We start from the raw sequence: 72,089 nt of genomic DNA, 5'->3' as shown, positions 1-72,089 counted from the left end.
AAACTGGGTATAGAGGGAACATTCCTGAATATAATCAAAGCCATTTATGATAAACCCACAGCAAATATAATCCTCAATGGGGAAAAACTGAAAGCCTTCTCACTCAAATCTGGAACAAGACAGGGATGCCCACTCTCACCACTGCTCTTCAACATAGTTTTGGAAGTCTTAGCCACAGCAATTAGACAAACAAAAGAAATAAAAGGCATCCATATAGGAAGAGAAGAGATCAAACTGTCACTGTATGCAGACGACATGATACTATACCTAGAAAACCCTAAGGACTCAACCCCAAAACTCCTTGAACTTATTAATCAATTCAGCAAAGTGGCAAGATATAAGATTAACATTCAGAAGTCAGTTGCATTTCTGTATACCAGCAATGAAACATTAGAAAAGGAATACAAAAAAATGATACCTTTTAAAATTGCACCTCACAAAATCAAATACCTCGGAATACACCTGACCAAAGAGGTAAACGACCTATATGCCGAGAACTCTAAAACTTTAATCAAAGAAATCAAATAAGATGTAAAGAAATGGAAAGATATTCCATGTTCCTGGATTCAAAAAATCAATATTGTGAAAATGGCCATCCTACCCAAAGCACTCTACAGATTCAATGCAATCCCTATCAAATTACCCAGGACATTGTTCACAGAACTAGAACAAACAATCCAAACATTTATATGGAACCACAAAAGACCCAGAATTGCCAAAGCAATCCTGAGAAACAAAAACCAAGCAGGAGGCATCACTCTCCCAGACTTCAAGAAATACTACAAAGCCACAGTCATCAAAACAGTGTGGTACTGGTATCAAAGCAGACGGACAGACCAATGGAACAGAATGGAGAATCCGGAAATAAACCCTGACACCTATGGTCAATTAATCTTTGACAAGGGAGGCAGGAACATCAAATGGGAAAAGGAAAGTCTATTCAGCAAGCATTGCTGGGAAACCTGGACAGCTGTATGCAAAGCAATGAAACTAGAACACACCCTCACACCATGCACAAAAATAAACTCAAAATGGCTGAAAGACTTAAATATACCACAAGACACCATCAAACTCCTACAAGAAAACATAGGCAAAACACTCTCTGACATCAACATCATGAATATTTTCTCAGGTCAGTCTCCCAAAGCAATAGAAATTAGAGCAAAAACAAACCCATGGGACCTCATCAAACTGAAAAGCTTTTGCACAGCAAAGGAAACCCAAAAGAAAACAAAAAGACAACTTTCAGAATGGGAGAAAATAGTTTCAAATGATGCAACCGACAAGGGCTTAATCTCTAGAATATATGAGCAACTTATACAACTCAACAGCAAAAAAGCCAATCACCCAATGGAAAAATGGGCAAAAGACCTGAATAGACTGCTCTCCAAGGAAGATATACAGATGGCCAACAAACACATGAAAAAATGCTCCACATCGCTGATTATAAGAGAAATGCAAATCAAAACTACCATGAGATACCACCTCACACCAGTCAGAATGGCCATCATTAATAAATCCACAAATAACAAGTGCTGGAGGGGCTGTGGAGAAAAGGGAACCCTCCTGCACTGCTGGTGCGAATGTAAACTGGTACAGCCACTATGGAGAACAGTTTGGAGATACCTTAGAAATCTATACATAGAACTTCCATATGACCCTGCAATCCCACTCTTGGGCATCTATCCGGACAAAGCTCTACCTAAAAGAGACACATGCACCCGCATGTTCATTGCAGCCCTATTCCCAATAGCCAGGACATGTTTAGCACAAAGCTAACCTCAACAAATTCAGAAACATATAAATTATTTCACATATCTTCTCAGACCACAATGGCATGAAACTAGAAATCCACCATGGGAAAAAGAAATGAGAAAAAACTAACTACAGGGAGACTAAACAACACCCTCAATAAAACCAATGGGTCAATGAGGAAATCACAAAGGAAATTAAAAAATACTTCGAGACAGATGATAATGAAGACACAACCACGCAAAATCTATGGGATGCTGCAAAAGCAGTGCTCAGACGTAAATACATAGCAATACAGGCCTTCCTCAAAAAAGAAGAAAGATCTCAAATTGACAACTTAACTCACCACTTAAATGAATTAGAAAAAGAACAAAAAAAAACTAAAGTCAGCAGAAGGAAGGAAATCATAAAGATCAAAGAGGAAATCAATAAAATAGAGATTCAAAAAACAGTAGAAAAAATCAATCAAACCAAGAGCTGGTTCTTTAAAAAGGTCAACAAAATTGACAAACTTCTGGCTAGACTCACCCAGAATATGAGAGAAGGAATCCAAATAAACAAAATAAGAAATAAAAAAGGAGAAATCACAACAGATACTGCATAAATACACAAAAATATACAAGAATACTATGAACCATTATATGTCAACAAATTTGACATCCTAGAAGAAATGGACAACTTTCTAGAGTCTTAAGGCCTGCCAAAACTGAATCAAGAAGAAATAGATCAACTAAACAGACTGATCACTAGAAATGAAATTGAATATGTCATAAAATCACTCACTACAAATAAAAGTCCAGGACCAGATGGCTTCAGAGGTGAATTCTACCAAACTTACAAAGAGGAAATTATACCCATCCTCCATAAACTTTTTCAAAAGTTTTAAGAAGAAGGAACACTCCCAAAGACATTCTATGATGCTACCATCACCCTAATTCCAAAACCAGACAAAGAAACCACCCCAAAAAAAAAACTATCAGCCAATATCTTTGATAAATATCGAGGCAAAAATTCTCAGCAAAAGTTTAGCCAACTGAATCCAACAACATATAAAAAAGATCATACACCCTAGCCAGAAGGGATTCATCCCAGGTACACAAGGATGATTCAACATACACAAATCAATCAACACCATAAACCACCTTAATAAAAGGAAAGTCAAAAATCACATGATCATTTCAATAGATGCAGAAGAAGCATTTGACAAAGTCCAGCATCCATTTATTATAAAATCTTTCACCAAAGTGTGTATAAAGAGACTATTCATTAATATAATAAAAGCCATTTATGACAAACCCACAGCAAATATAACACTCAATGGAGAAAAAATGAAAGCCTTCCCACTAAAATCTGGAACAAGACAAGGATGACCATTCTCACCACTGCTATTCAACATAGTAGTGGAAGTCCTAGCCACAGAAATCAGACAAACAAAAGAAATAAAAGGCGTGCAAATAGTAAGAGAAGAGGTAAAACTATCACTGTATGCAGATGACATGACACTATATATAGAAAACCCTAAAGACTCAATCTCAGAACTACTTGAACCGATCAATGAATTCAGCAAAGTAGCAGGATATTAGATTAACATTCAGAAATCACATGTATTTCTGTATACTAACAATGAAACTTTAGAAAAGGAATAGAAAAACAAAGTACCCTTTAAAACTGCACCCCCAAAGTATCAAATACCTGGGTATACACCTGACCAAGGAGGTAAAGGAGTTATATGCTGAGAAGTGTAAAAAATTAATCAAGGAAATTCAAGAAGATGTAAAGAAATGGAAATATAATCCATGCCCTTGGATTGGAAAAATTAATATTGTAAAAATGGCCATACTACACAAAGCAATCTATAGATTGCAATGCATTCTCTATCAAATTACCCATGACACTTTCCACAGAACTAGAACAAACAATCCAAAAATACATATGGAACCACAAAAGACCCAGAATTGTCAAAGCAATTTTGAGAAACAAAAGCCAAGCAGGAAGCATAACTCTCCCAGACTTCAAGCAATATTACAAAGCCACAGTCATCAAGACAGTGTGGTACTGGTATCAAAACAGATATATAGAACTATGGAACAGAATAGAGAACCTAGAAATAAACCCCAACACCTATGGTCAATTAATTTTTGACAAAGGAAGCAAGAATATAAAATATATAAAAGACCATCATTTCAGAAGATATTGCTGGGAAACCTGGACAGCTACGTAAAAATCAATGAAACGAGAACACACCCTCACACCATGCACCAAAATAAACTCAACATGGATGAAAGACTTAAATATAATAAAGGACACCATCAAACTCCTGGAAGAGAATATAGGCAAAACATTCTCTGACATCAACCTGAAAAACATTTTCTCAGGTCAGTGTCCCAAAGCAACAGAAATAAGAGCAAAAATAAACCAATGGGACCTGATCAAACTGACAAGATTTTGCAAAACAAAGGAAACCAAAAAGACAACTTACAGAATGGGAGAAAATACTTTCAAATGATGCAACTGACAAGGGCTTAATCTCTAAAATATACAAACAACTTATACAACTCAACACCATAAAATCCAACTACTGAATGAAAAATGGCAGAAGACCTGAATAGACTGTTCTCCAAGGAAGATATATAGATGGCCAACAAGCACATGAAAAAATTCTCAACATCCCTTATTATTAGCGAAATGCCAATCAAAACAACCATGAGACACCACCTCACACCAGTCAGAATGGCCATCATTAATAAGTCCACAAATAACAAATGCTGGAGGGGCTATGGAGAAAAGGGAACCCTCATGCACTGTTGGTGGGAATGTAAACTGGTACAGCCACTATGGAGGACAGTATGGAGGTACTTTAGAAATCAATGCATAGATCTATCATATGGCCCAGCAATCTCACTCTTGGGCATATATCCAGACAAATCTTTTTTTTTAAATGACACATGCACCTGAATATTCACTGCAGCACAATTCACAATAGCCAAGACATGGAATCAACCCTAATGTCCTACAGATGATTGGATTAAGAAGATTTGGTAAATATACACAGTGGAATACTAGTCAGCCATAAAAAAGAACAAAACAATGCCATTTGCAGCAACATGGATGGAACTAGAGACTCTCATCCTGAGTGTAGTATGTCAGAAAGAGAAAGACCAATACCATATGATATCACTTATATCTAGTATCTAATATACAGCACAAATGAACCTTTCCACAGGAAAGAAAATCATGAACTTGGAGAATAGACTTGTGGTTTCCAAGGGGGAAGGGGAGGGAGAGGGATGGACTGGGAGCCTGGCGTTAATAGATGCAGTCTCTTGCCTTCGGGATGGATTAGCAATGGGATCCTGCTGTGTAGCACTGGGAACTGTGTCTAGTCTCTTTTGATGGAACATGTAATGTGTGAAAAATATGTGTAACTGGGACACCATGCTGTACAATAGAAATGAAAATAATAAAAGGTTAATAAAGTAATTTATAAGGAAGAGTGATCAAAATAGAAATTTAACATTAGAACTTCAAAATAATAATTTCTGAAGGCAAGTTCACCAACATATACTAAAAGTAGTGTATAGAAATTTGAGTAGAAACTAGTAATTTGTGTAATCTGAAAGTGTCTCCTACAAAGGGAAAATAGAAAATTTCCACAGAGAAACTCAGCAGACCACTTTATCCAAGTAATTTTAAATAATTTTAAGCAATAAACATATATGCTTTATAGAAAGAAATTACTAATATTAAATTATGCAACGAGGCAGGACAGAAGGTACACTCATTCATTCTGGGTGGGAATTAAAAACAGTCAAACACTTTGGAAAATAATTTGGCAGTTTCTTATAAAGCTAAACACATACTTGCCATAGGCATCCCAACCATACTCCTAGGTATTTATTCAGCTTATTTGAAAACTTGTGTCTACACACAAATACTTTGCATTTAAAAGTTTATGCAAGCTTTATTTCATGATCACCCCAAACTGAAAACAACAAAGGTGGTCCACTAACAGATGAATGAATGAAACAGGAATGCACAACTTCTCAGCCTTAAAACCTGAGTTATTAATAAATACAACATGAGTGATTCAAATGCTTATTGCTAAGTGTAAGAATACAGACTGAGAAAGCTACATGCTATGCAATTGTATTTACACAACGGTCTGGAAATCTCAAAATGGTGGAGAGTTAGAAAAGTCTAATTGTTGCCAGGGATTTGGAATGAAAGGGTGTTTGACCAGGCAAAACTCAGTAAATATTTTAGGGCCATGAAATTAAATGTATTGTATGTAATAGTGGATATATTACACTATATATTTATTGAACACAGAATACTTTATAGCAAAATAAAATAACATAAATTAATGAACAAAATTTTAAATCCACTCACGTGGTGGATATGGTATTGCTTATATTGTGAAAGGACAGAATATCCAAAATGAAATGCAGATTGTGACAAAACTGTTTGTCCATATCACAAAATAAGGCATAACCTCTCTGAAAGGAGTGGGTAAGAAGTGGTGCTGGCCTAAATAACTTAATTTTGTGAGACTATAAAAAGGAAATTCATGTAAGTAGCTGATAAAGTTGTTTATTGTAGAGGTACAAGTTAACAATTCTGAAACAGTGGTTCATATCAATGGAATTTAACATACATGTAAAGGGATGGTAGATGGTATGAGGCAGGTTTCTCACTTTGGGAGAGGGAGATTATATATAATCAAGGAGTTAAATCTAGAATAAACCATGTGGTATCAGATTAGAGCTGGATATTTCATGAGATAAATGAATATTAGCTTATGTTAACTTAATTTTAAAGATGAAAATATATGTAAATATATACACATGCATACATATACAGACACATTTAAATATGCACACATATACATGTATGTATGCTGAGGTAGGGAATGTACAAGATAGTCCTGGAATATCTTGTAGAGCTTGAAAGAAAGAAAAAGCTAAACAAAATTCTAAAATGACAATGGTATGTTAAAGGGACAAAGTAGTCAACTCAAAGAGCTCACAATAGCCAAAGCTTGAACAATTTGAACAACAAATTAAAAAATGTAATACTGCAGAATTCCAAATTTTATGTATATGCTATCCTCAAGGAGGTGGAGCATAACTCTGAACATCTTAAGCATAGGCTACACTTATTGACTTGTTGACAAAGAGTAGGCTATAAAAAAAGAGGGAAGGAAGGAAGCAAAAGAGGAAGGGAAGAAGGTAGAAAAGAAGGAAGGAGGAAGAGTGGTAGGGAGGGAAGTCAATTCCTAGTAGAAAAACTTAGTCAGTTGTTCAAGGTTAACATAATCAGTGATAAGTCATGTTAATAGTATGTACGTTTGAAATGATAAAATGTTTTACATCTGTGGTATTTCTCCAAAAAGCCCATAACCTCACTTAATTATCAGAAAAAAATTTCAAACAAATCTCAATTGAGGATAATTCTACAAAATATCTGACCTGTTATCTTCAAAAGTGTCAAGGTAAATGAAAACCAGAAAAGTCTGAGAAACTTTCATAACCAAGCAGAGTTTACGGAGACACGATGACTAAATGTAATGTGGTATAGTATTCTGGATGGGATCCTGGAAGAGAATAAGGACATTAAGTAAGACTAAATAAATATAAATAAATTATTGACTTTAGTTAATTACAATGTGTCAGTATTAGATCCCTAGTTGTAACAAATGTACTAATGTAAGATATCATTATTAGGAAATACTGTTTATGTGATATATGGAAACTTTCTGTACTATCTTAGTAATAATATTGAAAATCTAAAATTATTCTTTTTTTTTTTTATTATTTTCCCACTGTACAGCAAGGGGGTCAGGTCATCCTTAGATGTATACATTGCAGTTACAGTTTTTTCCCCCACCCTTTCTTCTGTTGCGACATGAGTATCTAGACATAGTTCTCAATGCTATTCAGCAGGATCTCCTTATAAATCTATTCTAGGTTGTGTCTGATAAGCCCAAGCTCCCGATCCCTCCCACTCCCTCCCCCTCCCATCAGGCAACCACAAGTCTCTTCTCCAAGTCCATGATTTTCTTTTCTGAGGAGATGTTCATTTGTGCTGGATATTAGATTCCAGTTATAAGTGATATCATATGGTATTTGTCTTTGTCTTTCTGGCTCATTTCACTCAGTATGAGATTCTCTAGTTCCATCCATGTTGCTGCAAATGGCATTATGTCATCCTTTTTTATGACTGAGTAGTATTCCATTGTGTATATATACCACCTCTTCTGAATCCAATCATCTGTCGATGGACATTTGGATTGTTTCCATGTCCTGGCTCTTGCCAAAGCGGCCTCACGTACCCTGATTCTAGGAAGGCAGTGGCTACAAGGAAAACAACAAACAAACAAAAAACCCAAGCTGCAAAAAACCCAATTACAAAAAACCCAATTACAAAAAAATGTAATTGTAATGTATACATGTAAGGATAACTTGATCTCCTTGCTGTACAGTGGGAAAATGAAAAAAAAATTATGCGATTTTTCAAATTTGTTTATGTAGTAAGTCTTAATGGAACTGTAATTAAGTTTAAATAAATAATACTTAACTGAGCATATCCACTAATTACAATGCAATAAAATAATAAATAAAATGTTCCATTGTGTATATATACCACCTCTTCCGAATCCAATCATCTGTTGATGGTCTTGCCTCCCTTGTCAAAGATTAATGGACCATAGGTGTCAGGGTTTATTTCTAGATTCTCTATTCTGTTCCATAGTTCTGTATGTCTGTTTTGATACCAGTAGCACACTGTTTTGATGACTGTGGCTTTGTAGTATTTCTTGAAGTCTGGGAGAGTTATGCCCCCTGCTTGTTTTTTGTTTCTCAGGATTGCTTTGGCGATTCTGGGTCTTTTGTTGTTCCATATAAATTTTTGGATTGTTTGTTCTAGTTCTGTGAAAAAATGTCCTGGGTCATTTGATAGGGATGGCACGGAATCTGTAGATTGTTTTGGGTAGCATGGCCATTTTTACAGTATTGATTTTTCTAATCCATGAACATGGTATATCATTCCATTTCTTTACATCTTCTTTAATTTCTTTGATTAATGCTTTGTAGTTCTCAGCATATAAGTCCTTTACCTCCTTGATCAGGTATATTCCAAGGTATTTGATTTTGTGAGGTGCAATTATGAAAGGTATTGTATTTCTGTATTCCTTTTCTAATATTTATTGTTGGTATACAGAAATGTGACTGATTTCTGAATGTTAATCCTATATCCTGCTACTTTGCTGAATTTATTAATCAGTTCAAGTAGTTTTGGGGTTGAGTCCATAGGGTTTTCTATGTATAATATCATGTCATCTGCATACAGTGACAGTTTTCTCTCTTCTCTTCCCATATGGATGCCTTTTGTTTGTCTAATTGCTGTGGCTAGGACTTCCAAAACTATGTTGAAGAGCAGTGGTGAGAGTGGGCATCCCTGTCTTGTTCCAGATTTGAGTGAGGAGCCTTACAATTTTTCTCCATTGAGTATTATATTTGGTGTGGTTTGTCATAAATGGCTTTGATTATATTCAGGAATGTTCCCTCTATACCCACTTTGGCAAGAGATTTGATCATGAATGGATGGTGGACTTTGACAAATGCTTTCTCTGCATCTATTGAGATGATCATATGGCTTTTGACTTTTGTTAATCTGGTGTATGACATTGATTGATTTGCGTATGTTGAACCATCCTTGTGAACCTGGGATGAACCCTACCTGGTCATGGTGTATGATCTTTTTGATATGTTGTTGGATTTGGTTGGCAAAAATTTGTTGAGAATTTTTGCATCTATATTCATTAAAGATATTGGCCAATAGTTTTCTTTTTTGGTGGTATCTCTGTCTGGTTTTGGAATTAGGGTGATGGTGGCATCATAGAATGTCTTTGGGAGTGTTCCTTCTTCTTCAACCTTTTGAAAAAGTTTAAGGAGTATGGGCACCAATTCCTCTTTATATGTTTGATAGAATTTGCCTGTGAAGCCATCTGGGCCTGGACTTTTATTTGTAGGGAGTGTTTTTATGACATTTCCAATTTCATTTCTAGTGATCGGTCTATTCAGTTGGTCTGTTTCTTCTTGATTCAGTTTTGGCAGGCTGGAAGATTCTAGAAACCTGTCCATTTCTTCCAGATTGTCAAATTTGTTGGCATGTAGTTGTTCATAGTATTCTCTTATGGTTTTTTGTATTTCTGCAGTATCCGTTGTGATTTCTCCTTTTTCATTTCTAATTTTGTTTATTTGAGTTCTTTCTCTCCTCTTCTTAGTGAGTCTGGCCAGGGGTTTGTCAGTTTTGTTTACCTTTTCAAAGAACCAGCTCTTCATTTTATTGATTTTCTCTATTGTTTTTTGAATCTCTATTTTATTGATTTCTTCTTTGATCTTTATAATTTCCTTCCTTCTGCTGACTTTAGGTCTTTTTTGTTCTTCTTTTTCTAATTCGTTTAGGTGGAGGGTTAAGTTGTCAATTTGGGATCTTTCTTCTTTTTTGAGGAAGGCTTGCACTGCTATGAATTTCCCTCTGAGCACTGTTTTCACAGCATCCCATAAATTTTGAGAGTTTGTGTCTTCATTATCATTTGTCTCTAGGTATTTTTTTAATTTCCTTCTTGATTTCCTCATTGACCCATTGGGTTTTTAGTAGCATCTTGTTTAGTCTCCATGTAGTAGGTTTGTTCTCATTTATTTTCCCGTGGTTGATTTCTATTTTCATGGCATTGCGGTCAGAGAAGATACTTGAAATAACTTCTATGCTTCTAAATTTGTTGAGGTTAGACTTGTGTCCCAATATGTGGTTGATTCTTGAGAATGTTCCACGTGCACTTGAGAAGAATGTGTATTCTGATTTTTTTGGATGTAGTGTCCTGAAGATGGCAATTAAGTCTAACTTTTCTATTGTTTCCTTTAGGATCTCTGTTGCTTTATTGGTTTTCTGCCTAGAGGATCTGTCCATTGGTGTGAGTGGGGTATTAAAGTCTCCTACTATGATTGTATTCCCATTATTTTCTCCCTTTATATCTATTAATATTTGTTGTACGTATCTGGGTGCTCCTGTATTTGGGGCATATATGTTGATGATAGCAATATCCTCTTAGATGGATCCCTTAATCATTAAATAGTGTCCTCCTTTGTCTTTCTTTATGTCTTTTGTGTTAAAGTCTATTGTGTCTGATATGGGTATTTCAACTCCTGCTTTCCTGTCGTGTCTATTGGCATGAAATGTTTTTTCCCACCCCTTCACTTTCAATCTATATGTGTCCTTTGTCCTAAGGTGAGTTTCTTGTAGGCAGCACATTGAAGGTTTTTGCCTTTTTATGCACTCAGCCACTCTGTGTCTTTTGATTGGAGCATTCATTCCATTGACATTTAAGGTGTTAGTTGATAGATGATTATTTATTGCTATTTTAAACCTCGTGTACCATTTGATTCTATAGTTCTCCATTCTTCCTTTCTTTTTTTTTTTTTTTTTTTTTTTTGGTTGGATGGTCTCCGATTATTTTCTGCTTGTTTTGTTTTTTTTTTTCATTTTTTGCGAATGCAATGTTTGAGTTTGGTTGTGGTTGCCCTGTTTTTTAAGTATGTTAACCCCTTCCTATAACTGTGTGTTTTAGCCTGATGGTCCTGTAGGTTCAAATCCGTCATTACTATACTAAAATTAAGAAGAGAAACAAATAAAAAACAAAAAAAAATTTACAAAGAGTCTATTTTTTTCCTTACTTGCCTTGCTCACATTGTATGCTTTTGATGACTCTTTTTTTCTTTTTAATTTTATTTTGTTTTAAACATATTCATGATTAAATCCATATGCTGGCTTATTTGAATGACTGCTCTCTAACTGTGGTTTCCTCAATCATCCTTTACTTTAGGTTTAGGGAAGCTGTTTCAATATTTCTTTTAGCCTGGGTTTTGTATTGCTGTATTCTTTTAGCTTTTGTTTGTTGGAGAAAAATTTTATTTCTCCTTCTATTTTAAATGATATTCTTGCTGGATAGAGTATTCTAGGTTGCATATTTTTTCCTTTTAGCACTTTAAATATCTCTTGCCATTCCTTCCTCGCCTGTAGAGAAATCAGCTGATAACCTTATGGGGGTTCCCTTATAGGTAATATTCTGCTTTTCACTTGCTGCCTTTAGGATCCTCTCTTTATCATTAACTTTGGGCATTTTTATTATAATGTGTCTTGGTGTGGGTCTATTTGGGTTCAACTTGTTTGGGGTCCACTGTGCTTCCTGCATCTCGAATTCAGTATCCCTTAGATTTGGGAAGTTTCCAGCGATAGTTTCCTCAAATATATTTTCCATCCCCTTATCCTTTTCTACTCCTTCTGGAATTCCTATTATGTGTAGATTGGCCTGCTTTATATTATCCCATAGGTCTCTTATATTGCTTTCCTGTTTTTTCATTTGGTTTTCTGTCTGCTAACCTGATTGGGTGATCCTATTATTCTATCTTCCACATCATTAATTTGATCTTCTGCATTATTCATTCTGGATTTTACTGCCCTTAGTTCAGTTTGTATCTCTGCAAATGAATGTTCTAGTTTTTCTTGGCTCCCCCTATATTTTCTAGTTCCTTTCTGAGGGTATCTGCATTACTGTTCATATCTTAATTCCCTCAGTATTTTCATTATTTCCCTTTTGAACTCTAAGTCTGTCACACTGCAGAGGTCTGTTTCATTGTTGACTGTTTTAGGTGAGTTCTCCTGTTGGTTTAACTGGGGGTGGTTTCTCATCTTCTTCATCTTGCTTGTTCTTTTCTTCTTTGTGGTGGAGATGTACTACCTGTGGCCAGGCAGGGTTTTCCTTGGCAGTGCTATGGAATGTTTCCTGAGGGCTGGTGTTGTTGGTTGGTCTTTTTTGAGGCAGCATGGCTTTTCTGGAGGGTGGGTGGGGCTGAGAGGGTCTCTCTGAAGCAAAGGAGGACTTCTTGAGGGCATACAGGACTGGGAGATCTGCACCACGATGGAAGCAGATTTTGGGAGGTCTGCACTGAGATGGAAGCAGATTTCATGTAGCTGGGCTGAGTTTGCTCTGGTGTTTTGGGGCTATGGGGCTCTTCCATGTGGCTGGCTGTGCTGGGCAGCTGTTCCATGGGAGTGCAGCAACCCCCAAGGGTGGGAGCTTGTTCTAGCTTTTCTGGGCTTTGGGGGCTCTTACATGGGCCTAGCAGTGCTGGGCAACTGTTCCACAGGAGTGCGGCTCACCCTGAGGGCAGGAGCAGCTAGCTGGGTCACTGAGAACCCAAGGGGCTCTTCCCCAGGGCAGCTGAATTGGGAGGACTGCTTCGGGATGGAGGCAGATGTTGCACGGCCGAGCCAAGCTTGTTCTAGCTTTTCTGGGCTGCAGGGACTCTTGCAGTGTGCTGGTGGTGCTGGGCTGCTGCTCTGTGGGAGTGCAGCAATCCCCCAAGGGTGGGAGTGGCTAGCTGGGCTGCTGAGAACCCAAGGGCTCTTCCCCAGGGCAGCTGAATTGGGAGGACCACTTTGGTATGGAGGCAGATGTTGCATGGTGGGGCCGAACTTGTTCTAGCTTTTCTGGCCAGCGGTCCTTTTCCAGGGGGCTGGCAGTGCTGGATGCTGCTCTGTGGGGGTGTAGCCCCTCCAGGGAGCAGGCAGGCCAGGGCAGGGAAAGCTCCTGTGGTGGTCGGCTTCCCACAAATGGTGAGGCCAGCCCTCTGGGATGGCAGGCAGTCTCAGGTCCTGCATGTGCACAAGCATGGGGTAAGGGTATGGGGATGCACTGGGAAGCACAGCTTTCTGATAGCTGGTGGGAAAGTGATCTTGCTGTGGTATGGAGAGTATTCTGTGGTGGCCCACCCCTTCTCCTCTACCCTCCCCAACACAGGCGCCTTGTCTCTCCTGCAGATCCAGCTCTTCTGCCAGGTTCCCTCTGATGTGGCTTTCCACTCCCCAGCCCTTACTGTATTGCTTCCTCCACCCTTGATGCTCTGCTTTCGAGACTCCCAGGAAGTCTCTGCCCCACCAATCTGACAGACCACTTCCTAGACCCCTGGGGCAGTCTCTTCCCTGTGAACCCTACTGACCAGTTTCTAGTTCCCCAAGCAGTCTCCTCACAACCCACCCCAGCCAGTTCCAGGGGACTAACCTCCGGAGCCAAGGTCTCGGTGCCCAGCCCCCACCCAAGCGTCTCTGTTTTTGTTGACTGTGCCAGTAGTTTGGATGATCTGTTTGGGTCTCACTCTGCTCTTCAGATCTTAGACTTATTGCTGCACTCTTCTCTGCATCTGGAGATCCCTCTGATTCGGTCGATCTTTCCATCAAGTAGGTGACTTTCCAGGGTGTGGGATCCCTTTCTCCTTCACAGTTCCCTTTCAGGAGCACCTCTCCAGCCCAGATTCCCCTCTCACTCTCCTCTTTTCTCTTGTTTTACCCAGTTATGTCTTGCCATTATCGGAGTTTAAGTTCTTCTGCCAGCGATTATTGCTGTTCTGTGTTAGTCGTTTCACCTGTAGATGTGTTTTTGTGTGTGTGTGTGTTTGTGGGAGAGGGCAAGCGTGTCCCCCTTCTTTTCCACCATCTTGTCTCCTTCCAATTAAGAGCATTTAAATGAAAGATAACCAAAAAAGAAAAAATCTCCTTGGTCTCCACCCCATTTCTAAGAATGACTCCCTTGCATCTCTCTTCCAGCAAGTATCACTTACAATTAAGTTCTTAATTTCCTTTTGTGAAAGTTAGAATAAGCTTTCACTACATTGCATCTTTTATTTTTGTAAAAACAATATTTTTCACTTTCAAATTACTGTTTATTATTTACCTAAACTAGTGTTCCTTGCTCAATTGATAAACATTTTTTAGCTGTAAAATGCATTTTGTTAATATTGAGATGGACTGCATCAATATTGTTCAATTAAAGTTAAAGAAAGTTATTTTTATTTAATGGTTTTTCACTGAGTGTAAACATTTCCAAGAATACATTAAATTGTTAAATCATATACAAGAGTGTACAGCAGTAGAACAAAATATAGCACTGAGAAACAGATTTATGTATCTATTAGAATTTACTCTGTGATAATGATTCTATTTCAAAAAATGGGAATGTTCTATTTAACAAAAGATGTTACTACAATTGATTACCTAGTGGGAAAAATAATTCGTTACCCTTATACTATTAACAAAAATAAATTCCACTTGTATTAATTGTGTTAAAAATTTAATAAGCAAATTATTAAAAGGAAATATATATGGGATTTTGTTTATGACATTGTGTCTATGACAGCCTCTTTTGGGGTATAAAACTCAAAATACTTAACTAAGGAGCAATTTATTTAAGTTTATAGTTAAAGCCACTACATTACACAACACACAACAAATAATATTAAATTTCAAACTACAAGTCTACTCACAGAGAGCATGTGCTGGCCTTTGGCATCCATGCAAGTAAATTAAGATAAACAAGGAAGGGGTTGTCAACTTTAGTTGTACAGTAAATACTCTGAGGAGATACTTAAAATACTGATGCCCAGGCCCCACCATCTGTATAGGCTGGGCACTGGGATCTTTCCAGTTTTCTCCAGTGATTCTAATGTTTAGCTATAATTGAGAACCACTGCAATAGAGGCTTTGCAGCAGTTGTGGAATAGGGAGTCACTGTAGATTTGAAGGATAAATTCAATTCAGGGGAGTGTTGTAATCTAGTATGTTGGTCTACTGGGAGTACTGAGACAAATTTGTAGTGGGAATATTGGGGAACAAAATACATATGAATTTATTGAGGCTTCTCATATAGCTAGTAGAACTTATTTTAAAATTTGTAAATGTACTCAATAAAAAGGCTTGAGTACATGCTCTAAAAGTATCATGCTTTAATTTTATTTATTTTAGCATTAAAATATCCTCTACTTGTGAGGTAGGGAATTATTAGGAGTTGATTGTTGTTAATGTTATTACTTCAAAATAAGAGAATGGCAATCTCATTTGAGTATTCATATTTTTTAAAAAATGTTATTATTTAAAAAAAAGCCTAGTGAACACTGAACTGGATTCTTTAGCATGAGGACTTATAATTTCTTCACTTTTTAAAAATTTTTCCAACAATGTCCACAGGCATGATAGTTGTTCAGCTGACAGTTTGCAGTGACCTACATTGTGAAGTGTAGCTACTTCTTGTATTTGTTGATTTTTTTTTTTAATTTGTAACACCATGTGTGGACAGCTTTTGTCCTTAAGTGCCTGCTCCATGATATTTTGACCTGAGCTGTTTACTTGTCATTTGCAGACAAGGGGCTGTTTTTACATAGACATAAATCATATGGGCTTCAGGAGTTCCCATCATGGTGCAGTGGTTAACGAATCTGACTAGGAACCATGAGGTTGTGGGTTCGGTCCCTGTCCTTGCTTAGTGGGTTAACAATCCGGCATTGCTGTGAGCTGTGGTGTAGGTTGCAGATGCGGCTCGGATTCCGTGCTGCTGTGGCTCTGGCGTAGGCTGGCAGCTACAGCTCTGATTAGACCCCTAGCCTGGGAACCTCCATATGCCGTGGGAGCAGTCCAAAGAAACGGCAAAAAGACAAAAAAAAATCATATGGGCATCAGCAAATTGTGGATCTTTGTGAGCTTAAGCAAATTTTCAGATCATGGTGTGTGTGGAGAAGTGTTCAGTCACATAATGGATATGCAGGATCTTGCCTCAGCAAAGTCCTAACTCCACAAACAGCTTTAGACAAATTGTGTGTGGCCCTGGGCTTCAGGCTTTTCAAGTTTTCCTTTGACCTACAAAGATTTGTATTACCCTTGTACCAAAGACAGTTATTAAGTGAGCCTACAGGATTAGCCAGAACCCTAAAAGCCAATGCTCTAAAATATATATATTGACTCAGGATTATCAGGAGATTCACAACAAAAATTAATTATTTTAAAGAAAAGTAAGGTACAATAAAAAATCAAATCCACATCTTAGATGGATGTTGGTCTGTTTTGGAGAACATCTTCAGGCTGGGATTACATAATTCAGGAAGATGAAAAAGGAGATCTGTTTTAACAGAACAACTTTTGGAAGACTATTGACTCAGGAATATGTTAATAAAACTAATGTCTGGGTCAACAAGTCAAGGTAAAAGTAAAGGAAAAAATAGATCCAAAAATACTACTAACCTTATATGTGCTGGAAAATGAGATCTACCTTAAAAGTAAGTAAAATTGTTATCAATTCAGCAGAATAGTTTTAAAAGAGCAATAATAGAAGTAAGACTACTAGAAATATACACTACTTATTGCAGACATAGGTGCCACAGAAGTATATAGTACTTAGACACCAGAACATTCAAAAGTAGAGAAATGATGGTGACTTGAAAAATTAGTATTGGTATGAATCATTACCAGGTTCCCAGAGTTATAGGCTTTAAAAGTATTAATAGACCTTTCAATTCAGGAGAAAACCAAAAACAATTTTTCAGGTGACACAAGTGTAGAAATAATACCTGATCACAAGTCATTGTGAAGGCTGTATTACTAAAAAAAGCCAACACTGGATTGGATGCAGCCCCACTGTGCAAATAATAATAATAATGATAATAATAATTATAATGATAATAAATCTCAAGGAAAAATGAAGAGTAGGCCTTATGTGGAAGAAAATTACTTTGACTAACACTTGGTGCAGCTGCTATCACTGAACATTTCTAAGGAGGCTGGACCATGTCCCATGTCATTCTCTGAGACAAAACAGTATAATTGGTAGATTTTTCCCCAAATATAAAACATAACTAACCATGATATCTTCTTGTTCCAAATGGATTTTAAATTCAAAGATCATAGTTTGCAAAAAACTGGTATTAATGTATTACCTTCCTGTTGAAACTTAAGCCAAAATAGATTTATCTATCTTTATTGACAAAATATATTTCTTTTTGAATTAATGGTCTTGTTTATTATCTGCATTTTGTTTTTACTGCATTTCAACTCGTATAAGAGATTTGGGAGCCATATCATCAAAATTCCATCCAGGCTCCAGACACGGTTTCAGATGACCAAGCCAAAAGGAAACAGACCCCAGAATGGATGAAGGCCCCAGGACAAAGATAACTTAAGGAACAGTTAAGCCTCAAGGTAAATATAGCTGAGGGAACTGTTTAAATTTTATAGGATGGCCAAAATCCTCCTTCCTTGTTTCCCAAGCCCCCTTCCCCATTTCCTTGAGACTATGTGTTTCAACACACAGACCCCTGCCTATAAAAGATGCTCTTGCCCTACCAGCAGGGAGACTGAGTTCTCCCTCTCAGTGCCCCTGGCCACTCTGTTGTTTGATAAAACTGCTTGCAATCTCACTGCTCCACTCTCTCTCCCCTTCTACTCCACTGTCCTAATATTTTTATGCCAATACCCAGAAGGGTTACCCGGCCCCTCCTTTCAAGCTCTCCACTACCTCTCCAATTCCAGGAAGGACAACCAGGGATACATCAGGTTTATTCTCTAGGGTTCTCTGAAGGTCCCCCTGAAGCTAAAGGTCTAGTAGTTTCATCCCCGAATGGGTGGAAGTCTCCTGCCTCTTATTTTGTTTTCCTAACTGTCCTACATACTATTGAGGCTTTCAGTGAATGGAGGAAACTCTCTGGGACAACTGAGGACTCAGACTGGGGCAATTCTCCAGCGAGTTCCAAAGGTCATTTTGATTTTCACTCTCAGTAACTACCATTCTTAGGAATGAAAGTCTTCCTTCAATTCCCCTGTGGTTTGTTGAGCTTTGAGATTTCAAGTGACCTCCAATGATTTTCAACCCATTGTACTCCACACCAGTCTCAATATCACCAAAAGTGGAAGGTGAGTGATTTACAATTCTTTATTTCCCCTCCTCTACCCAAGTCTGAGCATTTATCCTCCAATTTATTTCCATTTCCAAAAGTATGAGCACTCAGTCATTTGGGCCTCCAATTGCACCTGGTTACAAGCAACCAGGTTGTCTTCTTTGTTGAAAAATACATTTTTAAATAGGGAACGAGTCCATTTCACATCACAGACCTCTTAGAGGGACTCCTCTCTGACCTTTGGGGTCATATTTTTTAATAGACATACCAAGGGGGAGTCTTTTGGAGGCTGTGAAGAAGCAGAACCAGTAGCAAAGTTTGGAAGTGGATGTTTGTGAAAATAATTCTCTTGGCTCATCCCAGTCTACAAAGAGGCATCCCCTGGGAGAGGTAGGAGTCTGGTAATATAGGGACCATCAAGTCACTCAGAGCAAAGGTAATCAAAAAGAAAACAAAAAGACAACTTTCAGAATGGGATAAAATACTTTCAAATGATGCAACTAACAAGGGCTTAATCTCTAAAATATACAAACAACTTATACAATTTCACAGAAAAAAAAAATACAACCTAATGGAAAAATGGGCAAAAGACCTGACTAGACATTTCTCCAAGAAATACATACAGATGGCTAACAAGCACATGAAAAAATGCTCAACATCTCTGATTATTCCAGAAATGCAAATCAAAACTACCATGAGATACCACCTCATACCAATCAGAATGGCCATCATTAATAAGTCCACAAATAACAAGTGCTGGAGGAGGGGGTGGAGAAATGGGAACACTCCTGCACTGTTGGTGGGAATGTAAACTGGTACAGCCACTATGGAGAAAAGTTTGGAGATACCTTAGAAATCTGTTCATAGAACTTCCATATGACCCTGCAATCCCACTCTTGGGCATATATCCAGACAAAACTTTCCTTAAAAAAGACACATGCACCCACATGTTCATTGCAGCTCTATTCTCAATAGCCAATATATGGAAACAACCGAAATGTCCATCAACAGATGATTGAATTAGGAAGATGTGGCATATATACACAGTGGAATACTATTCAGCCATAAAAAAAGAATGAAATAATACCATTTGCAGCAACATGGGTAGATCTAGAGACTCTAATTATGAGTGAAGTAAGTCAGAAAGAGAAAGACAGATACCATATGATATCATTTATATCTGGTATCTAATATACAGCACAAATGAACCTTTCCACAGAAAAGAAAATCATGGGCTTTGAGAATAGACTTATGGATGTCCAGGGGGAAGGGGAGGCAGTGGGATGGATTGGGAGCTTGGGGTTAAATGCAAACTGTTGCTTTTGGAATGGATTAGCAATGAGATCCTGCTGTGTAGCACTGAGAAGTATGACTAGTTACATATAACGGAGCATGATAATGTGAGAAAAAAGAATGTATACATGTATTTGCAACTGGGTCCCCATGCTGTACAGTGGAATAAAAAATTGTGTTGGGGAAATAACCATAAAAAAAATCTGACCAAACTTGGTCTCACCCCACATATTCAGGCCAAGTGCGTGATATTTTTCTGTAACATAGCATGGCCTCAATATAAACTGGAGGATAGCCAGTGGCCTGAAAATGGCAATTCAATTTCCAAATTCAAAGAGATTTGAAAACTTTCTCCAACAAAACAAGAAAGGGTCTGAGGTTCCCTATATCTGAGCTTTTGTTTCCCTAAGATCCCTACCCTCCTTATGTAAAAACTGCAATTCCTACCAGGTCTTTCTGCTCAGCAAAAACCCTATCTCCAAAACACAAAATCCCCCATGCCCTTATCCTTTCTCTCTCTATGAATTTGATCCTGCCAACACATCTGCCCCCCAACTCTCAACCAGCTACAGGATGAGGACTCTAACTCAGGTCATGGCCAGAACTCTCATTCCTCTCCCTCTTCTCCTCAAAGTCATACTTATCATATGTCCCTTCCTTCTTCCTCCTCATCCAGAACCTGAATAACTACCTCTCCCAGCCTCCTTTTTTTGTCCATATTATGGGCCCCTTAAATAGCTTAACATCATGCTATCTGTTCCATCTGCCAGAAACCCAATTTGAATCTACTCTTTTTTTTGTAACTGATGGGATTTACACAGTTGTACCTTATACATGGCTGAAACTTTGGAATGGGAAATATGAGGTCTCAGTTTTGCTTGTCTGTATATATCTTTGTGTATGTGAAGTGTATATATAACATTCACAAAAGTAATTCATAAAAGAGCTCAAATTAATTGGATTAAAGAAAATTGAGCACATGCAAATTCTCAAAATACATAGGTAAATTAATTTTAGGTTCACGTGAACAGGAAAATATTCAGTATTAAATTAACTTCTAATACTAAAGTTAAAGTTTGTTGATATAGACATGTCTTTAGAGTCATCAACATTAAGTATAATACATTATTGTACCTAGTTTTAATAGAAGTAAGAAGATGAGATAGACACCGAAACTTCAGTTATTAAACAGAGAAACCAAAGTCATTTAAGGCTATTAACCAATATGTTCATTGCCATCCTGTGATGTTCTCTACAAGAAAGTATTTTAAAAGTTAGTGCAAAACTTGAATTTGTATTTTGTCTCTCTGTTAAAAGAAGGCTTTCTTAAAATGCTGGTTTTGATAACAGATTATTTGGATTTATTTGCCTTTAATTTGTATTTGCTTTAGAAATCCTTTGTTACTTTGGTTGAATGAATAAGTAATGTTAAACAGCAATCTATTATTCTATCTGACCAGGTGTTTTTAAACTTTCCCTTATATATTTTTTAAAAACTTACAGAAGAGGTTTCCCTTTTCTCCACACCCTCATGAGCATTTGTTATTTTTAGACTTTTTAGTGAATGCCTTTCTGACTTATGTGAGGTGGTACCTCATTACAGTTTTGATTTTCATTTCTCTAATAATTAGCAATGTTGAGGATTTTTTTTCATGTGCCGATTGGCCATTTGTTTTTCTTCTTTGGAGAAATGTCAATTTAGGTTTTCTGCTCATTTTTCAATTGGGTTGTTTGTTTTTTGTTACTGAGTTGTATGAGCTATTTGCATATTTTGGAAATTAAGTACTTGTTGGTTACATCATTTGCAAATTTTTTTTCCTATTTTGTAGTTGTCTTTTCATTTTGCTTATGGTTTCCATTGCTGTACATAATCTTGTCAGTTTGATTAGATCCCATTTGTTAATTTTTTTAACAAATTTCTATTGCTTGGGAGAATGACCTAAGAATTTTTAACAAATTTCTATTGCTTGGGAGAATGACCTAAGAATTTTTAACGAATTTCTATTGCTTGGGAGACTGACCTAAGAAAACATATGATTTATGTCAAATAATGTTTTGTCTATGATAACTTATAGTAGTTTTAGGTGTCATGTCTTATGTTTAAGTCTTTAAACCATTTTGAGTTTATTTCTATGTATGGTGAGATGGTGTGTTCTAACTTCATTGATTTACATGCAACTGTCCAACTTTCCCAACAGAACTTGCTGAAGACAGTATCTTTTTCCTATTGTCCATTCTTGCTTCCTTTATCCAAGATTGACCATAGATGTGTGGGTTTATTTTTGGGCTGTGTACTCTGTTCCTTTGATTCTTATATCTGTTTTTGTGCCAGTGCCAGACTGTTCTGATTACTGTAGCTTTGAAAGGCATTCACTAAAAGGTCTAAAAATAAAAAATGCTCGTGAGGGTGTGGAGAAAAGGGAAACCTCTTACATGATTGGTGGGAATGTAAATTGAATGCAACCATTATGGAAAAGAGTTTGGAATTTCCTCAGAAAACTAAAAATAGAATTACATATGATCCAGCAACCTCACTCTGGTGTACATATCCAAATAAAACTATAATTCAAAAACAAAAACAAAAACAAAAAACTATGTTCATAGCAGCACTATTCACAATAGCCAAGACATGGAAACAATCTAAATGTCCATAAACAGAGGAGTGAATATAGAAGATGTGGTACATATATACAATTAAGGACTAACCAGTCATTAAAAAAAGAGAAAAATAATGCCCATTCACAGCAACATGGATGCAACTAGAGAGTCTCATACTAAGTGACATAAGTCAGAAAGAGAAAGACAAATACTATATGATATCACTTATATGTGGAACCTAAAATATGACACAAATGAACTTATCCATGAAACATAAACAGACTCACGGACAAGAACAGACCTATTGCTGTGGGAAGAGGGGTGGGGAAGGGATGGAGTGGGAAGTTGGGCTTAACAGATGTAAGTGATTATACATAGAGGGGATAAACAACAAGATCCTACTCTATATCACAGCAAACTATATTCAATGTCCTATGATAAACCATAATGGAAAATAATTTTTAAATGTTACGTATATGTGTGTGTGTGTGTATATAAAACTGAATCACTTTGCTGTACCCCAGATATTAACACAACATTATGAAGCACCTATATCTCAATAAAAAAAAGTTGAGTAAAAAAAAACTTACAGAAGAAACATTGTCAAATGAAAAGTAAAAACAAAATTTATAAAGATTATGGCACACATAAATATAGTACATTCTATTTCTGCAAAAAATTAACTCTTCATTGTCCAACTTTTGCAATCCTGATGCCCTTGTAGCATGGTAACAGTCTGCTCCTGATTCAGAGAAGTTAATGTAGGTAAACAATAACTGTGAATTAAACAGTCAGGGCTGTGGTAAATCTAAGACAGCCACTTGGTTATTCCTGGCTCCCTGACAACCCCCCCCCAAAAAAAGTGTTTAGAAAGGTGTTTTCCATTTTGGGTATATTTACTACAATCCTAATATGGCTATATTTGTTAAAAATTAGGGTAATTAAAAAAAGTTTGTTTTGATTCATATTCTAGTTTTGTGTATTGAGGTTTAATGTCCAACTCACCTCCCAAATAGTTCTTTGCTGGTATGTTACATTATTGTAAAGATTAACTGAATTATTAAGAAAATATTCTAAGCTTGTTTCTGAAGCTGATTGCTATAATATGTCTCTGGGTGAATATCAGATATCCCATGATAACCATAGGACTATACATTCTAAAAAGGTGTCATTTAAAGGGCTCTCTACAGCCTAGATAAAAGGTTTCTTATCAGGAATTCTTAAGTGACATACGCATAAAGAAAATGAAGAAAATTAACTCTTAAATTTATTTTTCTCAGTTAAAAAGAGCTTCTACATTGGACGGGTCTATAGAGAGAACTACTGACTTCAAACTTACCTTAAAACAAGGCTCTAGTAAGAAAAACACCAATGTCTGGACAAAAATAAGACTACATTAGCAGTAGACAGTTATCTTAATATTGCCACACCTGACCCATATGGTTATTTGTTTTATTCTTGTCTTCTTTTGTTTTTGCAAACAAATCAAATGTTTTTCTATCATGGGCATGATTTTATTTTAAAAATCAATCCAATTGTTGTGTCTGTGGTCAATTACCTACATCTAATACTTCTGATTTATCTTGGGTGGGTTTCTCCCTTTCAAGGCCCTTATTATTGATCTTACCAGGTGGGATCCCCTCTCCTGGCTAATTAATACCTGTTCTGACCTAATCCATAAATATATTTTCTTCTAATGTTACTTAAACTCAATAAGCAACAAGTAAGACTTCAGCCAGGAGATATAACTTTCCCAGGCTATAGCAATTTAAACTTAAAGGCTCCCTTATTTTGGAAACAATTAAACCATCTAGGAATAGCCAACCTAATAACACCAGAAAATTAGGCTGAATGAACAAAGCCAGAATATAATTTCCTTTAAAAATAAGGAACTGTCTAAGCCAACTGAAAATGGATATACTGGCTGTACTTGGTGAAATCTTTTAACTTAAAATCTTATTTATGATTTTACTAATACTGCTATCTATATTTTTATTAACTGCTTTTACAAAATTTCTATTTCTTGCATTACCAGATGTGTAACCTAGTCTCTGATAAAATGATATACAATTCCATATGAGATCAGTGATCTCTAGATATTGGAAAATGCAACAGGAGGGAATATTTTCCTGGACCATAAAAGACCAGGGAGACAGGTGGTCCAGAGACTTTTGGCTTCTGTTAATAAGGCCTAGTCCAGTAATAGCACATTGGGAGTCTGGCAAGCAAAATCTTCACCAGACCCAGGAATGTTCATTCCTAGCACCATGGGACTAAATGTTCATAAAATGCCTCCCCAAAACTATGGTCAAATTTATGACTGGGGGAGCCTTGTAAACTGGAAATTGGCACTTGCCATCTGCCTCTACAATGATTAAATCTTGATCCAAGGAGGCTGCTGAACTTCAACACTCCCTGAAAGGCATTCACGGTGAAAATCTGAAATAAGGCACTCTGCACTCCGGAAAAAAAAAAAAAAAAAGAAAAAAAAAAAACTGACAGGACAGGCCTTCGGATAGTTAGATTTCAGATAAGGATTTTTATGGACCCAGATTCTTGCATCTTCTCATATCTAGAAAAACACTGAAATAATTAACAGTGACATCTGCATTGGCCATTAAGGAGAAGGGGCAGAATGGAGTAGCTGTGAGTCAGACATCGAATGTAATACTAGGTAATATTATTGGAGTATTTTTAGCAAAGTCCTTGTATTGCTAAGAACTTAAGCTTTATGTGCCCTGTCAGACTTGATATCACCAGATGTTCCCAAAGTAGCATCAGCTGGGAGCAGCAACCTTACATTTTCAAGGTCTCCTCTTATGACAACAGAAAGAGTACATGTAAAATGACTGATAGCTTCTGTAAATTATGTGTTAATACCACACAAAACAGTAAAACTTACTTAGATAAAACTACACTCCTTCAACATTACTGGTATCAACCTATATCCCAAACCTTTGTTTAATCTTATCTTCTTTTCTTCCCATCCCCTATAGTAAGAACCTAGGAATGTTAATGCATAAGTTGGACAGCAAGAAACAATGGCCTGTGAAAAACAACCGCCTGCAGAGATTAACCACCTACAAGAATTAACTGCCTTCTGTCATGGGACTCAACTCCCTACCTTTCCTTGGCCTTTCCCTCTATCCAATATTCTCTAGAGATGGAACACATCTCCATTTCATTCTCCATTTTAACAAGGCCCAAACAAGTCATCCAGTCCCTACTGAAACCATGTAATTTAGACACCTTTATCAATAACCCAGTCTTCAGAGTTAAACTTATAAAACCCCTGGCTATCACCCCTTAAGACAGGACATAGTTTTGAGGCATTAACCTGCTCTATTCTCATTATCCTGGCAAAACAATCAAGCTATTCTTTCTCTTCCTCAAAACCCTGTATCTGAGACTTAACTGGTGCCCCTTTACAAAGGCTGAATTTTTAGCTACACTACCTGCCCTTGCAGGAATTAAAAGAGCAGCAGCAATAGGCACAGGGACCACAGGCCTTTGAGAACAAGCTACCTGGTTCCAATGACAAGGAACTCAAAGCTTCTGGCCAAAAGCCTTTTCCCGATTTACCTAATTGTTCCCTTTTCTGGCCCCTCTGGTTCTTCTTCTTTTACTACTAGCAGTGGCACTAGCTATATTATGACTATTTTCTTCTTTTTTTGCAGAGAATGATTAAATCCTTGACAGATAAACAAATCAACTCCATAATAGCCCTCCAAACCTACCAATACTACCAGATTTCTTGTACCTTGGCCACTTGAAATGACACCCCTTCTGAGAAGGAAGTAACAGAAGAAGAGACTTTTGCCCCTTTTCCTATCAAAAAAGGGAGGAATGTTAGGTGGTATCTGTAATCTGGAGATTAAAAGTAAAAAATGGAAGACACAAAATCAGCAATATCATCAAAATTCCACCCAGGCTCCAAACATGGTTTCAGCTGACCAAACCAAAAGGAAACAGACTCCAGCAGGGATGAAGTCTCCAGGACAAAGATAACTTAAGGAACAGTTAAGCCTCAAAATAAATATAGCCAAAGTAACTGCTAAAAATTTACAGGATGACTAAATCCTCCTTCCCTGTTTCTCACACCCCTTTCCCTATTTCCTTGAGACTACATGTCCCAATACACAGTCCCCTGCCTATAAAAGATGCTCTTGCTCTACCTACAGGGAGCCTGAGTTCTCCCTGCTCAGTGCTCCTGGCCACTCTGTTGGTTGATAAACCTGCTTGTGATCTCACTGCTCCAGTCTCTGTCCCCTTCGACTCTGTTGTCCTAACAGGGACAAGCATAGGAAATATATTACTATTCAAAAATGAATCAATAGGAAAAACTAAGGAGCGACAGATCCCATATAAGTCCAAACTCAAAGTAACAAACAACATTAGATCTTAAATCTTGACAATAATCTTCTTTGTCTCAATGCTCTGCCTTCCAAGCCTATTGGGGTGGTAATATCACCCCCAAGTTCAGTAGAAAGTTCCTGCAGTGACTTTCTATTTGTAGTCCAACTCTGCTTACATTCTATGACTCTACCAGGTTGGGTTCATTAGTCCATGACTCTGCTTGGTGGTCTTGTCTTGAAATCTAGGTGAAGTTAGACATGCCCCCAGACCTGTGTAGTTTGGGTACACTCTGTTTGCTGCCTGGGTCCTCCAGAGCAGTGGCCACAAAGTCCTGCACTGTGCCAGGGTTCATTGGAGCTATACCTGGGATGGATTAAGAACGCAATACTGGAGTATGGGGAGAGAAGCCTGCAATGTAAAATAACACAAAGTAGTGTGTGCTGAAGTCTCAAATGTGCTAGTGACCTCTCTTTTTAAGCCACCACTCTGCCCTCCAAGCCCTTGTACTCTGGGCCTGTGATGGTTTGGCAGCCCTGATGAGCTCTGAATTGAGTTCAAGATCATTATTCCATTGTCTTAGACAAAGAAAAAGTTGATCCATACTAATCTCCTTATCAAATATTTTTTTGGCTTCACACTTTGTATTCTTTCCTGAATAGGCTTTCTCATTTTTTTTGAAATATGGATAACCATAGAAATTTCCAAATCTTTGAGTTCTGATTCCTTTTTGCTTAGAAATTACATCTTGAAGTCATTTATTTCTTCTTTCATTTAAACAGTGAGGAAGAGGCAAGTTATATATTTACAACTTTGCTTGGAAATAGCTTCAGCTAAATATCCGATTTCATCACTCAAAAATTCTACCTTACATAAATTACTAAAACATAAAGACAATTTATCCAAGTTTTTTGCCACTTTGACAGGATTGACATTCTTCCAGTGTCCAATAACATGTTCTCCATTTCTGTCTGAGTCCTCATATGAATGGCCTTTACCATCCATATTTCTGCCAAAATTCTGTTTAAGATTACTTAGGGATTCTCTAAGAAGATTGAGGCATTTTCTGCAGTTCTTCCTTTTCTTTCTGAGCTCTTGCCAGAATTGCTCAGTTCCAAAGTTGCTTCCACATTTTAGATATTTTTTACAGCAGCAACCCCCTTATGAGGAACAATTTATGTCTTAGTCAGCTCGAACTGTTGCAGAAATGCCATAGACCGAGTGGCTTAAATATATATATTTATGTATGTCTTACAATTATAGAGGATGGAAAGTTAAAGATCAAGGTGCCAACTGATTCTATGTTTGGTAAGAGTCAACTTAACTGATTCATAGACAGCTATCTTATCATTATGTCCTCACATGTTTGAAGGCTCAAAAGAACTCAGGTTTTTCTGATTTTTATTTTTTTCCAGTATAGTTGATTTACAGTGTTTTGTCTCAGTGGGTTTTTTTTTTAAATAAAAGCACTTAGATCATTCATAAAGTCTCAATCCTCATGAACCAAACACTTAACAAAGGCTACATATCTGATTACCATCACATTGGGGATGAGGTATCAACATATGAATCTTGGGGGAGACACAAGTGTTCAGACTATAACAGCTTCTGTCTCTTCTTTTGTAAAATAAGATGGTTAGCTAAAATAATCTCCTGCATTCTTTAGAGATAGAAGATCTTTTTGGTACTCCTTTCCTAGTTTAGAATAACATGGACCTCTTTGGGAGAGACACACTTAATCTCAACAGGTATGAAGAAACTTGAGCATTGATTTTAATGGGCAATGATTTTTCTTCCAACTACCAATTGAATACCATCATCACAAAATTGAGACCATGACATGGTCAACAGCAAAAGCATTTGACAAAATTCAACATCCATTCGTGATAAAAAAACTTTTACCAAAGTGGGTATAGAGGGAACATTCCTTATCATAATAAAAGCAGTTAATGACAAACCTACAGCTGATATAATACTCAATGGAGAAAAGCTGAAAGCCGTCCCACTAAAATCTGGAAAAAGATAAGGATGCCAACTCTCACCACTTTTATTCAACATAGTATTGGAAGTCCTAGCCACAGCAATCAAACAAAATAAATAAAACGTATCCTAATTGGAAGAGGTAAAATTGTCACTGTATGCAGATGACATGATACTATTTAGAGAAAACCCTAAGGACTCCACATAAAAACTACTGGAACTGATCAATGAATTCAGCAAAGTAGTAGCATACAAGATTAACATTCAGAAATCAGTTGCATTTCTGTATACTAAAAATGTAATATTAGAAATTAAATATAAAAATACTTTTTAAAATTGCACCCCCAAAATTAAATGCCTATGAGTAAAACTGACCAAGGAGAGGAAAGATTTATATGCTGATAACTATAAAACATTAATCAAGAAAATTTAAAAAGATTCAAAGAAATAGAAAGATATTCCATGCTCCTAGGTTAGAAGAATTAATATTTTAAAAATTGTCATACTACCCAAAGAAATCTATAGATTCAGTGCAATCACTATAAAATTAACCACAACATTTTTTCACAGAACTACAGCAAACAATCCAAAAACTCATATGAATCTATAAAAGACCCAGAATTGCCAAAGCAATCCTGAGAAACAACAACCAAGAAGGAGGCATAACTCTTCCAGACTTCAGGCAATATTACAAAGCTACAGTAATCAAGACAGTGCAGTATTGGTACCAAAATAGACATACAGACTAATGGAACAGAAGAGAGAACCCAGAAATAAACCCAGACACCTATGGTCAATTAATCTTTGACAAAAGAGGCAAGAATATAAAATGGGAAAAAGACAGCCACTTTAGTAAGTGGTACTGAGAAACCTGGACAGCTGCATATAAATCAATGAAACTAGAACACAAAAATAAACTCAAAATAGCTGAAAGACTTAAGCATAAGACAAGAAACTATAAAACTTTTAGAAGAGAACATATGCAAAACATTCTCTGATATCAACTATACAAGTGTTTTCTTATGTCAGTCTCTCAAGGTAATAGAAATAAAAACAAAAATAGATCAATAGGACCTAATTAAACTGACGAGGTTTGCACAGCAAAGGAAACCATAAAAAAACATAAAGACAACCTATGGAATGAGGGAAAATAGTTTCAAACAATGCAAATGACAAGGGCTTAATCTCTAAAATATATAAGCAACTTGTACAGCTCAACATCAAAATACCAACAACTCAATTGAAAAATGGGCAAAAGACCTGAATACACATTTCTCCAAAAAAATATACAGATGACCAACAGACACGTGAGAACTCTAAATGGATTAAAGACCTAAATATAAGGTCAGATGCTATAAAACTCCTGGAGGAAAACATAGACAAAATGCTCTTTTATATAAATCACAGCAACCTCTTTGTTTGATCCACCTTCTAGAATAATAATAAAGACAGGAATAAAGCAATGGGATCTAATTAAACTCAAAAGCCTTTGTACAGAAATGGAAACGATTAAAGCAATAATGAAAAGACAACACACAGAATGGGAAAAAATCTTTGCAAACCATCGTTTGCAAACTTACAAGGGCCTGATCTCCAAAATATGCAAATGACTCATAGAACTCAACAACAACAACAATAACAAAAACCCAATTGAAAGATGGGCAGAAGACCTAAGCAGATAATTCTCTAAAGAAGACACAAGGATAGCCGAGAGACATATGAAACAACATCACTGATTATTAGAGAAATGCAAATCAAAACTACAATGAGGTACCACCTCATGCCAGTCAGAATGGCTATCATTAACAAGTCAACAAATAACAAATGCTGGAGAAACTGTGGAGAAATGGGTACCCTCCTACACTGTTGGTGGGAATGCAAATTGGTACAACCACTATGAAAAACAGTATGGATGTACCACAGAAAACTAAATATAGAACTACCATATGACCCAGCAATCCCACTGCTGGGCATATATCTGAACAGAAATTTTATTGAAACATATGCATGCACCCTTATGTTCATTTCAGCACCATTCACAATAGCAAACATGGAAACAACTTAAACGTCCATTGACATGAATGGATTAAGAAGATGTAGGATAATACTAAGCCATAAAATGAGTGAAATAATACCATTTGCAGCAACATGAATGGAACTAGAAACTCTCATACTAAGTGAAGCAAGTCAGAAAGAGAAAGACAAATACCATATGATACCACGTATCTGGAATCTAATATACAGCACAAATGAACCTATCTACAGAAAAGAAACAAACACGTGGACTTGAACAGACCTGTGGTTGCCAAGGAGGAAGGGGAGGGAATGGGTTGGACTGAGAGTTTGGGGTTAGTAGATGCAAATTACTGTATTTGGAGCAGGTAAGCAATGACACCCTGCTGTATAGCACAGGGAACTAGATCTAGTCACTAGTAATGGAACATGATGCAGGATAATGTGAGAAAAATTATGGATATATATATTTATAAAACTGGATCACTTTTCTGTATAGCAGAAATTGACAGGTCATTGTAAATCAAGTGTAACAGAAAAATAAAAATCTTAAAAAAATAAAAGAAGCATAAGGAATATAAAAATTAAATAGTTAAAAACAGAAAACATTATAATTTTTTCATCTTTTTTTTTTAAATTGACTACCTAGATACGGTGTAAACATAGAAGCAAGAAAGAAACTGTAAGATACCAAATTTTGCTTGACAAGTCTTTCCCAGAGAATGCCTTATAAATCTTAAGTCTAAACCACATCATCATTAAACTTGTGGTATGAGGCACAAGATTGCTCAAATAGATATGCCAGTATGCTGTTTAGGAATGCATGCTGGGCTAGGAGTCAGGAAAATTAGGTTCTATCCTAGTTCCTTTACTAGGCTGAATTTAGTATTACCTCATAATCTGAGCCTAAAATACTTCTACCTAATGAATATAATAATGTCTTTTTCCTAACACATAAGTTTAAGAAGACTGAGTGAGATCATATACGTAGTAAAAAGTTCTTTAAGTTTATCCTAGTCAAACGTCATTGAGATTTTTAAGTATGTATTATAATGTGCTTCATCAAATTTTGGAAGGTTTTGGCCATTATTTCCTCAAATTTTATTTATTTATTTATTTATTTATTTATTTATTCATTTATTTATTTATTTTACCATTTTCTTCTTCTGAGACCTCCACAGCGTGTGGTGATATTCTTGATGGTATCTCACAGGTTTCTAGTAGTCTAACATTTTTCTTCAGTTTTTTTTTCTTTTTATTCCTCAGACTGGATAATCTCAATTGACCAATTTTTACATTGTCTCTTCTACTTGCTCAAACATGCTGATGAACTCTCTCATGATTGTTTTCTTTATGTGGCATATGAAAGTTCCCAGGCTAGGAGCCAAATTGGAACTTCAGCTGCCAGCCTATGCCAGAGCCCCAGCAACATAGAATTTGAGCCTCATCTGTGACTTATACCACAGCTCATGGCGATGCTAGATCCTTAACCCACTGAGCAAGGCCAGGGATTGAACCTAAGTCCTCATTGATACTATTCGTGTTTGTTACTGCTAAGCCATACCCCTCATGATTTTTTTTTCATTTCAGATACTGTATCTTAAACTTCAGAAATTATGTTTGATTTCTTTCTTATTTTATATTCCTTTATTGATATTCTTTATTTGATGGAACATTGTTCTTATAAAGTTCTTCAGGTATGGTTTCTTTTACCCCTTTGAAAAAAACTTAAAATAATTGATTTAAAGTCTTTTTCTAGTACATACAACATTTGGGTTTCCTCAGAGATATGTTTTATTGATTGCTTTTTCCTGTGTATAGGTCATGCATTCCTATTTCTTTGTATATCTCATATTTTTAAACTAGAGATTTCAATTTACGTATGTGGTAACTCTGATAATCAGATTTTCTCTTCCCCAGGCCTGTTGTTATGGTTCTTTGTTGTAATTTTGTCTAGTGAATTTTCTGAACTGATTATGTAAACTATGTGTTCTCTGTCATGTCTTGTGACTAAAGTCTCTGTTCTCTTAGCTTAGTGGTTAACTACCAATGGATAAAATATTTCCCTAAAGCCTGGGACCAATAAATTTTCCAGTCTTTGTTAATGGGCTCTGTGTGCTTGTTAAGACATGCATTAATGGAGTTCCCACTGTGCTGCAGTCAAAATGAATCCAACTAGGAACCATGAAGTTGCTGGTTCAATCCCTGGCCTCGCTCAGTAGGTTAAGTATCTGGCACTACCGTGAGCTGTGGTGTAGGTTGCAGACACGACTTGGATCCTGCATTGCTCTGGCTGTGGCATAAGCTGGCAGCTGCAGCTCCAATTCAACCCCCAGCCTGGGAACCTCCATATGCCACAGGTGTGGCCCTAAAAAGCAAAAAAAAAGACATGCAGTCACAACCTTCTGCAGGACAGTTTACAATACTGTCTTAGCCTTTACTTTTCTGCTTGCATAGAGCTTCAAGGAGCTTAGGGCCTTCTCATATCATTCCTGAGGCATTCACATAACCTGACACATGTATGTGAACCTCTAGATCCTCAAGACTATTTTGGATGTTTTTAAAGTCTCATGGCTATGTTGTCCCAAGATTTTCTTTTTAACCTTTTTGGTGTTTCTAATATTTGCCTTTTTACAACATTTCAGGCAGCTGTGGTTTTTTTGTTTGTTTGTTTGTTTTTGGTTTTTTTTTTTTTTTTTTTTTTTTTTTTTTTTTTTTTGTCTTTTTAGGACCGCAACTGCAGCATATAGGTGTTTCTAGGCTCGGGTCTAATCGGATCTGTAGCCGCCAGCCTATGCCACAGTCACAGCAATGCCAGATCCAAGCGATGTCTGCAAAATACACCACAGCTCACGGCAATGCCAGATATCCTTAACCCACTGAGAAAGGCCAGGGATTGAACCCACAACCTCATGGTTCCTAGTCAGATCCATTTCTGCTTCACCACAATGGGAACTCCTAGCTGTGATGTTAAAATATTCAATACCTGCTCCTACAGAGAGACATTTAGTACTGGGTCACTGGATGAGTTACAGCAAGATCAAATAAAAAAGCATTTTGAACATGCTCAACATCATTATTTAGTAGGGAAATGAATAGCAAAACTATAGAAAATATTTTACGTTCATGAAGATGGCCGTAATTAAGATGACAGATAATAGTAAATATAGGCAAGTATATGGAGAAATAAGAATCCTCATACATGCTAGTGAGAATGTAAAATAAATAATACAACTTTTGCTTTGGAAACAGTTTCACAATTCTTAAAATTTTTAAACATGGAGTTGGCATACGATTCACCAATTCTACTCCTTGGTATACACTTAAGAGAAATGAAAATGTATGTCTTTATAAAAACTGGAACACTATTCATTTATAACCAAAAAGTGGAAACATATGTCCATCAACTGACAAACATGATAAATCTATACAATGGGTTATTATTTGAAAGTAAAAAGAAATGTAGTATTGAAAAAAAAGGAAAAAAAGCCCCTTGAGACAGTCTTCCTAGGAAACCACCAGACAGATCGAATGACTGTTCTTTGAGAAATAAATACGCTTTACAAAAGTTCCAGCTCCATTTTTCTCTCTTCAATACTGGGAATGTGAGCTGATTTTTTTTTTCAAGACTGCCACTGAGCTGGTAACTGTGGGATGGGGTTAGAATAAATTTAAAAACCTCAAAACTCACTGTTCTTATTGAGATTCATATGTATTTTTTCTTTTACTAAATGCTCCCCAGATTGTTGCAAGTCCTTGGTTAATTTCCAGAGTTCTGAAAGCATTGATTCTGACAATTTGCCTGTCTTATATTGCTTTTATGGAGTGGTGAATTTTTGGAATTCACCTCTCATCCCCATTTTTGCTGATATCACTCCTACTTTTCACTCCTTCTTGTGTCATATTTTATTTTATTTTATTTTATTTATTTTATTTTATTTTATTTTTGACTAACTCACTCTCTACTTATCTATTTATTTATTTATTTGGTTAATGTAAATTTAAATTCTAGAATTTCTAGGTTTTTTCCCCAAATCTGAAATGTCATCTTATTAATTTCTAGTTCCTTAGTGAATTTTTAAAGTTTAGCTTCACAAATATGGAAAATCTCTGGTAATTTTATTATCTGGTATACCTGTGGCTCTGATTCTATTGCCTGGTGTCTGTGATGACGTTCATTGATGCTATTTTGTTTTTTCATGTACCTGATTATTGTTTGTGTATTAGATATTGTAGCTGAAAATTTATTTCTGGAAATAAGGCCTAGGATGATGTATTTATTTAGGGTAGACTTATGTATACTTTCCTCTAGTACCTTGGAACTGACAATCTAGGATCAACCTCAGATTTCAGAACTTAAGATTTTCTGGGCCATCAAAATGATATGAAGGTAGGCAGCAGTCCATGTGAGTTCTGGATTACTTCAAGTTTGTCCTTGCTTCTTGGCTACAGTTCTTCTGACTTTCAATACTACTTGAAGGGTTATTTACCAGGGCCCCCATCCCTTTCAGAACCTGGGTTCAAAGTTTTGCCTCACTAGTCCTGTGAGGTTGTCAAAAGCTCTACTCAGCCTTTAAGATGCCTCACCAGGATCAGTAGATGGAGATCCAAGTGCCAGGCTGCTTTCTCTGGACTCGTGTCTTCTCATATGTCTTTGCCCAGTACTCCTGATTTTGTGTGTTGATCTGCTTAGGAATATGATATTTTAAATGAAGGTACTCCTTTCTTTGCATGGCTCATATATTTAAGAGTTTCAATTATCAGAGTTTAGTTAAATAGTATCAGTCCTACAACTACATTGTTTATATTTCACTTACCAGTATATTAACTGCGAGTACTTGCTTAAAGACAAAACTTACTGCTAGCTCTTCAGTCCACAAATCAGTACATAAAAAACAGATTCACCTTATGATCAATGACCAATCACATGGATCCTCTAAAACTCTATAAGCAATTTCACTGTGCATGTGTTATTCAGTTCATGTTCACATAGAAAAGCATGTAGTTATGTCGCCTTCTTATCTCTCAGAGATATCTCATGTGGTGTTTTACAAAAATGGATAATTAAAATATGGAAATGGCCAACAAAGTTCAAAGTGCAACAAAGGAATAAAAAGGGATACTATTGCAAGTAAGAATTAACTCAAATATGAGAGGAATTCTAGAAGAAATAGCTGACTGTGGGAATGGTGACATTGCCAGCACTAAGAAACTATAGAGCCAGAGAAATTGAATGAAGGCAAATTTATATACATAATTGAAGAACGTGTGATGAAAATGATGAAGATATCCCAGAGGAAGTAATATTGGTAAATAATTCACATTAAAGGAACTCTGGGAGATATTTTGCAACATTGAAGTTATAAAGTGTTAGAAGCTGATTCAAACTTAGAAATGAGTATGATACTTCTCCAAGACAGAGAAAAGTTACCACCTTCAAATCATAAATTATATGTCCAGAAGGAGAATACTTTTTAGATCACTCTTAACACATTTTTACAAAGAAATAAAACACTTTAATTTTACAATATTTAAAACATTACACTAATAATAGTTTTATTATTTTTTGTTTTCATATTCATTTGTAACCAGTAGTAAGAGTTTTTAATGCTTTGACAAAAAATGTTTAAAGTCACAAAAATCATATTTTTTCCTATTTATTATTAAGATTGCTTTGCATGGCTTCAGCTTGCATGTCCAATTTTATAATCCCACATCATTGTGCAATGTATAGAGACTGCCTCTATTTTGCTGAACTTTTTCAGTTGTATTCAGCGGATGGTTTGGTGTAAATTAAATATTTCTGCATCATTCTGTACAATTTTCAGAGATTGTTTTTTCATACAAAGTCATATTTATTTCTGACAGTGACTCTGTGAGATACAGTGGATAGGTTTTATTTAGTCCTCTTATAGATGAGGAAACTGATACCTAAAGATGATTGATGGTCCTGAATTAAATAGCTAGTAAGTGTGAAACCGCATTTTGAACTCAGGTTTACTTGACTCTAAGTTCCTTGTTTTTAACCACTTTGCTATAATGATAGTTCTGGGAATAGAATCTGTTCTTCCAATTCAAGATACTTTTTGCACCACATAACATAACCTCTAACATCATTAGGATTTGCTTACTCAAACTTGATTCACTTTTCAAAATAGATAAATAAGTATTTCTGTCTAGAAAAATTACTTTTGAAATGGTAAAGATAAATCATTCAGTAAATATATATTTATTAAACTCCTAATAGACATGTTGGAGATACTCTAGAAACACAAAATGAGAAGTGGAGTGGTCTTTGCTTTCAGAAGTTTATGATTTTATTAGAGGACATTGTGAGGCATGTATTCAAATGGAAGATATTGTGGCCAAAGTGGATGTTAGAAGATTTAAAAGATAAATATAAAAAGGAAAATGATGCATAAAAAAGAAACTATTCTGAATTTTGAAGAATGGTTTGGGTAATGGTTATTAAAGAGGAAGATCATAGTGAGTACACAAAAAAGGGTGAAGACCAAGAACAAAAGCAGAGATATAGCAATGAGCCCCGTTTGCACAAGGAGTCTGACAGGGGTCTTGTTTCTAGCTTTGTTTAATGTTTGTTGTTAGCACTTGGGAGGTGGATAGGAGGAAGGAATGTCAGCAATCCTATCTCCAAGACTAATTGTTTACATTCAACTAATCAGAAGGAGATTCACCTCTGGAGGCTATAATTTGTTTAGGATGCTTCAGGAAACAGTTTTTGAAATGGGATTTCCGTCACTTTGACCTTACAATCACATTGGAATATTCTCAAGAACTGCCTTTTTCTGGTCCTGTCAAAATATTCACAATAGAAAAGTAAACAGGCCTATAAAATCATTCATCAGAACATCTTAAAAGCTTTGAGATAACTCTTGAGAAATTTGACCATTCAAACAGGTTCTAAACAAAATTTAATATACAAAGTTGTAGTTATACAGCATTGTGTAAAGCAACAGTTAATAAGATTCCATATATCCTAATATCATTTTATAGCTACTAAGTAAAAGTACCTGATTAGAAACAATAGAAATAATTCTGAACTTCCCAAATATCTGTACAAAATTGCTAACATCCCCATAATTACATTTTATAGTCAAACATGCAATTACTAGAATTAGCAACCAATGAAATATGAAATTATAAATAATGAGTTTGGAAAAGAGTTTGGCAATTATTCAAAATGTTAAATATAGAGTTATCATATGACCTAGTAATTCCACATCTAACTACATAGTCAAAAGAATTGAAAACATGTTTTCACATGATTGGTAAAGCAGTTTTATTCATACTAGCTAAAATGTGGGAACAATCTAAATGTCCACTAACTGAAGAATGGATACATAACATGTGCTATATTCTTACAATGTAATATTATTTGGCCATAAAAAGAAACCAAGTATTAATACATGCTACAACATGGACGAACCTTGAAAACATTACACTCAGTAAAAGGAGTCAAATGTGAGAGACCACATATTCTATGAAACCATTTACATAAAATGTCCAGAATAGGCAAATCCATAGAAACAGAAAGTAGATTAGTGGTTTCCTAGAGCTTGGGTGTTGTGTGGGAGGGGAGTAACTGCTAATGGGTATTGATCGGATTTATTTTCAGAGTGATGAAAATCTGTGAAATTAGATAGTGGTTGTAGCAGCAAAACTCTGTAAATATACTAAAAAACATTAAATAGTATGTTTTAAATAGTTGAAAATTTTGGTTTGGAAATTGTATCTTGAGGGAGCTGTTTTAAAAAAGATATGTAGTACATCTCTGGTCCCAGGGTGGCACAAGTTTGTTCCTTCCTTGGCTCTGAGATCATTGGCCAGAAGACTCTCTACTCATTCTCTCCAAGCCTACCAGGAAACAACTTCCCCTCATCCCTGGGCTAGCCAACCTAGGGTCCAGGGTGGCAATGGTAGTTGAAAGCAGGGATTTATTAGCCAGCCCAGCCAAGAAGTGCTGGGCCAGCAGGAGGATCCTGGCCCTCTGCCCTTGTCACTGCTGAGCCCAGAGAAATTAGTCCACATCCAGAGGAACAAGGCCAGCAAAGCTTCTCAGACTTACATTGCTCAGTGTGCCCCATGGGTTTTGGAGAGAGTTGAAAGAAGCACCTCAGCAGGGAGTTGGGAAACCATATTTTACAGAGTTTATGGGGTTTGTTGCAGAAGAAAGAAAACATTACACCACCCACACTCACACAAAATCTTCACATGGATACAAATGTGTACATAACAAATGTGAAAGTTGTCTTTCTGGGACAGGAACTGTATCACAGACCCAATTAAGCTCATGGGCTCTGATTTAGCATTCAAAGACCTATCCCAACCCAGCCCAGTTTGGAAAACATTTATAAAGAGCTGTCTACAGGCATAGACGGTTTTGTTCTTCCTGGTCATGGAGATTTATCTTGATGGGCCAGGCAAGTTGTTCTCCTGTTCAATGCTGTTCTCATGGTCCAGGCTCATCAGGCCAGTTCTCATAAAGAGAGGTTGAGAGCAATTTACCAACCCAGTTGTTCCCTGGCTCAATCAGAACTCCAAGGGCCATGTCTTCTTGCTCTGTGGCTCTTAAGCTCAGAAGATTTGCAGTGCCATTGATAGGATGCAACACCATGTGCTGCAGACTATGCATCCCTCCCTGCTGTCCATGTACAGAGAGTTCTTTGGATGCAGACATTTCTCAAAAAAAATTAGCTGCTGAAGAAAGTCCATCAAAGATCCCATTGATTGAAAAGATCTGTGACAGTGACCCTGAGGGTTTTGGGTCTCTAGGCAGTTTCCTAGAAACTGCGATCAAAATCTAGCCAGGATTTTCTTTCCACAGAAAAGAAAATCATGGACTTGGAGACTTGTGGTTGTCAAGGGTAAAGGGGAGGGAGTGGGATGGATTGGGAGCTTGGGGTTAATAAATGCAAACTATTGCTTTTGGAATGGATTAGCAGTAAGATCCTGCTTTGTAGCAATGAGAACTATGTCTAGTCACTTATGATGGAGCATGATAATGGGAGAAAAAAGAATGTATACATGGATGTGTAACTGGGTCACCATGCTGTACATTAGAAAATAAAATCATATTGGGGAAATAACAATTAAAAAAAATCTAGCCAGGGACTCAAAGATCACCCTGCGACTTCTGTCCTGGAATACTCTGTCCCTAAGTCAAGGTTTTTGAAACAGAGATGAGGTACTATACTTTCCTTCCCTTTGATACTACTTTTATGGTTAAAACTGGGCAATGAGCACATTTTTTGGTACAACCAGCAGCTACTTGTTTATATCTGATAGGTTAGACTTTAGGTTTTAAGGTGTTAGGTGTTTTTATTTGAAAAGGTGCTCTTTGCCCAGCATGGCATTCCAGTGTTAGTCACATACCCTGTCCCAGTGATTTTTCCTAGAGCCCTCAGTAAGCCCGATTATTTTTTTTTCTAGAAATTAGGGATTAATTTTCTGACCATAGTACAGGCGAGAATTACTAAGGAACCATACCTGGTGTAAAAGGTCATTGATAGGCAGAAGCTGGGGAAAGTGAGCTGGGTTTTTTTTCATGCTTAGGAATAAGGTATGAAATGAACAGAAAGGAGGAGAAAATATTTTTTTTCAAGAGGAAATGCTTTTTTCCTAGGTCCATCACAATTTGGGATTTTTGAGTCAATATAGACTGCCACTGCTGGGTTTGGGTTTTTGTTTGCTTGTTTGTTTCCTTTCTGTTTGTTTGTTTTGTTGGTGGGGAGGGCTGAAATCACTGGAAATTTTTTTTTTTACAATACTGGTGAATTTTGCGTTTTTAAAAAATACTTAAAGGAAATGTGTGTGTACATATGTGTATGTATATGTAAATCCCTTTCTAAGAGACAGTCTTCATTGTGTGTGCACCTCCATCCTAGATCCTGTTAGAGATGCTGTTTTGCTTTTAGCTGGGCTAAAGGGATAACTCTTCTTGAGTTTATTAATAAAAGATGGTTATAGTTTCAAAAAAAGATATATAGGATATAGGATAATGAAAGTAAGAGGTCCTCTCTCACTTGTACTGATTAGACCACACTTGGGTAGGGTATTCACATCTTAACAGGATGCTTTGAAAGGATATTGTTGAAGGGAATTAAAGGCATTCTGAGGAGAGTTTCAAAGATGATGGAAGCACCCCAAAATACAATATTAACTAATACCTGATCTTGGACTTGAGGGAAAAAAATCTCAATAAATAAAATTGTTGGATCAAATGCCAAATTTGGAATAAGGGTGACAGATTAAATAAAGGTTTTGCATCAATGTTAAATTTCTTGAAGTTAATAACTGTACTGTAGTAGCATTAGAGAATGTACATAAATGCATACTGAGATATGTAGTGGCTAAAAGGCATGATATATGCTACTTTCCTTCAAAGGGCTCAGAAAAATATATTGTGTGCATATGTGTATGTGTGTGTAGTGTGAAATAAAGTAAATAAAAAACAAAATGAAAGTACTAAAAATTAGTGAATTTGGGTAAAGACTATATGGGTTCTTGCAAATGACATCTGAAATGAATATCATTGGACAGAATCAAGAAAGAAACAGGGATGTATTATACTGGAAAATCTAGAGAAGAAACCATTTCATCCTTTTCCAGTTTCTCTTAGCTCCCAGCATTCATTTTAAGGTCATATTTTAATACAGATGGCATAGAACACAGCAAATCAAAGTATATACCAAACCAACTGCCTTTCTAATTACGTATCTTTCAGAGATGCCCGTGATGCCTTGATGTATACTCAAGAAATGACAAAGTGGGAGTTCCCGAAATGGGTCAGTGGTTAATGAACTCAACTAGTATCCATGAGGACACAGGTTGGATACTTAACCTTGCTCGGCTGGTTAAGGACCTGGCATTGCCATGAGTTGTGGTGTAGGTCGCAGGCACGCCTCAGATCCTGCATTGCCGTGGCTGTGGTGTAGGCTGGCAGCTATAGCTCCAATTTGACCCCTAGCCTAGGAACCTCCATATGACCTGGGTGCAGCCCTAAAAAGACAAAAGACCAAAAAAATGAGGAAGTGGGTAGCAGTAGATATTACTAAGTGTACTGAGGGAAATTCTTTGTAATATTTAGCTGAAAAGAACTATGTAAATAGTGAATTCTCTTTTTCATTTGGTCTTCTTTTTTCAGACTCAGTGGCAACCTTCTTATTACAGTTTTTTAGAAGATTGAAAGTTTTTCCACAGTGTTGATAACCCATCATAGCCATGCACTGTTATGTTTTTGAAGCAAAGGTTGAAAACAAATAAGGAAAACAATGGCAGAATAGGCTAGTATTCATAGTATTCAGAGGAAGTATGCAGTTGACTTGGTTACTTCTAATTGCCTACAACCTAAGTTCAAAAGACATTTTTTTTGGTATATTCCATGCTTTGAGTCATCATAAGAAAGCTGCTTTTCATTTTAAGAGTAAACAGGATGGTGAAAGTAATATAATGAATCCTAAGCATTTCTTGGTATGTGACTGATATAACAGAGCTGAGACTATCTTAGACAAAAACAGTGTGAATAAAATTTATATTGGACAAAGGTTTTATTAGTATAGAGATGTAAACAGTTTCAAGGAGACAGAAAACCCAAGTTCTGATAACAATTTTGATAGTTAATATTATTGTACTTCTGAGCAAGTCATTTCTCTCTCTAAACTTCAGTTTGCTCCTCTGTCATAAGAGACACATTTTAATGCCAAAGTCATCACGTACTATTATTCTAATATAATAGAGAGAAACTTGATTTTATGGCATATAAAAATTCTACCAGGATTTCCTAATCTTGATTTTGATCAGTATGTACACTGTACCAATAAATTGTTTTTAAGATAACAAATTTTGAGGTCAAGGAGACTTGGGTTCTAGTCCCTATCTGCCATTACTAGCTGCATGATTTGGAGTCAATTAATTATCCATTCTTCAGACACAATAGTCTATATCTCCCACTCCCCCATCTCTGTATAGCCCCTTCCCTCCCCTCCCCCTCTCCACTAGTAACCAGTAGTATGTTCTCTCTGTAAGTCTTTTTTTTTTGTTATATTCACCAGTTTGTTGTAGTTTTTAGATTCCTCATATAAGTGCTATCATACAGTATTTGTATTTTTGTCTGACTTTTTTCACTTAACATAATGCCCTTCAAGTCCATTCATGTTGTTGCAAATGACAAAATTTTGTTCTTTTTTTCATGGCTCAGTAGTATTCCATTATATACCTTCTTTACACATTCATCTGCCAATATGAGTTTAATACCCTATTTTAAAACAACACCTTAACTTCAATAGAATTCTTTAAAAAAAATAAGAAGGGTGAGCCTTATGAAAGGAAAAAGAGGCTAGGAAAATACTGCATTGAGTTGTTTGCAATTAAAGTGTCCTAACTGCTGCATCTTGCATTTTGAAAGTTTATTATTAAATATTTCACATAGTTTTATGTCACTTAGAATGCTTCTTGCAATTTATATGTTGAAAATCATTCAATTTTAGAAGCAAAAAAAAATAGGGAATCCTTAACGGAGGTGAGATGTGCTTCTAATTTTCCTGTGGATGTGAAAAACATTCCGAAAGTAGAATATTTGAAAAAATTTTACTATTGAGAGTACAAAAAAGGTACTAAGATTCAAATTTCTCATAAAAATAAATTAAAAACAGTGAAAGATTTGCCATTTATATTTCACACCACCCTCATCTCTCATAATATTGCAATTGGAATTATATCTTAGATGATATGTGCTAGAATTGCCTTATATACAAAGGTTACCAAGAAATTCTCCCATAATATGTACCTCTTGACAGTTAAAAAAAAGTTACACATAATAGTCCAATGAAAGAACCTAGAGGTCTTTATTGCACATTTAAATATCATTCTTATCACACAGGAGATTTTAGATAACAAGAAGAGTAGAACACAGGAAAGGCATGATTCAAAATATGCATTTCTTCGAAATGTTAGCGTCTGTACTACAAAAAGTTATATCACATATTCCCTTGATTTGGAGGGTATGTTATTCATAGGGAAGTGTCTTTTTGCCAGATCACACTCCTTAAAATCCACCCAATTACATACCAAGAATTGTTAGAATTCATATCATCTAATCAACAAGTTGTGTTAATTATCCCCATAGGACTAGAAGTTGTAGCTTACTCAAAGATTCCAGAGCAAGCTCCCTCTAGAAAATATTATATTTGAAAAAGAACTTATAAATAATTTAAAGCAAAAAATGAAAAATAAAACTATGAAATCTCCAAGTACATTGTGAATGAAGGAAATAGGAAGCAGCCATTTTCCAAGTTCCACACTCAGTGGGCTGGAATAGTGACTGTCTTCTCTGTGTTCTCATAGCACTTTGTTTATTTCCTGAATACTGTTATGTAATTTGTTATTGTGCTTTACAACTATCAGACACGATAGGAAATAGTTTTATAACTATAAAATTAGTGTTTTTGAGGCTGTTTCTACTGGCACAATAATAGTAGTGTTGATATGGTGGGCTAAGCAAGGACAGGTTAAATTTTTATGAATGTTTCCCACTTTCCACATAGATTCTTAGTATATCAAAATGATGAGGTGATTTGCAAAGTATATGACCTCAGTTTTAATCATAATCAAGAAGTCAATTTTCTCAATTAATACCATGGTTTTCTGAATTAGGATCAGTAACAATGTGACGTAGATATGTTTTATATAATAATGTCAGTGCCATTCTAAATTATTTTTGTCAAAATGTCCATATGGATGGTGGCTCCTCCCCTGAGAGAGTATTAAACTTATCATTTGCTCTTTTACAGAAATTATAGTTAGAATTCATATGCAATTCAATTAAACCAAAATTTTTTAATATAATGATTTTTTTCCATTTTAGCTGGTTTACAGTGTTCTCTCAATTTTCTACTGTACAGCATAGTGACCCAGTTACACATACATGTATACATTCTTTTTTCTCCCATTATCATGCTCCATCATAAGTGACTAGACATAGTTCCCAGTGCTACACAGCAGGATCTCATTGCCAATCTATTCCAAAAGCAATAGTCTGCATCTATTAACCCCAAGCTCCCCCATGTGCCAGAATCTTTAACAAAGTTATAGAAAATGAATAAAATATATGCCTTTAAGATATTCCTATCTTCCACAAATTAATAAAACTTTCTTGATTGTGGTCTACACTTGCTATCAAATTATTTGTGCATATCTGATAAAGACCTCAAATTCCATCACTGCACAGATCTTTTGCAGTAGGCATGAACTTTTTATTTTTCTACAATCTTGTCCCTTTACTCCCCAGCCTAGAAAACTACTATTCTTTTGAGAATGTTAACTTCACTGTTAAGTTTTCACTAAATATAATGGTCATTATTTATGGGCTATTTTAATACAGAGATCTAACATATCGTTAATTATTGAGCTTTCTGACTTTAAAATATTAGGGATCCCCAAAATTTTCACTGAGAGTATGTTTCTTAATAATTCAGATAGGGTATTATAGGCCAACATCTTGATTATAAGATTTACATAGAAAGAATGCCAAGACAAAGTTCATAAACCATGACATTATTTCAATACACCAGGAAACTTATCAAAAAATTGAAAATACAACATCAGAATTTTAGTAATACTGTTATTATATAATTGAGACAGCTTCAAAACTTAGATTGGAAAATTGCGGGATATTTCTGCTATGTTTACAAAACAGACATCCCTTTTTGAGACTGTCTTAATTGCATGTTAACAATAGTACAGTATCATAAATATGATGAATTAAATGAGGATATAATTACTATTCAGAAGTCAAATTTTCCATTTTAATTAGATACCTTATGTGTTGAAATTATATTGTGATTTATAAATTCTTTAGCAACAGATTTTGACCATAATCAGAAAGTAATGGAAAAGAATAAACTAATGACACATGAAACAACATGAATTAATTTCATAGACATAATTATGGGTAAAAGAATTCAGACCAAAAAAACTATATACTCTATGATTTCATACATACTAATTAATTTTGAGAGAAAAACAATGTTAATTAATATCAGAATCATGGTTATCTGAGGATACTGACCAGGAGAAGGTACAATGGAGCCTTTGGGGTGCTGGAAATATGTCCTGTCTTTATCTGAATGGTTACATATGTGTGCAATGTGTGCACATATATAAACTTTCATTGAGTTGTTAAACTTACAATCTGTCCACTTTCCTGTTCATACCTCAAAAACATTTTTAAAAGAAAAAAAAAACTGCTACCTAGGAGAAAAGTAATAAAGGAAGTGGTACATATGCCAAAAAGTGAAATTATACATTGAAAAGTGTATTTATTCTTTTGGGGGTCATCTTAGTAACATACTGCTTTGGCTTGGGTTAGCATCAACCCCACAGTTCTTCTAAAGAGCTCTTCACCCATGTTTGCTTACTGCTATTCCAACACAATTCCAAAATATTTTTGTGAGAATAAACTTAAACAATACCACCCACATGTTGCTACAGTTTAACTCAAATGGAATTTCGGAGAACAAGGGACATTTTAAGATACTGAACAGACTACTGAGGCAGCCATTTCCTTTTATTTGATACTCTTTAAGAATTTATAACAATCTTTGCATTAGGCAATATATGCCATGGAGAGGGAAGGAGAAGTCAAGTTACCTTAGAAATATATTCTAGCCATAATTTCTTGATCAACCGGGCTGTGTCTCAAGGTATTTGACATATAGATGTCTAAGGGAATGGGATGTGCATTTCTTACACTTCTCAGAAAAAGAATTTGGGCAGGAACAAAAAAATTAAAAACTTTAAATGGATCATATTAGCTAAGGCAAAAAGTTGAATAGTTGACTAGTTAATAGTAAAGGCAAGTTACCTTCCCTGTTTTTTATTATGGTTCTTTAAAGTGTTTTTAATCCCTGGCCACTGTAAATGGCTAAGGCAAGAGTGGTCAGAAAGAAAAGAATGACTGTGTATATGTGTGTGTAAATCATAGTTTGAACTAATTATTTTTTTATATTCTGTTATCCAAACATCATTTCTTAATTTGGTGTTACACTGAGAGTTGACTGTACCTGCCTGGTGTATATCATAACTTTATTCTATTGATAAAATATCCCGTCCTTTTATATTGATTCTCATGCAACTTTACCCTGTTGTGTATTTCTATGTGTATCAACTTCTCTTTGAAGTCAAGGGAGTTCTCAGGGAGAAAGATGAAAATCTTGTTGCTAGTTGGTTAACATAGGTAAACAAATATCTTCTGTTTTATTGTGTTCCTGTGAACTCTCGCACAGAATTTAAAGATCCAAAGGAAAACAAATGAATCACATGATTTCGACTTGACCTTGAATCATAACACATATCAGAGATGGGAGTGGGGAGTCTTTCCGGGTGTTGGAAAAACTGAAACCTAAAAGAATGAGTGTTAAAGAGAGCGTCACAATTTATTTCCTCACTGCATGTTCTGAACAGAAAGCCCTGAATTAATATTCTTCATAAAAATTACTGACACTTGGTGGCAAATTCAAAGAAGTCGTTATCATATTCAGTCTTGCTAAAGCAAAGGAGGCACATCTTGTAACAAAGGATGCTTAAAATTGTGTTGTAATAAAGTGGACATACCAAGATAGAATATGAGATGGCTTAGTTGTTTCAAGTGAATTTGTTGTTAATCAGAAAACTGACTTTCTAAAAATTATTATGATAGCCCATATATTTCTATATAAGAGTATTACTATATTTTTGTTTAGTATTATTAAATATGTCATTACATTATTGCTGCCAGTCTTTGTGCACAGGAGATAAATAAACAGAAAGCAGTTTTAAGTCTCAGAAATAAACTATAGTGGCAGCAAATTTAATCTGGTGTTAATTATGCTTGTAGAAAGTTAAATCAAGCATCAAAAACCGCAGATTATTTTAGGCTTCCTCTAGCATAAACAGAAAGCCTTGAGGGTCCATAGCATATTATTTTTGTTGACAGTCTTCTAGTTTTTGACCAATTGACTTCATGTTTCTGATAGACTCTGTTTTGATTGCCCTTAGCTCTATTTTCTCTTGGCCTCCAAGCAGCAGTTTGTTAATCCTTCCTATTATTGCGTATTTAAGCAGGATTACAAACTTCAAATACCTTGTAAAATGAACCTGTATACAACCTTTCAAAACCACTTAAGTGACCCAGCGATGGAAGTATCAGCCTTGTAAGTAAATACAGAATATTTTGAAAATCATGCCAAGTGTTTATTTATGAAACATTTGTAATTACTATGCAAGAATGAATGAAAGCTCTGGAAAATGTAAAACAGCAGTGTTTTGCATTAAATTATTGTTTAGCCACAATGAGGAAAGGATAATACTCTTTAAAAAAATGTCTGTTCTAATTGAGGAGTGTAATTATGTTCTATAAGATCATTAACAAGCAAATGAAGATTTCTAAACTGCAGAAACTTTGGTAAACATGTAAAAGAATGTCACTACAAAGAACAAGCCAAAAGATGTGAACAATGGACATATTTCACTGAAAGAATTTCTTGCAATTATATACACCTAAGTCATGATTGATCAAGTAATAAAAATTTTATTTTGTCTCTTTAAGTCATTTCTTTTAGGATTCCAGAATATATATCTTGAACTCCCCTCTTTCATTTTTTCAAGCAGGGCAGAACCATTCTATGCTTTCTTAGGGATTACTTTCTATTTCCTTCTGCCCTTCATTCTTTCCTTCCTTCCTTCCTTCCTTCCTTCCTTCCTTCCTTCCTTCCTTCCTTCCTTCTTCCTTTCCTCCTTCCTTCTTCTTGCCTGCTTTCCTGTCTACCTTCCTTCCCTCTTCATCTCTATTCTTCCTACCTTTCAGCTCTCCCTCTCTCCTTCCCACTTTCAACTTTATTTCTCTCTCCCCATCTCCATCTCTCTGAAATCTCATAAATATTTTTAAACACCCAATCTGTATGACATCTCGAGGTGACAATATCAAGTAACATAAAAGGTCCTGCCCTCAGGGAGTTCATAACTTAGAGAAATGGTCATGAACATCAAAAAGTACAATATAGAGTGTTATAACCTTATAAAATACAATAACATACTATAATAAAGGTATTCACTTGTGCTAAAAGAAAACAGAGAATGTGCATATGAATTAGACTGACTGGAGGAAGTGATGAAGAAGTATCCTTGGAGATTGTGATGCTTATTATGTACTTTAAAGGACAGATCAGAGTTAAATGCAGTAATATTCACAATGGCCAAGATATATTTATGCACATACAGTTAAATATTATTCACACTTTAAAAAGAAGGAATTTCTGCAATTTGCATCAACACAGATGGAGCTAGAAGACATTACATTAAGCTTAATAAACAAGACATTGAAAGGAAAATAGTATGATACCACTTATATGTGAAATTTAAAATAAGCAAACTCTTAGAAACAGAGAGTAGGGTGATGTTTGCCAGGGGCTGAGGGGAAAGGGAAATTAGATGATTTTGGTCCAAGAGTACAAAGCTTCAGCTATGCAAGATAAATGAGTTCTGGAGTTCTAATGTACAGCATGGTGACATTTGCTAAAAAGATAGGTCTTAAATCTTCTCACTACAAACACACACATGCGTGTGCATGCACACACACATGTACAGGTGATAGATATGATAATTAACTGGATTTTAGTTATCATTTCAAAATGTATATGTAAATAAAACATCAAGTTGTATGCTTTATATAGAATTTAATATATCTCAATATTAAGGAACAGATAGGATATGTGTAGGGCCCCATAAGCAGTAAAATGAACATATACTTCATCATGATTATTTCGGTTATTCCAGATGCATTCTGGAATCAAAGTACTGTATACTGTGGGGAGGGCTCACATGTGCAATATGACAAGGGACAAAACCACAGAAATAGACAGTAGAATATGAAGTGCCATATGTGCTAAACTTAGGAAACTGACTTTAGTCTGAAACGTCTGGGCAGCCTTTAAAGGATTTTAAGCATGCACATGGAAGAATCATGTTATGGGTGCATAAAAGATCACTTTAGAATTAGTTAGTGTGAAGGAAAGGAGGATGAGATAAAGCAGGAAACCAGGTTTGGGACTTATGTAAAAAGTTGGCAAGTGCGGATGAAACATATAAGGAAATGGCTTTGGAATTTCAACGGAAGGAAGAGACTCGAGAGTTATCAAGGATGTGTTCTCATCAGGACCCAGTTATATCCTGTAACTGTCCTGATTTGATTATATCCTGTAGTTTTTTTTTTCATAGCATTTATGATAGCTCTCCCTACTATTCAATCACTCCACATCCAGTGTCTTTCACAACACCTTTTACATAGAAAGTGATTAATAAATACTTTAGAATAAATTAAAATGACCTATAATGTCAGGAAATTTTTGGTTCAGAACATGAGGTACTGAAATTTGCTGTTTCAGAGAAGGAGCAGTTCTAAATTATGGCAAAATCCAGAATATACTCATGGAAGTGAGTAGGTGAAATGAAAATTGATTGAAGAGCCAATAATCATGATACAAAGGTGTCGAATGGGTACACTATGTGGATATTATTTTGATTCTTTTTTTTTTTTTGTCTTTTTGCCATTTCTTGGGCCACTCCTGCGACATATGGAGTTCCCAGGCTAGGGGTCAAATCGGAGCTGCAGCCACCAGCCTATGCCAGAGCCACAGCAATGTGGGATCTGAGCTGCGTCTGCAACCTACACCACAGCTCGTGGCAACGCCAGATCCTTAACCCACTGATGAAGGCCAGGGATTGAACCTGCAACCTCATGGTTCCTAGTTGGATTCGTTAACCACTGAGCCACATCGGGAACTCCTATTGATTCTTTTGAGTATGGATTAAGGAACCTGTGCTCATGGTGGTTTTTGAGGAGGCAAAATCTTAATGGAACTTGATTTTAGTTTATGGCCTCAATGAAATTGATTTCCAGTGAGGCATTAATGTATAGGAAATTGTGAATAACAGATATCAGAATAAATGAATATCAAAATGATTAAAAATAAATGTGACTGTGAGATGTGAAGGGTCACTGAGACAATAGCTTAAAATTTTAAAAAATAGAGCAAACAATTATATAATGATATTGGCCAGTTGCAAGCTTTGGTTTATGAAACTTATCTAAACACATATATAGAAAGAAAACTATCTTGCCATAGATAATCATTTTAGTAGATTAGTGCTTTTTAAAATAGATGATTATTACATCTCATATTTACATTTTTGGAGTCGAACCTTGCTATTTCAAACAAAATATTATTTAATGTCAAATTTTCAACTATTTTCCACTTTATCTAGAAAGCCAAATTAACCATGTATTGTCCAGAGGAGCAATCCCAACCTTTACATTTGTGGCGCTTGTACAAAATTATGATATTTGAACATCATATTGGAGGAAAAGAGACCAAATGGTTCATGGACACAGGTCCTGAAACTCGGCTACCTGGTTCTGTAGTTCTATCCTGAGGACTGAGAGGATGTACCAATTTTCTTGGTACTCTTGCAATCCATTTTTGGCTTGCTAAATTGTGGAGTTCTGCCTTAAAATTCCAGGCTTTTAAAATGAACAAATATATTTGTGATTAACACAGTAGTACATACATATATATGCAACTGAATCAATGTTTAACATCTAAAACTAACGGGCCAATGTAAATCAACTATACCTCAATTTCAAAAAAATAAGAAAAGAAAAAGCTATTAAAAGTTCAATTCAATAATAGAGAATATATTGTTCCTTTACTAAAGGGATCAGTATGAGGAGTGTTCAGATTTGCTCATGTGGCAATTATATCAGTTCTATGTAAAAGAGAAATATCTAAAAGATTTTGAAACTATTTAGGTGGAAATTCATTGTTTACACTCAATCTTAGAAGGCACTTTTTCTCATTGTATATAACAGCTCCAATCAAACCATCCCAAATGTAACATAAATTTGTTCTGGAGTAACAAAAGAAAGCAAATCAATAGCAGTATTCCTGTTAAGAGGCACAGAAAAGTGTTAACATTATATGTTCCATAATTGCTTCTAATCATTGATTACCAGTTTCCTTTATCCTTCAATAAGTGCTTTATCAATCAAATTAAAATTTAATGAACATTTATTTGTAAAATCATTTATTTGTACAAATATTCTGATTAGAGAAATTAGTGTTTTGTTTGAGTCCTCCTTTTTAACTAATGAACCTGACTAAAGACTTGTCAATTTTGTCTATCTTTGCAAAACATCTCTTGTTTTTAATGATCTTTTCTATTTTTCTTTCTTTTCAGTCTCTTTTTATTCCTTCTCTGATCTTTATTATTACCTTACTTCTTCTGAATTTAAACTTTGTTCATCTTTTTTTTAAATTCTTTTTGATGGGGTAGCTTAGGTGGTTTATTTGAGCTTTTTCTTGTTTCATGATGTAGTCCTGTATCACTATAAATTTTACTCTTAAAATTGTTTTTGCTGTAGCCTGTACATTTTAGACTGTTGTATTTTATTTTCATTTGCCTCAAGGTATTTTCTGGTTGACTTTCATTTCTTCATCGACTCATTGGTTTTCTAGTAGTGGGTAGTTTAGTCTCTATGTGTTTATTTTTCACATTTTTCTTCTTGTAATTGATTTCTAGTTTCATACTGCTATAGTCAGAAAAAAATGCTCATTGTAATTTCCATATGCTTTATTTTTTTGTGGCCTAGCATGCTATCTATCCTGGAGAATATTCAATGTACACTTGAAAAAAATGTGTATCCTGCTCATTTCACATGGAATGTCCTGTAGATATCTATTAAGACAATTGGTCTATTGTTTCATATAAGACCACTGTTTCCTTATTGATTTTCTGTCTGGATGATCTGTTCACTGATATAAGAGGGTAGTAAAATCCAATACTATTATTGTATTATTGTCAATTTCTCCCTTTGTGTCTGTTAATATCTGCTTTTATATTTAGGTTATCCCATAATAAGTGCATGTATATTAATTACTGTTGTATCCTCATCTTTTATTAATCCTTTTATCATTATATAATTCGCTCCCTTGAATTTTGTTATAAGTTGTTTTAAAGTCTAATTTGTCAGACATAACTATTGCTACCCCAGCTTTCTTTTCATTTCCACTTTCATGAATTATTTTTTTCTATCCTCTCACTTTCAATCTGTATGTTTCTTTAGATCTTATTTGAGTTTCTTGTAGGCAGGACATATACAAATGTTGTTTTTTATTCTTCAGCCAGTTTATGTCTTTTGGTTGGAACATTTAGTCCATTTATATTTAACGTAATCATTTATATGTACATTCTTATTGCCAATTTGTTAATTGATTTGGGTTTGTTTTTGTAGCTTTTCCCCCCTTTCACACTGTTTTTTTATTCATTGAGCTACCCTATATCTTCAGATTGGATTATCAAGTACATTGACATTTAAAATAATTATTGTAGGTATGTACTTATTATTTTTAGTTCTTCTCCATTCTTTTCTTCTTCTTTAGTTTCTTCCCTTGTGGACTGATGATTTTCTTGTGTTCCTTTCTTTCTAGTTTTTGTTTATCTATTACATGCTTTTGATTTTTGGTTATCATGAGGTTCATGTATTTCACCTACAACTGTATCTACTTGTTTTAGGTTATAGTCACTTCAAATATATCCTTAAACCATCTACATTTTTTACTCCCCCCTAATTTTTATGGATTTTATGTTGTATTTTTCATCTTTTTGTTTATCCCTTAACTGTTTATTGTAGTTATAATTAATGTTACAATTTTTTGTCTTTTAATATTTATACTAGCTTATTTAAGTGGCTTATCCATAGCCTTTACTATGTATTTTCCTTTACCAGTAGAATTGTTTATTTCCTATAAAGTCTTACTTCCTATTGTAAATTTTTCTTGTTCACTTAGAAAAATCTTTAATTCTTTATTTTAGGGTCAGTTTAGTATTAACTACTCTTTTAAGTTTTGCTTGTCTGAAAATTTCTTTATCTCTCCTTCAATACTGAATGATTACATTTGATGGCAAATTAACCTAGGTTGTGAATTTTTCCCTTTCAGTGTTTTAAATATATCATGTCATGCCCTTCTAGTCTGCAATGTTTCTGCAGAAAAATCAGCTGATACGATTGGGCATTCCCTTGTAGGTGACTATGTTTTTCTTTTGCTGCATTTAGAATTCTCTCTTTGACTTTAATTTTTGCCATTTTTTCTTTTTCTTTTTTTTTTTTTTTTGTCTTTTTAGCTATTTCTTGGGCCGCTCCCGTGGCATATGGAGATTCCCAGGCTAGGGGTCGAATCGGAGCCGTAGCCACCGGCCTACGCCAGAGCCACAGCAATGCCAGATCCGAGCCGCCTCTGCAACCTACACCACAGCTCACGGCAAAGCCAGATCGTTAACCCACTGAGCAAGGGCAGGGACCGAACCCGCAACCTCATGGTTCCTAGTCAGATTTGTTAACCACTGTGCCAGGACGGGAACTCCACTTTTGCCATTTTTATTATGATATGTTTGGTATGGGTCTCCTTCAGTTGGTCTTGAGACTATGTGATTCCTACAGCTGGACATTTGTTTTCTTCTTTGGGTTTGGGAAATTTTCAACCATGATTTCCTTAAATGTGTTTTTGGCCCTTTTCTTTCCTTCATCTCATCTGGGACCTCTATAATGCAAATGTTAATACTCTTCATGTTGTCTCAGAGGTCCTGTAAACTGCCTCATTTTTTTAAACCCTTATTTTTCTTTTATTTGTGATTTCCATTTTTCTATCTTCCAGATCACTTACTTGTTCTTCTCTATCACCCATCCAGTTGTTAGGTACTTCTAGTGTGTTTTTTATTTCAGTTATTATATTCCTCAGATATTATGCTTCTTATTTATGTTTTCTAATTTCTTTTTAAAATTCTCACTGTATTCATCTATTTTTTCTCAAGTCTAGTTACATTATTACTAATGCTTTGAATCACATATTTGGTAAATTATTTATTTATTTCATTAGTTGTTTTTCTGAGGTTTTTGTTATTCTTCTTCATTCATTTAAAACAAACTACTCTGTCTTCTCATTTTGTTTGACTTTCTCTGCCTCTATGAAATTAGATAAAACAGTTATCTATCCCAGCCTTGAGGGGTATCCTTGTGTGGGAGCATCTCTTCATTCTGCATTTGCCCATTGACTTTGGCAGGAGAACTAGATCTGAAATTAACACAGATCACATCCTCTTCCAGGATGTGCTATCACCTTATTTTGTGGTGGGGCTGAAGATGGAGGGGCCAAAGCCAGATCCACATGTGAGCCAGGGCTTCTCCTATGCCAGTGCCCATCCCTGCCCTATCAGGGGCAGGGTTGGATTCCATGGAGCCAGAGCAAAACCCTTGAAGTTCAGGTCTTAGATGTTTCCATTCCCTCAGAATGTGCACAATTCCCCAGTCTTAACAACATCTGCCCCTAAGGTGAATAAGGCCAAGAGTGGGTGCCTTGTGTAGGCTGGGGCATGTACTTGGATGGTTCTGGCATGACAATCAGAGCCTCAGACATGTTCTAATCCACCACATCTGCAAGCACCAGTATTGGATGTCCACACCCCATTCAAGTGCAGTGTTATACCTGGGCTGACTCTTTCCAAATGTGCACTCCTCAGCAGTGGCAGCCTTCACCCTTGTAGGGAGCTATATCAGAGCTAGAGGGGCCAGGGTGAGCACATACTGGGGCAGTCACAGGAAATCTGCCAGAGCCTCATTAAGTTTTTATCTGTTTCCCCTGTGTTGTATTCAGGGTTAAGGAAGAGTGTATATGCTCTTCAAAAGCAGAGTCTCAGTTGCTTACATCCTCCTGTGAGTCACATTAGTTTTCAAACCAGCTAAGTGTCCTCATCTTCCCAGTATTGGACCCCGGGGCTGTGATACCCCATGTTTTTCAAACACCCCACTTCACAGGGAGGAACTCTGGGCCATGACATCCTCTTTTTTTTTCCTGTGTCCTCTGATAGAAACATTATCCCTGAACTGATCACTTCTCCTCCATTCCTACCGGCTTCTGTGTGGATCTTTTTTTTATAACCTTAGTTGTAGAGGAGATTTCTGCTAGTTGTTTTTTTTTTCCAGTAAGAATTGCTCCACATGTAGATGTATTTTTGTTGTTTTGTGTGGAGAGGTGAGCTTAGAGTCCTCCTACTCTACCATCTTTATCTCCTCTCCTCCATTTTGCCTAGTATATATATTGCTATCTGTTCTGCTATTGAGACTATAAAAATAGGCAACCAAAATAAAAAAGAATTAAAAACTGTCTATATTTTTCTGCTTTCTTATAAATAAAACAGGAAATAAATCCCAATTAGCAAAACTATTGGTTCTGTTTCACTAAAAATTGTAAATAATAATAATACTCTAATTGTGAATTATTTTTATAATTTTTACCTATGTTAAATGTTCTAGGGTTTTTATATTTCATTTACTTCATTGGATACAATATAGGACGTATATGATAAATAGATAAGCTATATAGATGATAGATAGATAGATGATAGATAGATAGATAGATAGAAGACAGATTGTCTCAAGTGAGGCCAAGCAAGCATCAGCCACTAGATGGCAGCAGACAATCAGAATGGGTAGAATTATAGTGGCAATGTTATTTGTCAGTAAGAGCAACTGACCCCAATACTTCACTTTGGCCATGAAGAAGAGCGTTGGATTGGCCGAAAACACTGGAGAGGGTCTAGTCACTACTCAGAAACACAATAATATTGCTATACCTCAAAAAATCTAAACTAGGTAAGGAACTGAGCAATGTATTTAATGGTTTTAAGAAACAAAAAGGAACCAGACTGTTAGCAATCCAAATCTCAGATTAAGTTATTTTTTAAATTATGTTATTAAAGATAAAGTACAAGTTATACTAAAACCTAAGCCAAAATTAGGGAAGAATTAATCAAGACAGAAGGTGAGGAAGTAAATAGATCCCTGTGCCATGGAGTGTTTTCCCAATATGTTGCAAGAAGCAGTAATATTTCTAAGTAACATCTAGGTAGATACAGTTTAAAGAATTCAGCACCTAGACATTTTTAGCCAACTTTATTCTTTTCTGTCCTTAGGTTCATGCCTATGGAATAGTGAAATCTTTAATGGGGTATCTTTCATGAAAATATATAAAGAGGAAGGATAGCTCTGAAGTGGAAAGCTAATCCAAAGTTTCCACATAAATGCATCTAATGTTTAATGTTATTTTCATCCTCCAAACCAAACTATTTTATTTGATTCCAACAGTTCAAAGAACACAAAACTACAATGTTAATTTATATCAGAAAAAATTATGTGCGTTATCAGGAGTAAGCAGTAGGTAGTATGAGTGGAACCCATTATTGGCATGGGAGGAAAATTTATAATAGACATTAGACACATTAAGATTTGTTTTTGCTGCCAGAAGCCACGACCATTCTAATGGCATCTTAGTTTCCTTCTGGAGACTTGCTTCTTCAAACAAGTGTAGTTTTTGCATGACAGTGTTATGTGAACCCATTTCCCACTGCCCAACTCCATATCTGTGACTATGTGTGCTAAGATGACAAGTTAGACACATAACTTAATCAGCCAGTTAGAGCTCTTTTCTTAGACTTTATTTTTTTCCCTTTTTTTTGTTTTTGTTTAATGATTTGGGGGGGTTAATGATTTTTATTTTTTTCCATTATAGCTGGTTTATAGTGTTCTGCTAATTTCTACTGTACAGCAAGGTGACCCAGTCACATATACACATATACATTCCTTTTTCTCATATTATCATGCTCCATCATAAGTGACTAGATACAGTTCCCAGTGCTATAGAGCAGGATCTCATTGCTTATCCATTCCAAAGGCAATAGTTTGCATCTATTAACTGCAAATTCCCAATCCATCCCACTCCCTCCCCTTCCCCCTTGGCAACCACAAGCCTGTGCTATGTCCATGATTTTCTTTTCTGCGGAAAAGTTCATTTGTGGTGTATATTAGAGTCCGGATATAAGTAATATCATGTGGTATTTGTCCTTCTCTTTCTGACTTACTTCACTTAGTATAAGGGTTTCTAGTTCCATCCATTTTCATGCAAATGGCATTATTTTGTTCTTAATTGTGGCTGAGTAGTATTCCTTTGTGCATATATACCTTTAAATTTTGAAGAAAACAAAGTCACAATGTATACTTGGACGTAATATTTATTAGAGCTACAGCCATGGTGGTTACGTTAATAGAACTGGCAAACCAAAAATAGCTTCTTAAAGGACAGGTACTATGATTATTATTTTGTTTCTCCCTTTTTTAGATCTTTTATATATATATATTTTATTTTATTTTCCCACTGTACAGCAAGGGGATCAAGTTATCCTTACATGTATACATTACATTTACATTTTCCCCCACCCTTTCTTCTGTTGCAACATGAGTATCTAGACAAGTTCTCAATGCTACTCAGCAGGATCTCCTTGTAAATCTATTCTAAATTGTGTCTGATAACCCCAAGATCCCGATCCCTCCCACTCCCTCCCTCTCCCATCAGGCAGCCACAAGTCTTTTTTAGATCTTCCTAATCTACCTTCTCATGAATTTTTTGATCCTTCAGTAACACTTTGCTAAATTCCTTTTTACTTAAGTTTGCCCAAGTTGTTTTCTGCTGTTTCTCACAGAAGACTTTAAATCAAGAATATTGCGAATGGAAGTGTCTAACATTTAGTATAAACATATTCAGTTGTGGAAAAAGAAGACATTTTATTATTTTGATCACATAGATTACAATAAGTACAGTGTTTTACAATAAGTACAGTCTTTATTATAATTTGTGATTAGTTTGTAGAGTTTCTTCACTAATCATCAGTGGAAAAGAGAGAGAGGAAGATACCCTTCACTGTGTATGGGCTAGTAGGCTATGCACGATGAAACTCCTGGGGAAAAATTCACTTAGACTAAGATGTAAATATCACCTCCTATAAATGCACAATTTGGTGGCAATAATAAAAATGTCAACACATAGTTGTAAAAATGCAAATTGTACTCCTAATAATATCACCTGATTTAGACATATAAAACATTCAGATGTTATCTCAAATGGGTAACACCCAATAGGAAATGAGAAGGTCTGTTCTCCTTAATATGTTGATCAAACATGAAAATAATACATATGGAGTTCAGGCTATTCTGTAGCAAATCTCGTGAATACAAGTGTTTTTTTTTAATCTTTATTAAATTTTATTGAAGCATAGTTGACTTACAATGTTGTATTAGTTGCATGTGTTCAGCAAAGTGAATCTGTCATACATATAAATATATCCATTCTTTTTTCCTATATAGATTATTACAAACTATTGAGTAGATTTTCCTATCTTATACAGTAGGTTCTTGTTAATCATACTATTTTATACAGTAGTGTGTATATACTAGTCCCTCCCCACAAAGATTTCACCTATGGTAGCCAAAATATTGGTTTTGAAACCTGTGTTTGTTTTTAGTTTAATAAATAATTTATTTTGTGTAGTTTTTTATTAGATTCCACATATAAGTGATAGCATATTATATTTGTATTTCTCTGTCAGACACAATTTACTTAGTATAATAATTTCTAGGTCCATCCATAGTGCTGAAAATGGCATTATTTCATTCTTTTTTTGGCTAGTAATATTCCATTGTATATATATGTCACACTTTTTTTTCTTTTTTCTTTTTATTTTTTTATTTACTAAATACATTATTATTTTTCTACTGTATAGCATGGTGACTCATGTATACATTTTTTTTCTCACATTATCATGCCCAATCATAAGTGACTAGACATAGTTCCCTGGGCTACACAGCAGTATCTCATTGCTAATCCATTCCAAAAGCAAGAGTCTGCATCTATTAATCCCAGACTCCCAGACCATCCCACTCCCTCCCTTCCCCCTTGGCAACCACAAGTCTCTTCTCCAAGTCCAAGTTTTTCTTTTCTGTGGAAAGGTTCATTTGTGCCATATATTAGATTCCAGATATAAGTGATATCATATGGTATTTGTCTTTCTCTTTCTGACTTACCTCAGTCAGTATGAGAGTCTTCAGTTCCATCCGTGTTTCTGAAAATGGCATTATTTTGTTCTTTTTTATGGCTGAGTAATATTCCATTGTGTATATATACAACATCTTCCTAATCCAATCATCTGTCAGTGGACATTTGGGTTGTTTCCATGTCTTGTCTGTTGTGAATACTGCTGCAATGAACATGCGGGTGCATGCGTCTTTTTTAAGGAAAGTTTTGTCCAGATATATGCCCAAGAGCGGAGTTGTTGGGTCATGTGGTAGTTCTATGTATAGATTTCTAAGATACCTCCATAGTGCTCTCCATAGTGGCTGTACCAGCTTACACTCCCACCAACAGTGCGGGAGGGCTCCCATTTCACCAAACCCCCTCCAGCATTTGTTGTTTGTGGACTTATTAATGATGGCCATTCCGACTGGTGTGAGGTGGTATCTCGTGGTAGTTTTGATTTGTACCAAACTTTCTTTATCCATTCTTCTTTTGATTGAAATGTAGGTTGCAACTTTGTCTTGGCTATTGTAAATAATGCTGCAGTGAACATTGATGTACATGTAATTTTTGAATTATGGATGTCTCTGGATAGATGCCCAGAAATGTGATTGCTGATAATTCCATAATTGGTTTTCAAGGAACTTGCATACTGTCCTCCATAGTAGTAGCAGCATTTTACCTTCCCACCAAAAGTGTATGTTTCCTCTTTTTGCCACACCCTCTGCAACTGATGTAATTGGTGTGTTAAAGTCCCACACCATTACTGTGTGGTTGTTGATTTCTCCTTTTATGGCTTTTGGCATTCGCCTTATATATACATGTTAGGTGCATATGTATTTACAATTGTTATATCTTCTTCTTGGATTGATCCTTCAATCATGTAGTGTCCTTGATTGCCTCTTGTGATCTTTTAAAATCTATTTTTTTCTGAGATGAGTATTGCTACTCCAGCATTCTTTTGATTTTCACTTCCATGAAATGTCTTCTTCCATCCCCTCACTTTCAGTCTGTATGTTTCCTTAGATCTGAATTGTCTCTTGTAAACAGCATGTATATGGGTCTTGGTTTTGTATCCATTCACCCAGTCTGTGTCTTTTGGTTGGATCATTTAATCCATTTACATTCAATGTAATTATGGGTATATACATACTTATTGTCATCTTCCTAATTATTTGGTATTTGTTATTTTAGTTCTTTATTCTTCCTTTCCTCTTTTGTTCTCTTCACTTGCAATTTCTTGACTATCTTTAGTGTTGTATTTGGTTTTCTTTTTTTTTTTTTTCTTTATGTGTGTCTATTGTATTTTTTTGGTTTTCAATTTCCATAGATTTTGATATAGCAATGTATGTTTGTACAATTGTTTTGGGTTGCTGATATCATAATGTCAAGTGCATTTTCAATGTTCTGCACTTGTTCTTTCTTCTCATACTTGCTAATTTTGATATCATATTGGTTAATGGGTGTTTTCTTCCTTTTATTTTATGTTTCCCTTTACTGATGAGCTTTCCAATTTGTAATTTTCTTGTTTCTAGTTGTGGCCTTTTCTGTCGAGTGAAGTTCCTTTAGTAGTTGTTGTAAAGCTGGTTTGGTGGGGCTGAATTCTCTTAGATTTTGGTTGTGTGAAAAGCTTTTGATCTCTCCGTCAAATCTGAATGAGAGCCTTGATTTATACTATTCTTAGTTCTAGGTTCTACCCCTTCAAAACCTTAAATATATCTTGCCACTCCCTTCTAGCTTGCAGAGTTTCTGCTGAAAACTCAGCTGATATCCTTATGGTAGTTCCTTTGTATATCATTTGTTGCTTCTCCCTTGTTGCTTTTAATATTTGCCTTTGTATTTAATTTTTGTCAGTTTGATTAATATATGTCTTACTGTGTTCCTCTGTGGGCTTATACTATATGGGATTCTCTGTGCTTCCTCAACTTGAGTGAATATTTCCTTTCACATATTAAGAGGTTTTTGGCTATAATCTCTCGAAATATTTTCTTTGGTCCCTTGTCTCTCTCTTCTCTTTCTGAGACCATCATAATGCAAATGTCAGTATGTTTCATGTTGTCCCAGAGTTGTCTTTTGACTGTTCTCAATTCTTTTCATTCTTTTTCTTTATTCTATTCTGTGGTAACAATTTCCACCACTCTGTCTTCCACCTCCTTCATTCATTCTTTTGCCTCATTTATCCTGACATTAATTCCTTCTAGTATACTTTTCCTTTCAAATATATTATTCATCTTTGTTTGCTTGTTCTTTAAATATTCTTGTTCTTTGTTAAACATTTCTTGTAGCTTCTCAATCTGTATCTCCATTCTTTTTCTGAGATCTTGGATTATCTTTATTATCACTACTCTGACTGCTTTTTCAGGTAGGTTGCTTATCTCTTCTTTACTTGGTTGTTTTTGTGGGTTTTTATCTTGTCCTTTCATCTGAAGCAAATTTTTCTGTCTATTCATTTTGTATAACTTTCTTTGCTTGTGGTCTCCTTTCCATAGACTTCAGGATTGTAGTTCCTCTTGTTTCTGGTGTCTGCCTCCTGGTAGATGAAGCTGATCTAGGGGCTTGTATAGGCTTTTTCGTGGGGAAAGACTGGTGCCTGTCCACTGGTAGTTGGAGTTGAGTCTTGTCTCTGTGATGGTCAGGGCTCTGTTAAGGAGCGTCTTTAGAGGTGGCTGTGAGTTCAGGATGATTTTAGGCTATCTATATGAGTGTAATATTTTTTGATGCAAGGAATTTTTTAGTATGGATGCCTACCACCTCTTTCCTCAGTATATGCCTTTATCCCCTTGATAGGATGTTTGACTGATGTTGTGTTGACCTGAGTCTGCACTGGGTATTGAGTGAGACCTCCTCTTCATTCTGTGGTTGTCATTGCCCTGTAGGGGATATAGTCTTCTCCATAGTTGTTTATTTAGGATCCATGATATCTGTGTTTGAGCTGTGTTTCTGTCATGTGGGATGAGGTAAGCAGTATTGGAGTCATCCATCTAGGAGGGGAGCCCTTGAGTATTCCTTCACTAGTGCTGTTCACTTATGAGTGTGCTCTCTTGTGTCACTTTTCTCCTGTTGCATGGGTTCACAAAGTACACTACTGCTGGCATTGCTTTGTTAGCAGTTGGCCCTGATGTCTCTCACATGTTGTTTTCACCAGGCCTTCAGCACAGATCTGATGAGGCCAGGTCCCTTGGCCTGCTGTTGGAGCTATGGAGACAGCTTAAGCTCTGGTCTGGTCCATTTCCCAAGTGTTTGTATTCACAGAGCACACAGATGTTAAAGCCAGACTCATCTGAGCTGCAGAACTTGTTGCCTGTTGGGATATTTCACAGACACTGAATTTACAAAGTTAGCAGTGGAGATGTCAATCTGTAGTTACTACAGCCAGGGGGAGAGATTTTAGATCTTCTTCCTTAGTTGTAGGGACCCTTGGGCTCAGTGTTTATTACAGCCTTGACCTCTGAGTATAGGCAACACACCAGGGTCTCCTTCCAAGGTAGAGGAGCACAAGAGCCTATCCTGAAAGGAGGCAGGTGGGGTAGTGATCAAGGTCACAGTTTTCATTCTGCACTCTCAGTATGGGGTGGCAGGGTCTGGTACCTACTCATAGGTTTCACAGGATATCTGCATCTCACTGCACTTCTGGGATAGCTGGGGCTGAGTCTGGTGCCTGCTGGCAGATTTCATGTGTTATCTGTGACTCCATGCCCTCCTGGTTCAGTTTGAGCAGAGTTTGGACCCCATTTGCAGTTTTCAAAGAGTTGATTGGTACTAGAGAGCTCAAGGGACAACAGGAGTAGGAGCCTGACACCTGTTCCAGTTTTTGCTGGGGTATCAGGGTTTCAAACACTACAGGTATTTAAGAGCCAGGTCTCAGAACCTGCTTGCAGTCCTCCCAGAAGCCACAAGCTTCTGGACCTCACAGTGGTGCTAGAGGCTTGTTCTCAGCCCACATTCTAGTATGTGGTTTCCTGTTGCCTGGGAGCCCTCACAGAAGAGGGAGCTATAATGGTGGCCTCACCCTTCTCCTCAAATGCCCCCAACAATGGCACCTTGCCTCTCTGGTAGGACCTGGTTTCTTCTTAGTACACCTACCAGTGTAACTTTTCAGCATATTTAGGCTTTCTCTGCACAGCTAACCCTGCCATCTCCCTTAGTCTGACCTCTGAATCCTAAATTTCAGCTCCTGTCACCTGCTCCAGGGAATGAAGCTGGGGAGGACAGCATTGCAGTACTGACTATACAGCTTACTCTACATTTTGCCTCTTGCAAAATGCCTGCTTCTATTTCCTTCTGGCTCCAAAGATCCCCCTCTGTTCAGGCTGATATCCCCTCAGGTGAGAGGGCTTCCCAGGGTATGATCATTTTTCTCCCTCACAGTGCCCTCCCTGGGGCACAGGTCCCTTTATAGCTCCTTTCTCTCTCTTTTTTTTCTATTTTTTAATTTATTTTTCCCCTTATCCTACTCAGCTTTGTAGAGGTTTTCTCACCTTCTGATGTCTTCTGTTGGTGTTCAATAGATGTAGAGTCCATGTAGATTGTTCCTCCTGTAAATGCATTTTTAATGTTTTTGTGAGAGAAGGTGAACCCCGTGTCCTACTCCTCTGCCGTCTTTATCAGTATCACAAGTGTCTACTAATATTGGAAGAAGGTGGAAATGGTCAAAATGTTCCAAAAAAACATCAAGTTTGTCTGGGTACTTGGTAAGTTAAGTCAGTGTATGTTACTTGATCTCAGATCTAGACTCATTAAATATCACGGAACAGTGTTTTAAGGAGCTTATATCATGGTGGGGGGTTTTATTCATCATAAAATCAATATTCCCTACATGAAAGTAATATGTATCATGAATATATGCATCACATGTGAAAGACAAGTTCCAACAGGAAAATAAAGATTTTCTGGATAGTGTGTGACATTTATATATAGAAGGGTATTTCTCCAGGGTGAATCACATATGAAAGACCTAAAATTTCAAAACAAAACTACAAAAAAATCCAAAATCTCTAAAAATTTTACCATGAGAAATATAAATGTGGGAGCCTAACATAAACATTAAATGACATTAATTTATGAAATCAGCAAGATGGCATAACAAGTGTTTTAGCACTTATCCACTCATATAAACACCAGTTTTGACAACCATATATGAATAATAATACCTTTGTTGGAGCCTGGGTGTCAAATAGAGAGGTTCCAGCATTCAGTTGAAGTAAAAATTCTGAGAATAGACATATTGAAGAGGGTAAGTAAAACAGTTTCACTTTACCTGTGTCACCCTCTCCCCTAGAAAGGCACAGTACATTGCCAAGAGAGGTTCACTTGGACTGTGATAGCTCCCACAGATGAAAATGAGAACATAGTGGGCTCCTGGCTTCCAATATATGCAGAACACTGCCACACAGCCTAATTCTTTCTAACTCAAATAAGAATACTGAGAGGATTGACAAGACTGGGTAGCTCAGAGGCAGCTAGGAGCAAAAAAGAAAAGGGTCAGGGGTTCACAGTAAATGGACACAAGTCTCAACAAAAGGCCATGAATTCTATTAACAGCTTTGTAGGCTCCATCCCTAGGACCCTGTCATAAACCTCATGTTTTATGATCCACCTCCAACAAGGCCATGTGCATCTCAAGCACTCCACTTCCATAAGCACTGCAGATGTCAGCATCTGCAGATTGTGCATGTGTATTTGCAGACATCTGGTTCAACTATTCTAATTTGTGAGAAGATGCATAACCTTGAATATTTCAGCTCACTGTCTAGGGAAAATAAACACAAGGTTCTCATCATTTGACCTTGATTTAGCACATCAAGGGAAATCATACAATTTTAAGGCTTAGTTCTCAAGAGGCATCATGAGGAGTAGAGAGGATATATCCTCGCTACATAGAAAAGGTCTAGGAGAAATAAAAAATTCCTAGGTGATTGGTGACTGTCTTTCATTCCTGAAACCATTTGGTAAATTTTGGTGGAGGTAACTACATCTATAAATGTGAACACAGCACATCAACATTTAAGGAAACAGAAAAAGTAAGGAAACATCAAAACACCAAAGGAACACAATAATTTTCCAGTAACCAACTTCAAAGAAATGAAGATCTCTGAATTAACTGCCACGCAATTCAAAATAGTTACTTCAAGGAAGCTCAGCAAACAATAAGGAAGCACAGACAACTCAAATAAATTAGAAAAAAACAATACATGAGGAAAACTATAATTTCAAGAAACAGATGGAAATTACAAAAAGAAACAAAACTTCTGGAGCTGAGAAATCAATGATTGAACTAAAAAATGCAGAAAAGATTTTCAAAAATAGAATCAATTGAACAGGGGAGATAATCTATAAACTCAGTGACAGATCATTTGAAGTTATCCAACTAGGTGAAAATAAATAAAAAGAATTTAAAAATGAAAAAACCCTCCAGTATATATGGTATGTCATAAAAAAATATGTGCATTTTGGGAGTTCCAGAAGGAGAAACAAAAGAAAGGGTAAAAATGTTCTTCAATGAAATAATAGATGAAGACTTCCACAATGCAAAGGAATATGAATATTCAGATCCATAAAGCACAGAGGTCCCCCCAAAAAACAACCCAAAGAAAATTACACTGATACATTATAATCAAGTTCTTGAAAATCAAAGACAGATAATTTTGAAAGCAGCAATAGAAAAGCAACCTGTGACAATGGGGAAATTCCCATAAGACTATCATCATACTTCTCAGTACAAAACTTGCAAGACAAAAAAAAAGAGTACAATAATAGAACTTTGAATATATCAAAGTTCTGAGGAAAATAAAGCTGTCACACAAAACACTAAATAGAGCAATCTTTCAACAAATAAGGAGAGAGGAAGATATTCCCAGATAAACAAAAGATGATCACTAGAAATGGCTTAAAAAATACTAAAGAGGGTTCCTCAAGTTGAAATAAAGAACACCATGAAAAAAATGTGAAAGCAGATGAAATTATGAAATTCCTTGGTAAAGCTAAATATATAATGAAATTCAGAATATTCTGTATGGTGGCTTGTAAAGTACTTTTAACTAATGTACAAGTTAAAACACAATAATATTAAAAATAACTATAGCAACAATAATTTGTTAATGTATTCATAATATAAAACATATAAATGGAGACATAAATGATATAAAATTTGGGGAGGGATTAAAATATTGTTTTTGTACACACATTTGAAGTTAAATTGTTACCAGCTTTAAAAACATTGTTATAACTATAGATATTTTATATACACCTTATGGTAATCACAAAGCAAAAACCTACAGTAAATCCTAAAAATATATTTTGAAATAAATCTAAGTATTACATTAAGGAAGATCATCGATCATAGAGAAAGAAAGCAAATGAGTAAGAAAGGAGCAAGAGAAATACATAACAGCCAGAAAACCATAAGATGGCATTAGTAAGGCTTGACCTATCAATAATTACTTTAAATGTAAATTGAGTAAATAAATCAAAATGTATAATATAAATAAATGGATTTTCAACAAGACACAACTTATATATTACCTACAAAAGACGACTCACTTCAGCTTCAAGGACACACACAGGCTTAAACTATAGGGATGAAGAAGGTATTTCACACAAATGGAAACAAGAAGAGAACAGATGTAGTTATATTTATGTCAAAAAATAGACTTTAAGTCAAAGCTGTACTAAGAAACAAAGGTGGGAATTATATAATGAAAAAGAGATTCATTATTCAAGAGGAAATAATGTTTATAAATATATATGCATCCAACATAGGAGCACTTGAATGTATAAAGCAAATATTAACAAAACTGAATGTAGGAGGAAAAGACAGCAATATGAAGATAGCAGGAGACTTCAATACCCCACTTTAAGCAATGGGTAGACCACTAGGCAGAAAATCAATATAAAAACAGATTTGAATAACATCATAGATCATATGGATTGAAAAAACAGTAAAATAAATATACAAGTCAATAACATATAGGATATTCTCCAGGATTGACGTTGATATGAATTAAAAAACTGTAAGAGAAGGAAAGTCCACAACCTTGTGGAAATTAAATAAAACATTCCTGAACAACCAATGGGCCATGGGATAAATCAGAAGGTACATAAAAAGTATAATGAGAAAAATGACAATTTGGAAACACAACATGTCACAACCTATGGGATGTAGTAAATTCAGTACTGAGAAAGAAACTTATAGTGATAAAAGTATGTTAATTAAAAAGGCAGATTTCATATTAAAATGAATTAAACATTACATCCTAAGAACTATAAAATAAAAAATTAATCATAAAGTTATCATGAAGAAAGTAATATTAAAAATTAGAGTGAATGTATACAAAACAGAGACTAGGAAAATAATAAAAAAATAAACAAAATTAAAGTTGGTTTTATGAAAATATTTTTAAAAATTGAAAAAACTTTAGCTAGACCATTCATCCAAAGAATAATGGAGGAAAAAAATTGCATTCACAGAATCATCAAGAATAAAATACTTCTGGAGTTCCCATCATGGCTCAGTGGTTAACAAATCCAACTAGGAACTATGAGGTTGTGGGTTCGATCCCTGGCCTCACTCAGTGGGTTAAGGATCCAGCATTGCCAGGAGCTGTGGTGTAGGTTGCAGACGTGGCTTGGATCCTGCACTGCTGTGGCTCTGGCATATAGTCCAGTGCCTAGGGCTTTGATTAGACCCCTAGCCTGGAACCTCATGCCATGGATGTGGCCCTACAAAAGACAAAAAACAAACCAAAAAAGAATAAAATACTTACAAATAAGTTTAACCAAAGAAGGGAAATATCTGTACACTGAAAACTATAAAATATTGATGGAAGAAATTAAAGACAAATAAATTGAAAAATATCCCAAACATATGGATTTTAAGATTTAATATTTTTTAAATATCCATAATACTCATAGTGATTTACTGGTTCAATGCAAATTTTATCAATATTTCCTGTGACTTTTTTTAAAAAAAATTTTAAATCCTAAATTTTTTATGTAACCACAAAAATACCCAAATTACCAAAGCAATCTTGTACAAGAAAAAAGAAATGGAGGTATTTCTTATCCTAATTTCAAAATACATTACAAACCTACAGAAATCAAAACAGTAAGGTACTCCTATTAAAAAAGAAATGTAGATAAAATAACAGAATAAGGAGCCCAGAAATAAATCCACAAGTCTACAGTCAAATTATCTTTGACAAGAGTATCAAGAACAAATAAGGGTGGAAAATAGTCTTTTCAATAAATGCTATTGGAAAAAATGGGTATCCACATATAGAAGAAAGAAATTGGACCCTGACATCATATGCAGAGACCAACTCGAAACTGGTTAAAAAATGAACATAAGTCCTGAAATTGTGAAAATACTTCAAGAAAATTAGAGAGAAAAATTCTTTTCATTGTGGATATTACTCCAAAAACAAAAATAATAAAAGCCAAAATGAACAAGTGGTTTGAAATTCACCTAAAAAAGTTTATGCACAGCAAAGGAAACAAAAAAATGAAAAGCCACCTGATAGAATGGGAGAAAATATTTGTGCACCATACATCTGACAATACATTAATATGCAAAATATATGAATGACATCTAAAACTCAACAACATGAAAACAAATAACCTGACTTAAAAATGGGAAAGGGTCCTGAAAAAAACATTTCTCCAAGAATTACAAATGGCCAACAGAGAGATGAAAAGGGGATCATCTTCACTAGTCATCAAGTAAATGCAAAGCAAAACCACCATGAGATATCCAACTCACACTTCTTAGAATAGATACAAGATAAGAGATAAGTACTGGAGAAGATATGGAGAAAAGGAAATACCTGTGCACTGTTGGTGGGGAATGAAAAATGGTACAGTCATAATGGATAAAAGCCTAGAAGTCCCTCAAATAATTAAAAATGAAACTATCATGTGATCCAGGAAACTCAAGTTTGAATATATTAAAAGGGAGTACAATCACTATCTGAAAAAGATATCTGCACTGTCAGATTCATTGCATCATTATTTACTTTAGCCAAGATATGAAAACAATCTAAGTGTCAGTTAATGGGTGACTGGACAAAGAAATTACTAGACATATATTGTTATGTATTAACATTCATCTAACACAGATCTATCTAATTAATATAAATCTAAAAACAAAGACTTCCTGAGATTTGCTAAAACATCAATGAACCTGGATGTCTTTATGATAAATGAAATGAGTCAGACATAAAAAAGACACACAGTGCATGATCTCACTTATATGTGGAATCTTGAAAAGCTGAACTCATAAAAACAGAGAGCAGAATGGTATTTGTCAGGGGCTGAAGGTTGGGGGAAATGAGGAGATGCTGATCAAGGGATGTAAAGTTTCAGTTATGCAGGATTAATAATTTATGACATAATGCCATTTGCAGCAACATGGATGGAACTAGAGAATCTCATACTGAGTGAAAGGAGCCAGAAAGACAAAGACAAATACCATATGATATCACTTATAACTGGAATCTAATATCCAGCACAAATGAACATCTCCTCAGAAAAGAAAATCATGGACTTGGAGATGAGACTTGTGGTTGCCTGATGGGAGGGGGAGGGAGTGGGAGGGATCGGGAGCTTGGGCTTATCAGACACAACCTAGAATAGATTTACAAGGAGATCCTGCTGAATAGCATTGAGAACTATGTCTAGATACTCATGTCGCAACAGAAGAAAGGGTGGGGGAAAAAACTGTAACTGCAATGTATACATCTAAGGATAACCTGACCCCCTTGCTGTACAGTGGGAAAATAAAAAAAAAAAGACTAAAAAAAAAATTTATGTAGATCTAAATGGACAACATGTTGACTAACAGGTAATAATAATGTATTGTATACAGGTATCTCCCACTTTTTGAAAATTTGCTTAACCTTTATCAGACTCATCAGTAAAAGAGAGAAAGAGGACACAAATAAATGAAATGAGAAATAAAAAAATAGAATTTAAACCAACACTATAACTGGTATATGGGGTCAGTAAGAGGAAATGAAATAATCTTTTTAATGGTTACTAAAGCAAAATGTAAATAAATAAAAAAGATTTTCTTCACCAAAAACAAACCATAAGACATTATCAGAAACAATTATATAGCAATAAATTGGACTACTTAGAATAAATGGATAAATTCCAATAAATGTACAAGCTCTCAATATTTAACGAGGAAGTAAAACAAAATATGAAGAATAATTATCAGTAATGATAATTCACTAGTATAAAAAGTCAGTATGCAATATATCTATTCTTCATATTTGCCACAATTATATTTTTGTATTAAGAATTACTAGGTATATAAATGCCTATTTCTTTTACTACTTTCTATTATCCACGAGAGTTGTTTTACTCTGCCTCGCATAGTACCTGGTAAATAACGGGTTGCCGATACATATTTGTTGAATTAATTTTATAATATGAACTTAACAACAAATGAAAATTCACCACGTTTTGGGAATGATGCTAATGTTTACATGGGGTTTCACAATTATGTCAATCATCTTATGAGAAATATATTATTTCCATTTATATTGATGAGGAAACTGTGTCACAGAGAGTCTAAAAATTTTCACAAAAATTTGGGCAAATTGTAAGAGAGCTGCAATTTTAAAATGTTCCTTATTTTTGTTTAACAAATAGTTACTTTTTTCAGCTTTATAATGTATACTTTAAAGATAAAAATTATATTTCTTTCCTCTCCCTACCCCATTCCCTTCTGTTCCCTATATCTATAACTCTCTGTTTGGCTATGTTTGTTCACCTGTTTTTGTGTGTGTGTGTGTGTGTGTGTGTGTGTGTGTGTGTGTGTGTATTCTACATACAAGTGAAATTATACAGTACTTCTCTTTTTCTGACATATTTCTCTTAGCATAAACCTCTAGGTTCATCCATGTTGTTGCAAATGATATGTTGTCACTATTTTTATGGCTGAGTAATATTTCACTGTGCATATATGCCACATCTTTGTCTATTCACATGTTGAGAGGCACTTGAATTGATTCATATCTTTTCTATTGTAAATAAAGCTGAAATTTACATAAGAGTGCATCTATCTTTTCTAATCAGTGTTTTTGTTTCCTTTGGCTAGATACACAGAAGTGAAATTTCTGAATTTCAATTGTAGCTTTATTTTTTTTTTTTGAGGAATCTCCATATTGTTTTCCACAGTGGCTGCACCAATTTACATTCCTACCAACAGTGCATGAGGATTCCCTTTTCTCTACATCCTCTTCAAAACTTATTTCTTGTCTTATTGATAATAGCATTCTGACAGAATTGAGATTATACCTCATTGTGGTTTTATTTT

The 72,089-nt window shown here is 35.6% G+C and overlaps 1 pseudogene; it reads left to right on the top strand.

Annotated features, from left to right (window-relative positions):
• The first annotated feature begins 12,730 nt into the window (after positions 1 to 12,730).
• On the top strand, positions 12,731 to 39,528 carry LOC100519697 (uracil-DNA glycosylase pseudogene; annotated as a pseudogene).
• Positions 39,529 to 72,089: the final 32,561 nt, after the last annotated feature.

This window comes from Sus scrofa, chromosome X (genome assembly GCF_054392235.1).
Source record: "Sus scrofa isolate SSC_HxYL_T2T_F1_AM1 chromosome X, Sscrofa_HxYL_maternal_Yorkshire_Landrace_v2.0, whole genome shotgun sequence".
NCBI lineage: Eukaryota > Metazoa > Chordata > Mammalia > Artiodactyla > Suidae > Sus > Sus scrofa.
This window is presented reverse-complemented; position numbering and strand designations above follow the sequence as displayed.